Source organism: Arachis ipaensis, chromosome B10 (assembly GCF_059453495.1).
Source record: "Arachis ipaensis isolate K30076 ecotype BB chromosome B10, ASM5945349v1, whole genome shotgun sequence".
In the NCBI taxonomy this organism is placed as follows: Eukaryota; Viridiplantae; Streptophyta; class Magnoliopsida; order Fabales; family Fabaceae; genus Arachis; species Arachis ipaensis.
This window is the reverse complement of record NC_142435.1, coordinates 14,487,792-14,554,195: the sequence shown is the minus strand read 5'-3', so window position 1 is coordinate 14,554,195 and position 66,404 is coordinate 14,487,792. Positions and strand designations below refer to the sequence as shown.

General features: G+C 33.3%; 5 protein-coding genes across 17 annotated transcripts; 4 read left to right on the top strand and 1 right to left on the bottom strand.

The window, feature by feature from the left end:
• Positions 1-24,405: 24,405 nt before the first annotated feature.
• Positions 24,406-26,048, top strand: LOC107624109 (N-alpha-acetyltransferase MAK3). Its single transcript, XM_016326568.3, has 2 exons — positions 24,406-24,778; positions 25,290-26,048. Exon 2 carries the CDS (start codon positions 25,342-25,344, stop codon positions 25,942-25,944), a length of 603 nt encoding a protein of 200 aa, XP_016182054.1. The 5' UTR covers positions 24,406-24,778; positions 25,290-25,341; the 3' UTR covers positions 25,945-26,048.
• An 823-nt stretch (positions 26,049-26,871) lies between these two features.
• Positions 26,872-30,795, bottom strand: LOC148579212 (uncharacterized). The gene is made up of 4 exons (XM_088489198.1): positions 30,067-30,795; positions 29,388-29,994; positions 27,921-28,139; positions 26,872-27,047 (listed from the first exon to the last, which is right to left on the bottom strand). Exons 1-4 carry the CDS (start codon positions 30,793-30,795, stop codon positions 26,872-26,874), a joined length of 1,731 nt encoding a protein of 576 aa, XP_088345324.1.
• Positions 30,796-37,242: 6,447 nt separating this feature from the next.
• Positions 37,243-39,558, top strand: LOC107620176 (glycine--tRNA ligase, mitochondrial 1; the record flags this gene model as incomplete). Its single annotated transcript, XM_016322381.3, is given in 8 exon segments — positions 37,243-37,287; positions 37,417-37,611; positions 37,737-37,961; positions 38,524-38,583; positions 38,694-38,710; positions 38,712-38,758; positions 38,832-39,239; positions 39,333-39,558. Coding segments are annotated over 8 exon segments (1,206 nt in total), but the record flags the coding sequence as incomplete, so codon positions are not given.
• Positions 39,559-40,509: 951 nt separating this feature from the next.
• LOC107622774 (uncharacterized) lies at positions 40,510-48,788 on the top strand. Of its 13 annotated transcripts, none has more exons than XM_088506371.1 (13): positions 41,690-41,957; positions 42,778-43,007; positions 43,302-43,405; positions 45,297-45,726; positions 45,827-45,912; positions 46,034-46,100; positions 46,685-46,827; positions 47,125-47,173; positions 47,274-47,411; positions 47,515-47,595; positions 47,676-47,852; positions 47,926-48,012; positions 48,383-48,788. In XM_088506371.1, exons 4-13 carry the CDS (start codon positions 45,457-45,459, stop codon positions 48,443-48,445), a joined length of 1,161 nt encoding a protein of 386 aa, XP_088362497.1. In that variant the 5' UTR covers positions 41,690-41,957; positions 42,778-43,007; positions 43,302-43,405; positions 45,297-45,456; the 3' UTR covers positions 48,446-48,788. The 13 variants fall into 13 exon arrangements, with proteins under 13 accessions (XP_016180283.1, XP_020969806.1, XP_088362516.1 ...); XM_021114142.2 differs by having other exon boundaries at positions 45,222-45,726; XM_088506403.1 differs by having other exon boundaries at positions 41,737-41,957; positions 45,304-45,726.
• Positions 48,789-63,891: 15,103 nt separating this feature from the next.
• LOC107620174 (uncharacterized) lies at positions 63,892-64,821 on the top strand. The gene has a single exon (XM_016322380.1). It carries the CDS (start codon positions 63,892-63,894, stop codon positions 64,819-64,821), a length of 930 nt encoding a protein of 309 aa, XP_016177866.1.
• Positions 64,822-66,404: the final 1,583 nt, after the last annotated feature.

Genomic DNA, 66,404 nt, shown 5'->3' with positions numbered 1-66,404 from the left:
CTTTAGAAAATTCTCCCTTAGGTGCTTTCAAAAACACCTCTAATTTTTTAAAATTGTTAGTATAAACACATGAACTTTTTAATTTACCAAATACAAAACTAAATATTTATGTGCTTTTGAAAAGTTCAAACACCTCTTCGAAAATTTTTATCAACCCAAGCCTAAAATCAACGAGTGCTTGATTAAGGGTTCCGCGATGAAGAACTATTTTGTAGACCCAAAAAATCCAATAGATTACAAAGCTCACTTAAATATTAAATATTGAATCCATTATAGTTTTATTATTTAAATTTTAGTTGGATTTTTAATAGGTATGTGAATAACTTCTTTTAGCATGAAATATCTATTTAAAATTGTTTAATTTGTTTAGTGTCAGAGATCACAAGCTTCGTTCAAGTATGCTTTAATCAATATTGAATTAATAACTTTAAATTAGAGATTCAAAATACAATAAAAAAATACTAAATATATTAAAAAACTGACTTAAAACAGAACATTAAAAATATTTTTGGTGACGAATTCTATTTATATTCGGGATAAAAACTAAAACTTTGGGAGACACTTAAGTCCACTACACATCATATAAAAACTACTTAAATATAATAATTAAAAAATTCTTTTATTTTATTTTAACGATATTTTTTATAATCATAGTTGTTGTATCCTGTAATGCTCTTTAAGATCTGTTGTATTTGAAAACCTTCTTCCACTTTTGTAAGAAGTGCATATATAATTTTTGTTTCGATGAATTCTAAACTGATGATCTTTAAGGCTGTGTTTGTTTACAGAGACAGGACACTGAGACATGGACACAGAGACAGAAAATTATGTTTGACAGAAAAGATATGGACAGAGACAGTATGTCCAGAGATACTGAATTAATGTATTTTGTGTCCATCCTGACAGGAAGGACACAGGGACACTAATAAAGAACACAACTTATTTTTCATTCTTTTTTCATTATTTTTGCTAATTTTTTATAATTATATTTTTTTATTATTATATTTTTCATCTCAAATTTTTTGAATGAAAAAAAATAAAAATAAATTAGATTTTCATAATTTGTTCTAGTTTATCACCAAACAGAATACAAGAACACAAAATTTTGTGTCTCTGTCCATCAGTGTCTTGTCCTGTCCTGTTCTCAGTGTCTTGCCCTGTCATGTTCTCAGAAACAAACGCAGCCTAAGGGCCTGATAACTATCAGTCTTTGTTGCATAAATGGCGAAAACCATCAAAATCTCTTCTTACAGACTCTTAGCTTAATCTTTCATTTCTCTCTTTCTCTTTTTTTTTTCTTGTCTTGTTTGGTCATTTTAATTAGTATTCTTTTTATTTTATTTATTTTCATTTTTATCTGAATCATCTCCCTCTTTTTTTTGTCATTATTATTATGCAGAATATCATCTTCCAAAGTAATCACTTTCAATTAATGCAAATATAACAAGATATTAATAAATTATATATATTCTTTGTGTGTAGTTACTAGTGAGTTAAGCCTCACTTTAGTCTTTGAGATTGGCGAGTTACACTTATTTGATCTTGACCTTTAATTGCTACAATTTGATCCCTCAGGTTTAAACAAGTACATTTATATAATCACTCATGTATTTTTCGTCACCAGAACTCAACATCGTTAGTGATTTTAAATGTTATACTCTTCCCTTTTAACATTGTTCAAACCCTCAAATGACGTTGGTTAGAGATTTTTTCAGTGCCAAAACGTATACGACCTATTTTAATATGTCCAACATGACAAGGTTTGAGCTCACTAACGGCGTTGAGTTCCAGTGACAGAAAATATACGAGGGACTACATTAGTGCACAGTGACAGAAAATATACGAGGGACTACATTAGTGCACTTTTTTAATCTGAGGGGTCAAATTGTAGCAATTGAAAAGTCGAAAATCAAATAAGTGCAACTTGCCAGGGACTAAAGTAGGACTTAACTCAGTTATTAGTAGGTGAGGTTGAAATGTAAAATTATAGATTTGGTATATATACTATCTATAGATGATATGAAAATGTAATATCTATAATGTACTCACACTATTAAAAATACTAATGATGACTAATTAATTACTACAAATCACAAAATCGGGTGATTCCCTAGCACTTTTCTTTTAAAAATTATAGCATCTATATTTAATAAATTAAATTAAAAATGGCTTTAACTTTTGAAATTTAAAAAGATTATAATAGACATTAATGAAAGAACTAAATTTGAATATTAATTAATGTACGATGTTATATTACACTTTTAATTTTGATAAATACAAGTAAGATTTAGAAAATTCTTCCTTATGTGCTTTCAAAAACACCTCTAATTTTTTAAAATTGCTAGTATAAACACATAAACTTTTTAATTTATCAAACACAAAACTAAATATTTATGTTTTTGAAAAGTTCAAACACCTCTTTGAAAGTTTTAATCAAGCCAAGCCTAAAATCAAGGAATACTTGATTAAGGTTCCGCGATCAAGAACTATTTTGTGGACTCAAAAAATCAATAGATTACAAATCCCACTTAAATATGAAATATTGAATCCATTATAATTTTATTATTTAAATTTTAGTTGAATTTTTAATAGGTATATGAATAACTTTTTTTAGCATGAAATATCTATTTAAAATTGTTTAATTTGTTTGGTGTCAGAGATCACAAGTTTTGTTCAAGTATGCTTTAATCAATATTGAATTAATAACTTTAAGCTAGAGATTCAAAATATAATAAAAAAAATACTAAATATATTATAAAACTGACTTAAAACACAATATTAAAAATATTTTTGGTGGCCAACTCTATTTACATTCTGGATAAAAACTAGAACTTTGGGAGACACTTAAGCCCACTACACATCATATAAAAACTACTTAAATGTAATAATTAAAAAATTCTTTTATTTTATTTTAACTATATTTTTTATAACCATAGATTTTGTATCCTGTAATGCTCTTTAAGATCTGTTGTATTTAAAAACCTTCTTCCACTTTTGTAAGAAGTGTATATATAATTTTTGTCTCAATGAATTCTAGAGTGATTATCTTTAAGAGCCTGATAACTATAAGTCTTTATTGCATAAATGAAAAAAATAGCTTAATCTTAAATTTCTCTCTTTCTCTTTTATTTTTCTTTTCTTGTCCTATTTGATCATTTTTATTAGTATTCTTTTTATTTCGTTTATTTTCATCTTTTATCTGAATCATCTCCCTCTTTTTTTTGTCATTATTATGACTATGCAGAATATCATCTCCCAGGATAATCACTTTCTATTAATGCAAAGATAACAAGATATTAATAAATTATATATATTCTTTGTATGTAGTTACTAATAAGTTAAGCCTTACTTTGATTTTTGAGATTGGCAAGTTATCCTGATTTGATCTTGACTTTTAATTGCTACAATTTGATCCATCAGGTTTAAACAAGTGCATCTATATAATTACTCATGTATTTTTCGTCACCAGAACTCAACATCGTTAGTGATTTAAAATGTTATACCCTTCCCTTTTAGTATTGTTCAAACCCTCAAATGACGTCGGTTAGAAATTTTTTAGTGCTAAAATGTGTACAACCTATTTTAATATGTCCAACATGACAAGGTTTGAGCTCACTAACGGCGTTGAGTTCGAGTGATAGAAAATATACGAGGGACTATATTAGTGCACTTTTTTAATCTGAGGGGTCAAATTGTAGCAATTGAAAAGTCGAAAATCAAATAAGTGCAACTTGCTAGTATCAGGGACTAAAGTAGGGCTTAATTCTTCAGTTATTAGTAGGTGAGGTTGAAATGTAAAATTATAGATTTGGTATATATACTATCTATAGATGATATGAAAATGTGATATCTATAATGTATTCACACTATTAAAAATACTAATGATGACTAATTAATGACTACAAATCACAAAATCGGCTGATTCTCTAGCATTCTTCTTTTAAAAATTATAGCATCTATATTTAATAAATTAAATTAAAAATAGCTTTAACTTTTGAAATTTAAAAATATTATAATAGACATTAATGTAAGAATTAAATTTGAATATTAATTAATGTACGAGGTTATATTACACTTTTAATTTTGATAAATACAAGTAAGCTTTAGAAAATTTTTCCTGATGTGCTTTCAAAAACACCTCTAATTTTTTAAAATTGCTAGTATAAACACATGAACTTTTTAATTTACCAAACACAAAACCAAATATTTATACTTTTGAAAAGTTCAAACACCTCTTCGAAAATTTTTATCAAGCCAAGCCTAAAATCAAAGAGTGCTTGATTAAGGGTTTCGCGATCAAGAACTATTTTCTGGACCCAAAAAAACCCAATAGATTACAAAGCCCACTTAAATATTAAATATTGAATCTATTATAATTTTATTATTTAAATTTTAGTTGAATTTTTAATAGGTATGTGAATAACTTCTTTTAGCATGAAATATCTATTTAAAATTGTTTAATTAATTTGTTTAGTGTTAGAGATCACAAATTTTGTTCAAGTATGCTTTAATCAATATTAAATTAATAACTTTAAGAGAAAATTCCACTCCCCTCTCCTGCGAGATGCTAAAATGACACTCCCCTCCCCTCTATTTATAAAATGTACATTCCCCTCCCTTATAACCTTTAAAAAGTCTCCTCTTTAATCCATTTTAATTTTTTTGTGTTAACTAATGTTAATTTTATCTATTTTTTTAAAAAAATAAATTATTTTTATGAAAATATCTTTTAGTAAAAATTTTATTTTTTGTCATTAAATTTTGCTTATCAAAATACAGTTTAATAAATTATTTTTTAATTGATTAAATTGTATTTTTATCAAAATATTTTTTAAAAAATTTAATAATTAAATTATTTTTTTAAGAATTTTTTCAATAATTTTTTAATTATTAAACTATGATTTTACCACAATTTTTGTTAACAATTTTTTTATATTTTACTATTAATTTTTCGATATCAATATATTATTTAATATTAAAAAAACTCTTAGTAAGATTATTTTTCAATATCAATATATATTAATTGTTATACATATTAATAATGGTAATATTTTTTATTTAATGTTAAAATAATATACATTAATATCAAAAAATTAATAATAAAATATAAAAAATTATTAACAAAAGTTTTGATAAAATCATAATTTAATAATTAAAAAATTATTGAAGGATATTTTAGAAAAAAAATAATTTAATTATTAAATTTTTTTAAAATTATTTTGATAAAAATAGAATTTAATCAATAAAAAATAATTTATTAAGTAATATTTTGGTAAGTAAAGTTTAATGATAAAAAAATAAATTTTTTGTTAAAGAATATTTTTGTAAAAAATAAATTTTTTTTTGAAAAATAGATAAAGTTAACATTAGTTAACACAAAAAATTTAAAATAGATTAAAGAGGAGGTTTTTTAAAAGTTATAAGAGAGGGAAATGTATATTTTATAAATAGAGGGGAGGAAAGTGTCATTTTAGCATCTGGTAGGGGAGGGGAGTGTAATTTTCTCTAACTTTAAACTAGAGATTCAAAATATAATAAAAAAATACTAAATATATTATAAAATTGACTTAAAACACAGCAATGAAAATATTTTTGGTGGCTGACTCTATTTATATTCTGGATAAAAACTAAAATTTTGGGAGACACTTAAGTCCACTACACATCATATAAAAACTACTTAAATGTAATAATTAAAAAAAATTATTTTATTTTAAAAATATTTTTTATAACCATAGTTGTTGTATCATGTAATGCTCTTTAAGATCTGTTGTATTTGAAAATCTTCTTCTACTTTTGTAAGAAGTGCATATATAATTTTTGTCTCGATGAATTTTAGACTGATGATCTTTAAGGACATGATAACTATCAGTCTTTATTGCATAAATGGCAAAAATCATCAAAATCTCTTTTTTACAGTCTTTTAGCTTAGTCTTTCATTTCTCTGTTTCTCTTTTTCTTTTTTTCTTTTCTTGTCTTGTTTGGTCATTTTTATTAGTATTCTTTTTATTTCGTTTATTTTCATCTTTTATCTGAATCATCTCCTTCTTTTTTTTGTCATTATTATGACTATGCAGGATATCATCTCCCAGAATAATCACTTTCTATTAATGCAAAGATAACAAGATATTAATAAATTATATATATTCTTTATGTGTAGTTACTAGTGAGTTAAGCCTCACTTTAGTTTTTGAGATTGGCGAGTTACACTGATTTGATCTTGACTTTTAATTGCTACAATTTGATCTCTCAGGTTTAAACAAGTGCATCTATATAATCACTCATGTATTTTTCGTCACCAGAACTCAACATCGTTAGTGATTTAAAATGTTATACTCTTCCCTTTTAGTATTGTTTAAATCCTCAAATGACGTCGATTAGGAATATTTTTAGTGCCAAAACGTGTACAACCTATTTTAATGTGTCCAACATGATAAGGTTTGAGGTCACTAATGACCTTGAGTTTGAGTGACAGAAAATATATAAGGGACTACATTAATGCACTTTTTAATATGAGGGATCAAATTGTAGCAATTGAAAAATCATAAATTAAATAAGTGCAACTTGCCAGTATCAGAGACTAAAGTAGGGCTTAACTCAGTTATTAGTAAGTGAGGTTGAAATGTAAAATTATAGATTTGGTATATATATTATCTATAGATGATATGAAAATGTGATATCTATAGTGTACATTTAAATTTCTATAAATATCATTTAACAATTAAGATTACGAATATTTCATGTTCAAACTTCACATGTAAAAAATTTAATTTAAATAAATCTTATTCTACAACTAATATCAAATTCATGAGTTAGTAAGTAATAATCTAATTATTTTGGACAAGTCTCATTCAATAACCAATAAAAATTTCATGAATTTATTATTATGTAATGGTATTTCATAAATTTCATCCGTACAACATGAATTTGTTAGTAGACATTAAAATTAAAAGTGAATAACAGTAAATATTCATAATTTATTATATAATAATTCATATAAAACTATTAATTATGTATAATAAAAAAGCAACCAAAGTTATAGCTAATGTGAAAAAGAAAAAAGATTTCAAATATTCATCTATTAATTAATTTATTCAATATATTTTTTATTTGAATGACTAATTTAATAATTAATATATAAATAATATAACTAAAGAAGCAAATTTTTTTTCAAAGATCAAAATATTTGGGATGCTATTTTAAACATAATTTATGTAATTTAGCCATTTAAGAGAGTAGTCATTTTTTATTAATGCAAAGATACCAATATATATATATATATATATATATATATATATATATATATATATATATATATATATATATATATATTATTCTGTGGGTGTAACTATTAGTAGGTAATGTTGAAATATAAAATTGGTAAATATACTACTTATAAATAATATAAAAATATGATATCTAAAATGTGCATTTAAATTTGTATAAGGATTATTTAATAACTAATATTACGAATATTTCATATTCAAATTTTACATGTGAAAAATTTAATTTAAATGAATCTCATCATTTATAAATTAATAAATAATAATTTAACTATTTTGCACAAGTCTCATTTAATAACCAATAAAAAATTCATAAATTTATTATTATTTAGCTGCCTTTCATAATCATTTTTAGTCATTTTGGGTTAAAATTCAATTACATTTCGTTACCAATAATCAAATCATTCTCTCGCATGCATTACACGGTGGAAGATTAATGTCGTTGCTACTCTAGGACGCCAGAAAAGCTCGTCGCACGCATTCCCATTTGCTAGGACGAGGAAGAAGAACCTGCGCACCATTATTTCTCCAAAAAAGGTTAATAACACAAGTATTCTACTTTTGGGTTTAATATTATATTTTATTCTTCTCTTGGTTGAGGTTTATAGGCTATTGATTTGTGCACTATTTAATGCTCAAATGGATTGGTGGGTGCATTGTGAAAGTAGATAATTTTAGTTATTGATCCTCTTCTGTTAGGATTTTTTTTTTTTAAAAAAACTGGTTATGATTAATGGTAACTATGTTACAAAAAAAAAATACATCCAAGTTAGTGAGTGAAATCTTCCACTTCTTTATGTACCAGTTTCTCCTTATAGATGATTCCAATAACTGAGCTTTTACTATGATTAGTGTTAACTGTGTTATTTTGACAAATAACTTGTTTAAATTTTCTGGGATGATATTTTTTCTGAAAATATAAAATGAGAAATTCATGAATGAGTAAATAGATTATATTTGTCAACGTGATAATGCGTAGCTGTTAATTATAGATAGCAAAAAATTGTGTAGCTGTTGTTACAAGGATCACTTTTGAATATAAATTTTTACATTTTTTGTTCTGAAAAAAGATTGCCTTGGCATGTTAATATAAAGTCAGCAGCTGATACATGATATAAAAGGATTTGAATTTTGAAGTTAAGTTGTTAATTATTTGAATTATATTTGTAGATGGGTAATTTGATAACCATTGTGTATCATCATGGAGGCAGCTTTATTACAAAGAATGATGGCAGTGTAGTTTATAAAATGGACAACACAGATGAATTAACTGGATTAGATGAAGATAGATTGGATGTATTTTTACTAAGGAATTACTATAAGAAACTTGGTTATGCTGACATTGTTGAATGTTGGTGGCTTGTTCTTGGTAGACCTTTAAAGAGTGGACCGAGAGTGCTTTCACATGATAAGAGAGATGTGCTATCTTGCAAGAATAAACCAAGAAAGAGTCCACTTATATTTTGAGCATAGAGTTTTCCAACCTCATGATGATGAAGTACCTCAGTGAATAGAACTTACTTCCATTGCTCGTGAAGAAGACAAGGATACATCAGTCACCCCACACCTAATCCAATAGAAAGTCCAAAATAATGTCTCAGCTACGAAACCCACTGAAGAACCACCAGCCCAGGCCCAAGGAGAATCACCAACCCAGGCACAATCCGAATCACCAACCTAGACCCAACCTAATCCACCAACCAATATCAAGTTATCTAAACCCAAGCCCATGTCAACCAAATCCACTACTACTAACATCAAATCTAAACCCAAACCCAAACTCACTACAACCAACTCTGCCAAGACCAATCACACATCATCTAAATTTGCAACCAAACCCAAACCCAAGACCAAACCCTCATCATCTAAAGTCACAACCTCTAAGTCTACAAACAAGCCCTAACCCAGACCCACTTCAGTTAATTCTGCCAAGAGCAAATCTATTATCAGATCATATGCTAGATCAGTAAGTAAAATAGTAAAAAATAAAGATGGTGGAGACTAAACCAGCAGTAGTAGTGACTCATATGATTCTGTAAAAGACAACCTATATAGACCTGATCCATTTAAAAGCTCAAGTGACTCTGATATTGATGGTGAAATTTTTGAAGTAAGGAAGAAAAATTTGAAGTTCAAGCATTGATGGTGTTTTTGTGGAAAAATGAATTTCCAAACACCTAAAACTCACCGGCAAGTGTACCGGGTCGCATCAAGTAGTAAAACTCACGTGAGTGAGGTCGATCCCACAGGGATTGATGGGTCAAGCAACTTTAGTGGGTGATTAGTTTAGTCAAGCTAACATTGAAGTGAATTGTGTGAAATTGTAGCCAACAGAAAGTAAATGACAATGAATTTAAAGTTGCAGAATGTAAATTGGCACGTAACTTAAAGAGCAAGAAATGTAAATTGCCAAAATCTTAAATGACAAGAAATATAAATTGCATGAAATGTAAATGGGAGTGGGTGCTGGAAATTAAATAAAGCAATAGATCAAAGCTTAGAACTCTTGCAGAAAGCTTAAATTGCAGGAAAGTAAATTGAGAGCAATGTAAACAGAGAGTAAAAATGCTTGAAAGATCAAAAACAGAAAATGACTGATGCTAAATTTCAGCAATTAAAAGGATGTTGAAGATCTCAGGGGTGGAGGAGACTAGAAAACAAATCTAGATCTCAAGTCCTTCCTTGATCCAACAGCAGACAGATTGAAGAAGAAATGAAGATGAAAGCAGTAAGAGAACTTTGATTTAAATTGCAATTCACTTGAAAGTTTGCAGAAGAAGAAAACAGAGAGAATTTTCGAGGTGAGATTGAAACAGAATTTCTTCAATTCTCAACCCAAGATTTAAAACAAAATGAAAACTAAGAGAGAGAGCTCTCTAATGCCAATGCTCCCTAGTGGAGCCAACCTCTAATGCTCTAGCAGAGCTCGCCTTCTATCAAATATGAAAATGATGCCTTATATAGGCTTTACAAAATGAAAATGAAAATGAAATTGAAATTAAAAACAAATTACAATTAAATGAAATTCCTATTTTATCTATCTCTTGTGCCTTTGAGTGATGATAATGGGCTTTGCTTGCTTTGGATTTGGGTTGAAGATGGCCTCTGTTGATTGCTCTTGGAGTTGGAGAGAAACCCATTTGTGAACTAGGCCACGAACCATTAAAACTTGAGTCAAAGTTTGAGGCAAACTTTGACTCAAACTTTTTCACCAAACTCATCATGAAGATGGCCATTTTGCTGTCATCCACGTTTGAGCCAAAGTTTGAGGTCAAACTTTGAGCCAAACGTGGATCCCTCTTGTTGCATATCAAGCCTTGGGGCGCTACTTTGTCCTCTTGTCAACATTGCCAATTTTATGCCCACTATGAACTATTATATATGGTTGAAAAGCTCTGAATGTCAGCTTTCTAACCCAATTGGAATCATCTTAATTGGACATCTACAACTCAAGTTATGCTCCTTTGAAGAGGACAGGGTCGCTGGCTTTGGTGTGCAACGTTTGAGGTAAAGTTTGCCTCAAACGTGGTCGAAAATGCCAATTCTGGAGGCTCAAACGCATTGTCCACCCTATACTATTATATATTTTTGGAAAGCCTTGAATGTCTACTTTCCAATACCGTTGGAAGTGCATCATTTGGAGCTCTACAGCTCGAGTTATAATCCGTCGAAGGTGCAGAGGTCAGTTGGCCTCACTGCAGGTTGCCACCATGTTCGTTTATACACATTGCGGGGCAGTTTTCTCCCTCAATTTTAGTGTCCACCATACAGTGCCATATATGCTTGGAAAGATCTCGATTCCTACTTTCCATTGCTTTTTGAATCACCTCATTTGGAGCTCTGTAGCTCAAGTTATTCTTGTTGGAAGTATACCCCTTCAGGCTGTTGTGGCGCCAACGTTTGCCAAAAAGCTTGAGGCAAACGTTGGCGCAAGCTTTTTCTCCCCTGGGTATGTTGGTGTGGCGCCAACGTTTGCCAAAAAGCTTGAGGCAAACGTTGGCGCAAGCTTTTTCCTCCAGGGTGTTTGTTTTGTGGTGCCAACGTTTGCCAAAAAGCTTGAGGCAAACGTTGGCGCAAGCTTTTGCTCCATCTAGGGTGTTTTCAACTCTTCCAAAAGTTTGAGCTAAAGTTTGAGGCAAACTTTGGCTCAAGCTTTTTGTCCTCTCTTGCTCTTTGCCATTCCTTCTTTCTTCAACCTTCTTCAAAGCTCTTTTCACCTATCATCAATCAATCAAAACATCAAAGCTATGCTCAAAATCATGAGATTGTTTCTCTTTCATAATATACGACAATTATAGCAAAAAATCTCATGAAAATGCATTAATTTATCCATGGTTGATCGAATCAAAGGAAACATGGAATTCCACCCAAATGGCTTACTTATTGCATAAGAATGCATGAAAACCAAGTAAAAAAACTAGTGAAAAAGCATAGGAAAACATGACATGGTGACATGTCATCACAACACCAAACTTAAACCTTGCTTGTCCTCAAGCAAGAAAAGAATCATGTAATAGAGATTGACAATCCAAGGTAAGAAGAATAGCAACTCAATGTTCATGGTAAGCTAGTTTTCTAAGCATGCTATAATCACAAAAGAAATGTAAATGATTGATGCTTCTATCTAGCTCAATTTATGAAATCTTTTCTTTATATTTCTTCCTTGAAGCAAGCTTTTGATTTTTTTTATTAGCTTCTCCTTATGGGTGCTTTGCCCCATGAGTTAATAACAAAGCTACGACTTCTAAATGCTTTATTTTCAAGTATTACCACTTGATACATAAGCACCACAAGCATTTGATTAGAGGACTTCATTAAGCTCATTTTTATTTTCTTTTCTTGACTCTCTAATCATTGATGCTCAGAGCCTTGAGCTTTGAGGGAGTGCTTTTGCACTTTGAGCCTAACCTTGACTTCTAAGTGTTTTGTTTTCAAGCATTTGGCTTGATACATAAACACCACAAGTACTTAACAAATAAATTACCATTGGTACTCAGAGCCTTCAGCTTTCTCATTCTTTCCCTTTTTCTTTTCTTGCTTTAATTGTATTTGCCTCTTCAAGGTTTTCATGATTTTCAAAAGATTTCACAAAATGTCCTAGATGAAAACTTCAATTAAATAAAATCCAATGCAATTAAGCAACAATCAAACATACTAGCTTTCCAATACTTTTATGCACATGCTAAAATCTTCTTTAATGCCTTGTTTGTTTATGATCATGATACTTTATTGCTTTTGAATTCACAAAACTCAAGTTGGTAATCATAATGGCACAGCACCATGCTGCAATTTAGAAATCAAATTATGCCTTTTCATACACACATGCATACAGAGAAGGTAAAGACAATCAGGCAGTTTATAGTGCTTGAAACAAATGAGAAGAAAAGGAACTCTACAACCTTGTAGTTCATCTTCATTATTGTTGTCCTTTTTCCTCTATTCTTCTCTTTCCCTTGCCAAACTCAGAATGCTTGCTCATCCTCAAGCAACAATTAGAACAATGGCTATGGGGCTAAGATGGATCATGAATGTCTTACACAATGAAATGTTAGTAGCACATGTGTTTTAAGCAAGCAAAATGATAGATAACAATCAAGGCACAAGAGACAGAGACATTATGATTGCATAGATAAGAAGGTGTGTACAATACATTGCATAAAAGATAAGTGGCACACCAAACTTAGTGTGACACTTTCACTTGGAATTGATGCAAGTATCTGTAAAGATTGGAACCAAATTTTGTTGCATAGCAACACCAAACTTAGAATGCAATCCTATGTCAATTTATTTGAATTAATACTAAATGAAAAAAAAAAAAGAAAGACTGTTATATGTTAAATACAATCACCAAGTGAAGAATCTGTCATGAATAAGGATGTCTTGGTGAAGTATTAACAAGAACAGTTAAACAACAAATTAAATGAAAGCAAGTAAAGATAGAAAAATGACTAAAGCAAGTAGAATGAAAAAGTGTCAAGTCAAAAGAGAAAATAAAACTGCAGAGGCATTATGATTATGCAGACAAGTAGTGTTGCTTGAATAAATTGCATAGAAAAATAAGTGGCACACCAAACTTAAAATCTTGGTGTGTCACTTTCATTTTTGATTTGATGCAATCATCCAAAAAGATTGAAAACAATTTGTTGCAAGGCAACACCAAACTTAGAATGTAACCATATGCCAATTTATTGAATTTAAACAAAACAAAGAACGAAAACAAAGCAGAGAAGAGAAATTATACCTACGGTTGATATGTTATTCACTTTCTTCCTCTTCTTCCAGTTTGTTAAGAGGAATGACTTCAAGAGAGGAAAAGATTCAGCTATTGCCCCCTGTCTTGGTTTTCTCTCAGCAAGCTTCCTTGTGAAATTGGCTTGATTGATCTTGCTTGCTGGATCAGGGGGAGGATTGTTTGCAGTTGACCTTCTCATGAATGTTGTCCTTGGTATCTTGGTCACAATCCTCTTCTTGGTGCTTTTGTCAATTGCCTTCACTTCTTGGATGTCAAGACATGGTTGCTGTGTGATTATTGGAGTGATTTCTTCATTAAGAGCCTCTTGAATTGGTGGTTCCATGAGTTCTTCTTCTATGCATTTCTCTGCTTCAATTGAGGGTGACTTCTCTTGAGTGTCTTCCTCACTTTCTTGCTCCTCCACTCCTTTCCTTGTCACCTCAAGTGTAGTTTCATTTTCAACCACCTCATTCTTCATTGAAAGTTCACTTGATGCAGTGGCCTCCTTATCTTGCTCTTCCACTTTCTCCTTCATATCCATCAATTGGCCTTCATTTTTCTTGCTCAGTGGTTCTAAGCTCCTCCTTATTTTCTCTAAATCTCCATTTATATTTTTGAAGAGAGCTTCTTGCCTTTTCCAGGATTGTTCTTGTCTTTCAAAAAATCCTATGGACTTTTGAAGGAGATCCTCTGAATCACAATTTGAAGAATTGTTGAACTCATCACAGTATGGATTGCTAAGATTTCTTTGATTTTGACTTTCCCAGTCACAATATGAGTAGTTGTTAGACTCATCAAAATCTGGATCATATTGTGTCTCTGGGAAGTGTCCCATATGATTCTCTTGCTCATCTTGTGTCTCTGAAGCAATTCTCCATGGATTGGAGTGCTCAGAATCTGTTAATTCTTGGTGATATCCCCAGCCACCATTAGAGGTTGGTGATGGTGGGTGATATCCTGAAAAATTTTGTTTGACTGCAAGATGAGTTGAACTCCATTTGTATTTTGCAAAACACAACACCATTGAAAATTGAAATTCATGTCACAGAGACAGAATTTCTTAGTGAGGCAAAAACACAAACACCTTGGTTTCAACTTAGAACAGAGAATAAAAATAAAGAAAATGCTTGATCTAGACTTCTCACCCACTTAATCATTATTGATCTAAATCAATCCCCGGCAACGGCGCCAAAAACTTGATGGTGTTTTTGTGGAAAAATGAATTTCCAAACACCTAAAACTCACCGGCAAGTGTACCGGGTCGCATCAAGTAGTAAAACTCACGTGAGTGAGGTCGATCCCACAGGGATTGATGGATCAAGCAACTTTAGTGGGTGATTAGTTTAGTCAAGCTAACATTGAAGTGAATTGTGTGAAATTGTAGCCAACAGAAAGTAAATGACAATGAATTTAAAGTTGCAGAATGTAAATTGGCACGTAACTTAAAGAGCAAGAAATGTAAATTGGCAAAATCTTAAATGACAAGAAATATAAATTGCATGAAATGTAAATGGGAGTGGGTGCTGGAAATTAAATAAAGTAATAGATCAAAGCTTAGAACTCTTGCAGAAAGCTTAAATTGCAGGAAAGTAAATTGAGAGCAATGTAAACAGAGAGTAAAAATGCTTGAAAGATCAAAAACAGAAAATGACTGATGCTAAATTTCAGCAATTAAAAGGATGTTGAAGATCTCAGGGGTGGAGGAGACTAGAAAACAAATCTAGATCTCAAGTCCTTCCTTGATCCAACAGCAGACAGATTGAAGAAGAAATGAAGATGAAAGCAGTAAGAGAACTTTGATTTAAATTGCAATTCACTTGAAAGTTTGCAGAAGAAGAAAACAGAGAGAATTCTCGAGGTGAGATTGAAACAGAATTTCTTCAATTCTCAACCCAAGATTTAAAACAAAATGAAAACTAAGAGAGAGAGAGCTCTCTAATGCCAATGCTCCCTAGTGGAGCCAACCTCTAATGCTCTAGCAGAGCTCACCTTCTATCAAATATGAAAATGATGCCTTATATAGGCTTTACAAAATGAAAATGAAAATGAAATTGAAATTAAAAATAAATTACAATTAAATGAAATTCCTATTTTATCTATCTCTTGTGCCTTTGAGTGATGATAATGGGCTTTGCTTGCTTTGGATTTGGGTTGAAGATGGCCTCTGTTGATTGCTCTTGGAGTTGGAGAGAAACCCATTTGTGAACCGGGCCACGAACCATTAAAGCTTGAGTCAAAGTTTGAGGCAAACTTTGACTCAAACTTTTCACCAAACTCATCATGCAGATGGCCATTTTGCTGTCATCCACGTTTGAGCCAAAGTTTGAGGTCAAACTTTGAGCCAAACGTGGATCCCTCTTGTTGCATATCAAGCCTTGGGGCGCTACTTTGTCCTCTTGTCAACGTTGCCAATTTTATGCCCACTATAGACTATTATATATGGTTGGAAAGATCTGAATGTCAGCTTTCTAACCCAATTGGAATCACCTCAATTGGACATCTACAACTCAAGTTATGCTCCTTTGAAGAGGACAGGGTCGCTGGCTTTGGTGTGCAACGTTTGAGGTAAAGTTTGCCTCAAACGTGGTCGAAAACGCCAGTTCTGGAGGCTCAAACGCATTGTCCACCCTATACTATTATATATTGTTGGAAAGATCTGAATGTCTACTTTCCAATGCCGTTTGAAGTGCATCATTTGGAGCTCTACAGCTCGAGTTATACTCCGTCGAAGGTGCAGAGGTCAGTTGGCCTCACTGCAGGTTGCCACCATGTTCGTTTATACACATTGCGGGGCAGTTTTCTCCCTCAATTTTAGTGTCCACCATGTAGTGCCATATATGCTTGGAAAGCTCTCGATTCCTACTTTCCATTGCTTTTTGAATCACCTCATTTGGAGCTCTGTAGCTCAAGTTATTCTTGTTGGAAGTATACCCCTTCAGGCTGTTGTGGCGCCAACGTTTACCAAAAAGCTTGAGGCAAATGTTGGCGCAAGCTTTTTCTCCCCTGGGTATGTTGGTGTGGTGCCAACGTTTGCCAAAAAGCTTGAGGCAAACGTTGGCGCAAGCTTTTTCCTCCAGGGTGTTTGTTTTGTGGTGCCAACGTTTGCCAAAAATCTTGAGGCAAACGGTGGCGCAAGCTTTTGCTCCATCCAGGGTGTTTTCAACTCTCCCAAAAGTTTGAGCTAAAGTTAGAGGCAAACTTTGGCTCAAGCTTTTTGTCCTCTCTTGCTCTTTGTCATTCCTTCTTTCTTCAACCTTCTTCAAAGCTCTTTTCACCTATCATCAATCAATCAAAATATCAAAGCTATGCTCAAAATCATGAGATTGTTTCTCTTTCATAATATACGACAATTATAGCACAAAATCTCATAAAAATGCATTAATTTATCCATGGTTGATCGAATCAAAGGAAACATGAAATTCCACCCAAATGGCTTACTTATTGCATAAGAATGCATGAAAACCAAGTAAAAAAACTAGTGAAAAAGCATAGGAAAACATGACATGGTGACATGTCATCAAGCATATACCGGGGTCTGCCTGAAAAAAGGAAAAAGAAAAAGTGTTAGTGGAAGATGATGGAATTGTAGTAGAGAATTCTGATGAGGAGGTGGACTGGTTGCAAGTGTTAAGGAACAACGAGGGATCACATTATGATGCTTATAATCCAATGCATGACGATTCTGATGGAAACGGCTCTTGGCAATCTAAAGAGTTAAAAATCTCCCCAGATTCTAAAGATGAACTCACCGAGGAAGAAAGTGATGACATCTTTATAATATTCTCGCAAGGTGCTCGGTTTGGACAGTTGATGCTCCAAGTTGGAATGAAATTTAACACCTAACAAGAATTTATGGAAGTTGTAAGGGACTTCACCATTCAAGAGGGGAGGCAAATAAAATTCAAAAGAAATGAAAGTTGCAGGGTGAAGGCAGTTTGCAAGTGAAAGAATGAAGAAGTTAAATGTCCATGGGTTGCATATGCATCTAAGGACCATGAGGAGACATCCTGGCAGTTAAAGACGTTCAGCAATGAGCATGTATGTCTTATGATGACCAAAAATAGGACAGCAAATAAGAAGTGGCTTGCTCAGAACTTAGTCAAGAAATTGAGAAAATACCCTAACTTGAAGCATTGTGAGGCAGCAACTTATTTCAAGTGGAAATGTGACTTGGATTTGAATAAGTTCTCTTTGACTAGAGGTTTAACAGATGCAAAAAATGCGGTGTATGGTAATGCAGCTGCACAGTATGATAGACTTAGAGACTATGGTGAGACATTACTTAAGAGATTCAAGGTTTGCATATTACACCAAATCGAGCATAGTCATAGATATCATCAAATCTATCTGTGATCATATACAATATGTTATCGTCAAGAAGTGCCCATTGAGACGAAGCATTGCTGGTGTTTCCTTCACTATTGTCGTCATAATTACAACAGAGAAAAAGAAAGAGAAAGAGAAAAGAGAAACTATGGTTTAATGATTTTATTTTCAATTACCTAAAGTGTGTGAAGATCAATTATATGTAATTGAAAAGATATTAGAAGTTGATTTTATTAAATAAGTTGGATTTTAATAAAATACTTCAAACTTTTTTTTATTTAAATTTCAAATTTTTTTAAACATAGTAACATAATCTTTTCTGTGATTAATTTTTAAATAAAATAAATATTTTTTAAAATTTTGTAGACATACGAATAAAATTTATTTTATTCAAAGTTAATTGAAGTTCAAAATTTCATAAAAAAAGTGATATCACAATTTAAAAATATATATAACTGAAATATGAATTATGTTACAGCATGGAAGGATAAGGATGAATGCTCATTTAGGGGTGAATCTAATTTTCCATGCTGGAAGGAGCGAATTCTCATATAGCACAATTAATAATATTTGAAAAGAAGAATTTGTTTGCCTATAAAAGCATGAACGAGGCAATAGAATTTGACACACACAATTACAAATATTTTCCTTTCTCTCTCTCTTTACAGTAATAAAAACAAATGCAATTCTCTCTATCTTTACTTTTAATACTTCTTTCTATCTTTACATATATATACATATTATAACATATAATATTAATGTATATATATAAATCATTATTGAACTAATAATATTAATGCTAGAGTCTTCTATTTACATATTTTTATTTTATATTTACATCTTCCTTATTTATTTAGTTGTTTCACAACACGTTATCAACACGAGACTCTGATCAAATTTTTAGGAAGACTCAGGTAAAAAATTTTCATTATGTCGAAACTCTCTCATCTTGAATTCAATGCTCTTGATATATCTGGAAACAATTATTTATCATGGATACTAGATGCTGAAATCCATCTTGATTCAATGGATCTTGGAGATACCATTAAGGCTGAAAATAATGCATCCCAGAAGGATAAAGCCAAAGCCATGATTTTTCTTCGCCGTCATCTTGACGAAGGATTGAAAAATAAATATCTCACATTAAAAGATCCTGCAGATCTTTGGAAAGACCTTGAAGAAAGGTATAATCATCAGAAAACGGTGATACTTCCTCAAGCTCGATATGAATGGACGCACTTACGTCTACAAGATTTTAAATCCATAAATAAATATAATTTTGCAATGTTTCGAATCACCTCACGAATGAAATTATGTGGAAAAAAGATCACTGATCATGATATGTTGGAGAAAACTTTCTCAACCTTCCATGCCTCGAATGTGCTCCTACAGCAGCAGTATCGAGAAAAAGGATTTAAAAAATATTCTGAGTTAATTTCTTGCCTTCTTGTTGCTAAACGCAACAATGAGTTGCTCTTAAAAAATCATGAAGCGCGCCCAGCTGGCGCCGCCCCATTTCCTGAAGTAAATGCAGCAAATTACCCAGAAGAGGTAAATGGCAAAGTTTTAATAACAAGAAAAATTATGGAAGGAAAAAGAATTATATTCAAAAGAAAGGATCTCACCAAAAGTGGGATAAAGAAATAAATATCGAGCAGAATAAATCAACAGAGGATAAGTGTTTCCGTTGTGGTGGAAATGGCCATTGGTCACGTACCTGTCATACCCCAAGGCACCTGGTCGATCTTTATCAGGCATCTTTGAAAAAGGATGACAAAGGAAAGGAAACAAATTTTATTTCAAATGATACTGAAAATTTCACCACTCATTATGATGTATCTGATTTCTTTGAGGACCCTGAAGGAAATATTGGTCATTTGATCAATGATGGAATAGTTTAATATGTGAGATTGTGAAGTATCTATGTAAATAAATAATGTAAAGAACTTATTGTTAAGTTTTATTTTCTATGTATTTAAGTTTCAAATGTGATGTATATAAATAATGAAATATCAATGTTTATGAATTTTGAAATCATTAAATATGTCATTTTTTAAAATAAAATTTTAGTATATGATATTATGTGCAGTATTTCTTAGAAAAATAATTCCGATCAAATATTCAATTTAACTGTGCATGTACTTTTACTCATTTTATTATTATCATTATTTGTTTTTTTGAAGAAAAATGGCAAGGACATATTCTGAAGATATTTGCCTTGCGGATAGTGCAAGTTCGCACACTATTCTTAAAAGTACTATATATTTTACCCATCTTGTGCCAAAAGAAGAATGTGTTAATACTATTATTAGCTCAGGCAATGTGATTGAAGGCTCCGGAAGAGCTATAATTTTGTTTCCCGGAGAAACAAAATTCATAATAAATAATGCACTATTATCTACGAAGTCTCGAAGAAACTTGTTGAGCTTTAAAGATATTCGCCGAAATGGATATCATATTGAGACTATGAATGAGGAAAATCATGAGTACTTATGTATCACAACTCATGATTCAAATAAGAAAGTTATATTAGAAAAATTTTTCTCACTTTCATCTGGGTTATATTATACCAAAATTAGTGCAATTGAATCACATGCCATTGTAAACCAGAAGTTTACTAGCCCAAATGAATTCATAACTTGGAATGATAGATTGGGTCATCCGGGAACAACCATGATGAGGAGAATTATTGAAAACTCTCATGGACATTCACTAAAGAACCAGAAGATTCTTAAATCTAGTGAATTTTGTTGTGCTGCATGTTCTCAAGGGAAGTTAATTTTAAAGCCATCACCAGTAAAGATTGGATTTGAGTCCCCTAAATTCCTAGAAAGGATTCAAGGTGATATATGTGGACCTATTCATCCACCATGTGGATCTTTTAGATATTTTATGGTCCTGATAGACGCATCCTTGAGATGGTCACATGTGTGCTTATTATCTTCTCGCAACCTGGCGTTTGCGAGATTACTGGCTCAAATTATTCGACTAAAAGCACAATTTTCAGAAAATCCAATCAAAGCAATTCGCCTTGATAATGCTGGTGAATTTACTTCCCAAGCTTTTGATGCTTATTGTATGGCTAATGGAATAAGTGTTGAACATCCAGTAGCTTATGTTCACACACAAAATGGGTTAGCAGGATCACTTATTAAGCGCCTCCAATTAATTGCTAGACCCTTACTTATGAGAACAAGTCTCCCAACCTCGGTTTGAGGGCATGCTATTTTACATGCCGCATCACTTATTCGTTTGAGGCCAACGAGTTACCATCAGTTCTCTCCTATGCAATTAGCTTTTGGCCAACAGCCAAATGTCTCTCATTTAAGAATATTTGGGTGTGCGATATATGTTCCCATTGCACCACCTAATCGCTCCAAAATAGGACCCCAAAGAAAATTGGGGATATATATTGGATATGATGCTCCCTCTATAGTGAGGTATCTTGAGATACAAACTGGAGATGTGTTTAAAGCCCGATTTGCGGATTGTCATTTTGATGAATCAAAATTTCCAACATTAGGGGGAGAGAATAAGCTTCCTGAAAAGGAACTTAATTGGAATGCATCATCATTGATGCATTTAGATCCTCGATCAGGGCAATGTGAACTAAAAGTTCAAAAGATTATACATTTGCAAAGAATAGCAAATGAATTGCCTAATGCATTTTCCGATACAAAGAGGATAACCAAGTCGTATATACCAGCGGAAAATGCCCCAATTCGAATTGATGTCCCAGTAGGACAAGTAGTCACTGAAGCAAATACACGCCAGAAGCGTGGCAGGCCTGTCGGTTCCAAAGATAAAAATCCTCGAAAGAGAAAATAGGTAAATACGATTTCTGTTGAAAAAGACATAGTAAAGACACCTGCAGTTGTCCAAAATTCTGATATAGTGTTAACGCCAGAAGACGTTCAGGTACCTGAAAATTGTGAAAATGATGAGATCTCAATAAATTATGTCTTTACAGGAGAGAAATGGAACCGAAGTAAGACAATTGTCAATGAAATATTTGCATATAATGTGGCATTAAATATCATGCATGAAAGTAAGGATCTTGAGCCAAGATCAATTGAAGAATGTCGACAAAAGAATGATTGGCCAAAATGGAAAGAAGCCATGAATGCTGAATTAGACTCACTTGCAAAACGTGAAGTCTTTGGACCTGTAATCCGTACACCAGAAGATGTAAAACCTGTTGGATATCGATGGGTATTTGTGAGAAAACGAAATGAGAAAAATGAAGTTGTGCGCTAGAAAGCCCGACTTGTGGCACAAGGTTTTTCACAAAGGCCCGGTATAGATTATGAAGAAACGTATTCTCCTGTAGTGGATGCGATAACATTGCGCTATTTGGTCAGTTTATCTGCATATCATAAACTGCATATGCATTTAATGGATGTGGTAACAGCCTATTTATACGGCTCATTAGATCGTGATATCTATATGAAAGTCCCTGAAGGACTAAAGATATCTAAACCATCCAATGAATATTCGCAAGGGTTATACTCAGTCAAATTGCAAAGATCTTTATATGGTCTAAAGCAATCTGGACGAATGTGGTATAATCGTCTTACTGAGTATCTGGCCAAAAACGGTTTCAAGAATGATGATATATGCCCGTGTGTTTTCATAAAGAAAACTGCATCTGGATTCATTGTAATTGTTGTGTACGTTGATGATTTAAATATCATTGGGACTCCTGAAGAGATTCCAACAATTATAAAAACTCTAAAAGAAGAGTTTGAGATGAAAGATCTTGGAAAGACTAAATTTTGTCTCGGCCTGCAGATCGAGCATATAAAAGACGGGATCTTCATTCATCAAACAACATACACAGAAAAGATCTTGAAAAGATTTTATATGGATAAGTCACATCCATTAAGTACCCTAATGATCGTAAGATCTTTGGATGTGAAAAAGGATCAATTCCGCCCTAAAGAAGAAAATGAAGATATCCTTGGTCCTGAAGTACCATATCTCAGCGTCATTGGAGCACTAATGTATCTTGCTAATAATACGCGACCTAACATATCATTCGCGGTAAATTTACTAGCAAGGTATAGTTCCTCTCCAACCAGAAGACATTGGAGTAGAATCAAGCAAATTTTTCGATATCTTCATGGAACAGTTGATATGGGATTGTTTTATCCTTATGGATCTAAGTCACAACTAGTTGGCTATGCAGATGCTGGATACTTGTCTGATCCACACAAAGGGAGATCTCAAACAGGATATCTGTTCACATATGGTGGTACAGTTATATCATGGAGGTCCACAAAACAGACGATAGCAGCAACCTCCTCTAATCATGCTGAAATACTAGCGATTCATGAAGCTAGTCGTGAGTGTTTTTGGCTGAGGAGTCTGATTCAATATATTCTGTCATCATGTGGACTGATTGATCATAAGATAGCTCCAACTGTCCTGTTTGAAGATAATACAGCATGCATTGCTCAACTTAAAGGCGGATACATCAAAGGCGATAGAACAAAGCATATTTCTCCCAAATTCTTTTTCACTCATGATCTTCAAAATCAGGGGACAATTGATGTCCAACAGATTCGATCAAGTAACAATCTGGCAGATTTATTCACAAAGTCACTCCCAAAATTCTCCTTTGAAAGATTGGTACATGAGATTGGGATGCGGCGATTTCGAGACATTAAATGATGTCGGCAAGAGGGGGAGACTGTACTCTTTTTCCCTTGGTCAGATTTTTTTCCTATTGGATTTTTCTTGATAAGGTTTTTAATGAGTCAGTCCCCATCACAAAGGATATTGTACTCTTTTTCCTTCACTAAAGTTTTTTCCCACTGGGTTTTTCTTTAGTAAGATTTTAATGAGGCATATTCCTAAATGAGCATTCAAGGGGGAGTGTTACAACATGGAAGGATAAGGATGAATGCTCATTTATGGGTGAATCTAATTTCCCGTGCTGGAAGGAGCAAATTCTCGTATAGCACAATTAATAATATTTGAAAAGAAGAATTTGTTTGCCTATAAAAGCATGACCGAGGCAATAGAATTTGACACACACAATTACAAATATTTCCCTTTCTCTCTCTCTTTACAGTAATAAAAACAAATGCAATTCTCTCTCTCTTTACTTTTAATACTTCTTTCTATCTTTACATATATATACATATTACAACATATAATATTAATGTATATATATAAATCATTATTGAACTAATTATATTAATACTAGAGTCTTCTATTTACATATTTTTATTTTATATTTACATCTTTCTTATTTATTTAGTTGTTTCACAACAAATTAAAGATATATATATATATATATATATATAGTAATAATAATGGTGTTGTTGGTGGCGGTGATGACAATAGTTTTATTTAGTTAAAACTTTAACCTAATTTAGTTTATGTAAAAAGTATGAGCTAATTAACATGTAGAATACTTAAAAAAATTAGAAGTAAGAAACGACTTTTTGGTCGAGGTATGGGCCGGACAGGCCCGATCCATACCGGAACAGAACCTAAAGACCCGGCAACACCCCGCCGAAGTCACTCTCAAATTCGAAACACTCCTTGAAACTACCCCCCAGGCTCTGCGTCTGGATACTCCTTCTTCTTCATCCGATTTCCTTCCATTTTGCCTTCTTTCTTTCTCCGACGAAGACACCCGCTGAGTTTTCCAGGAACTCCTGACCTGAGAGCTTCTAAGTTTTACGCAATTTTTTTGGAGTTTTGGTCGAATGGGTCTTATTATCCATACTCCTAGTTTTTGTTTGCATAATTGGGCCAGCCCATGAACCCTAACTTTTTTTGTTCATTGTTAGGGTTTATCTCCCTTGCTTCAGATACCTCGCATCTCGCACGTTGCCACATCGCCGATCACCGTAGTGGTTTCTTCGCCGGTAATCGATTGCCGATCCACATATAATATCGTTGCTTCTTCCTTCGTTGATTTGTCCAGGTTTTTTTTCTTAATTTTTCATTTTTTCTTCTCTGTATGCTACTTCAAATCTTCGTTATTGAGATTTGTTCAATTTGAGTTAGATTTTATTTTTAGTTCCAATTTCAGTTGGATTTTAGCTTTTAGGTAGCTCTAATCTTTCTCTGAGAACTGGTTTACTTCTAATGCTTGTATTATGAAACTATATCCATCATTAAAGTCTTGTTCTATGATTCATTGTGTGGCATATTCTTTGTGATTGATTATTGGATCTTTTTATGCTTCATTTATTTTAATAAAAAATCGTTGCTATTAATTGTTTGAAAACTTTCATGATAAGCTTGTTAATTAACGTCAACCTTGAAAGAATTTGTTCAAAGCAGTAAAGATGTTTGGGTTCTTTTAAATGAAACTTAGTCTTTTGATTACTAAATTGATGTCATGGATCTTGAATAAACGATGTTTCACACCTTTGAAGAGTTAATTTAAGGGTTTAGCTCTAAATGTTACAATTGTATTCCAATGCAAAAAGAATATCAAAGCAATAGCCAAGACTAAAACAAGGAGTACAAAGAAGAGACACCATGGAAACAAGCACCAAAGAAGGCTTAGAAATCAAGAAAGTGGATTGTGATGCATCGGAGATTGAGTATGTTAGTTATGGTGGCGAGCACCACCTCCCCCTTATCATGAACCTAGTCGACCAAGAACTCAGCGAGCCGTACTCCATATTCACCTATCGTTACTTTGTATATCTCTGGCCTCAACTCTCTTTCCTGGCATTCCACAAGGGTAAATGTGTCGGCACGGTGGTTTGTAAGATGGGCGACCATCGAAACATTTCCAGAGGATACATTGCCATGTTGGTTGTGATCAAGCCCTATAGAGGAAAAGGCATTGCTACAGAACTTGTTACTCGGTCTATTAAGGTGATGATGGAATCTGGTTGTGAAGAAGTTACTCTGGAATCAGAAGTTACAAACAAAGGAGCATTGGCACTCTATGGTCGCCTTGGCTTTATTAGGGCTAAGAGGCTCTTCCATTATTATTTGAATGGAGTCGATGCTTTCCGGCTCAAACTGCGATTCCCTCGGCCGGAGCTGCACCCATCTCTGCCTGTGATGTCTGATAAATATGGTAGTAGTCATATACCAAGTGATCATGATAATTCAGCATTTGAACAATGATTTGGTTCCTTCAGTGCTGTTTGAGTGTTTGTAAAGAATCATAAACCCTTCTTGAGCATATTGCTGTACAATTAATTAGATACCAAGATTTTTTATTGGCTCAACTCTACTTATATTACCATGTAAAGATTAATATAATGCTATTAGTATTAGTGATTATACAATATATGAATATGGTAAAAGAAAAAACTATAGAATTATGTTATATTCTGTTAAATAATATGCGGTGGGATGCCTTTGTTGTGAAACATGGAACAAATTGATTATCAAAACCTTTATTTTCTACCTTGAATATAGGAATTTACCACTTCAACGATGCACTCATGCGAGGTTTAGTATCAATCTCGCTCAAGTCATATTCATCAAGTTCTACCTCTTGATTTTGTATTAAGCAAATATTTAAGAGGACATGTATTGAACCAAAATATATATTTTGCAAAGGCAATATATACGCAGATTTGTATGGCGTATTTTAACGTTAATGAAACGTTAAAATGGTTTAGTGCAGCCAGTTCAGTTTGGAAGAGTAGGGAGGATTTTTCTTTTTCGGTTTTTGAGGCGACGAAACGTTAATGTGGGATGTGCGATTTTTTTTTTTTTTTTTTTGTCAGTGAATTGGATAACTTTCAATCCAAAGTATCCCAATGGATTGGACAATTCCTAATTCTAGGTACACAACACATCCACACACTCCATTTATTTATCACATTTTTTCCTTCAAATGCATTCTCTAGAATTTGAACTCTAGACCTTAGTGGTAGGGAGGGAGTGAAGTTTAAGGTCGAGGCTTTTGGTCTTTTTTTTTTTTTTTTTGGACGTGATTTGGTCCTTTTTTTAGGTCCTTGGTTTTTGTTAGAATAACGGAATTCCCAAGGACGCCTTTAACTGTTTTTTTTGGTGACTGAACATAACACAAAGAAAAAACAACTAAGAGAAAGAGTAGCACTCCTCTCTAATGATAATGTCTAAATTATTAGGGGGTTGTAACCACTCTAGGTACACCTGCTTGTTTAAAGCAGCAGTCTTAGCCATTAAATCAGCCGCTCTGTTTGCTGTACGCTGGATGAGCACTAAAGTAGCTGTCCAATTGCGCTGAAGCATCTCTTTGATTTTGCCAAGCAGATCAGAGTCATTCGTAATCATGCTGGTTGTGCCTCGCGAAACAAGAAGAAATGCATCAAGATTATCAGTTTCACATATGACCTCTTTACACTCGCAATCCCAAGCCATAACAAGCCCTCTCCAAATAGCATGAAGCTCACAAGAGAGAACACTAGAAAGAGGTATACTGGCAGAACAACCTTTCATCCAAATTCCCATGCTGTCTCTAATAATACATCCAAAGCCCGCTAATTGCCCATTTTCAAAAACGCTTGCATCGCAGTTCATTTTACAGACATTCATTGGAGGTGGTTCCCAGTTATATTGCAAAGAGGAAGGAATAATATGTTTTTGGTTGGTAACAACCTTAGAGAAATCGCGAGCAGCATGTTGAACTAAGTGAACAATTTTTTCCTTACTCCATGGATCATCTTGATGGAAGATGTCATTGTTCCTATCCCTCCAAATCCACCAAAAGGCCGCTGCAAAGAGAAACTCATTTTTGTTGAGGTTAGAACGAATCCAAGACACAAAATCCAAACTAGAGTCCTCAGCGGTCATTCCCAAATTTAAGCTAATCCAAATCTGACGAGCTTTTTGGCAAGTCCTAAAGCAGTGGTTAATATCCTCTAGAGCAAGATAACATCGCTGACAAAAATCAGAAGTAGCAAGACCTCTTTGAAACCGGTAACTAGCTGTGGGAACTCCGTTGTTGAGACAAAGCCAGAGCAGACACTTTATCTTCTCCGGTATTCTCAAGCGCCAAAGCCAAAGCCAATTTTCATTATCGTTCCAGCCAAATTTCTTCTTCAATAGCCATTCATACCCACTTTTAGTCGAGTAGGTGAGAGTATTTGAGTTTGTCCAAAACCAACCCGTTTTATCTCCTGCCTGCTTGATAGGATCAAAGAGCATCAAATCAAGTTTAACTTCTTCCGGAATCATTGTGCAAAGAATATCCCACCGCCAATGTCCATGGTACCAGACATCTTCTAGCTTCAAGTGAGAATCAGAGATGTGCACAAAAGGAACCAAAGGAGCTAGCGTTCCACATGGTCGCCAAGCATGATACCAAAAGGATTGAGACATCCTGCCTGTACACCAATCAAAACCATCACGAAGCTTTTCTATTGTCTTATAAATTGCTCGCCAAGTGCTTGAAACATTATTAGAAAAACTGGATGAAAAGCAAGACCTCCCAGATAAATATTTTGCCAACATAATTCTTACCCAAAGCTTATCATTATTATGCAGTAATTGCCAAACAAGCTTTCCTAATAAAGCAAAATTTACACACTGGGTATCTCTAATTCCCAAGCCTCCATATTTTCTTGGAGTGACAACTTTGCTCCACTTGACATAATTTAAGCATCGCTCCCCCACCTTTCCCTTCCACAAGAATTGTCTAAGCACAGAATCAATCTTTTGACAAATCGAAGTAGGAAAAAGAGTCACTTGCATCTGATAAATAGGAAGAGAAGAAGCAACAGATTTAATTAAGCAAAGCCTGCCTGCTCTGTTAAGGAGCCGACCTTTCCAACTAGCCAGCCTATTCTTGATCTTCTCTAAAGAGTCCGAAAAAATAGACCTAGCAGCTCGAGGATGGTTAAGGTTCACCCCCAAGTATTTGCCTAGGTCACTAGTAAAAGGAATATGAGAAACACCAAACAACATTTCCTTCCTTCTATTAGAGATATTTCTAGAACAAATAGCTTTAGATTTTTCAATGTTAACCTTCATACCTGAAGCTTTGCAGAACAACTCCAAGGTGTGCACAACATTCCGAACTTGATTTTTCTTCGCTTTACAAAAAAGGAGGAGGTCATCTACAAACATCAAGTGAGAAACTCTAGGTCCTCCTCTAGAAACAGCCACACCATCCCAAATACCCTCATCAACTTGTTTGGAAATGAAGCACGCCAATCTCTCCATGCACAAAACAAATAAATAAGGAGAAATTGGATCTCCTTGCCTGAGCCCTCTGCGAGGTTGGAAGCTGTCCAATCTATTCCCATTCCAAAGGATGGAAAGATTTGAAGCCTGAACACAATTCATTACAAGCCGAATAATTAGAGAAGGAAAGCCAAAAGATTCAAGAGTGTGCTCAAGAAAATTCCAATCAACTCTATCATAAGCCTTTTCTAAATCAATCTTAAAAGCCATAGCTCCTTTTCTAGACTTTGTCCGCTTAAGAAAGTGAAGAACTTCTTGGGCCACAATAATATTATCAGGCGCTCCTCTACCATGTATAAACCCTCCCTGAGTTGGGCTAACAATCTCATCCAAAAAAGGTCGTAATCTATTAACCAGCACTTTAGTCACTAGCTTATAAATTACATTACAAAGGCTTATTGGCCGAAAATCCTTCAATCTAGTTGGAGGATCGCATTTAGGGATAAGAACAATCAAAGTTTCCAGCAAAGAATGGCTTAAAGTCTCCCCTAAGAATGCTTTCTGAACAGTACGCCACACCTCATGACCCACCACATCCCAATATTCCTTGAAGAAAAAAACTTGAAAACCATCCGGGCCAGGAGCTTTGAACGAGCTCATATTATCCAGAGCTTCTTTAACCTCCAACATTGTTACTGGTTTAGACAAATTATCACAAGCATCTTGGCTAAGAGATGGCATAGGAATTTCTCCCATGCAATTAACCTCAACAGGCTCAGTAGAGCAAAAAATATTTTTGAAAAAATGAACGACCTCTCTTTGCAAAACTTCCGGATCATCAGACCAGGACCCATCACTGACCAGCAACCCATGAACCTTGTTAGATTTTCTTCTAATGATGGTTTGCATATGGAAAAAGCTAGTATTTCTATCACCATACCGAACCCATTGATCTCTTGACTTCTGGTACCAAAGCAATTCTTCCTGGGCCAAAACTAGATTATACTCAGCTCTCAATTCTTCCTCTTTGTGTTTCAAAATCGGATCATCGTCAGCCTCCATTTTTCGTTGAATATAATTCAAATAAGCCTCCAATTCCCTCTTTTTAATAAAAATATTGCCAAAGACCGTAGAGTTGAATTCCAACGAAGCTTCTTGAACCCCCAACAACTTCCTATGGATGCCAAAGTATGTACTATTCCAAGATTTTTGAACAATGGCCTTGTAATCAGGATGCGTTGCCCATGCCGCTTGGAATCTAAAAGGCCGGTTTCCTTTCTTGATAGGAACTCCTTGACATCGGATAAGTAGGGGACAATGATCAGAGTGGGAACGGCTGAGAACTTCAACAAAAGCTTCTGGAAAAAGAAGACGCCATTCTGCAGTACAGCAAGCTCTATCTAATCTCTTTGCAATTTCTCTGTTTCCTTGAATTTTACGGAACCAAGTAAACCGTCTTCCAGAGGTTGTCAGATCAAAAAGACCACAAGAATCTAGAGTACTTGCAAAGACACTACTGCGAGTCGGATAGTAATTACCCCCCTTCACCTCATGAACACTCAAAATATCATTAAAATCCCCAACCACCACCCATGGGTCCTGAATGCACAAACCAATATCAAGCAGATGACTCCATAATTCTACTCTATTAGTGGCTTGAGGGCTGCCATAAACCGCACTGCAAATCCATCTTCGCCCACCACCATCAATTTCCAAAGTTACACATTGATTCATAGCCCAAAGAATTTTACAAGAAAATTTTAAATTAGCAGAGAGGAACCAAATTCCTCCCTTATGTCCAACAGCATCTACAATCCCTACAGGATAATAGCCTAATCTCCCCCAAAATTCTTTCATAGTTTCAAACCCAATATGAGTTTCCACCAAAATAAAAAAAGTTGGTTGAAATTTTCGTACTAACTCCTTACAGTGCACCCGAGACATCTTATTTGACGCTCCCCTTACATTCCAACTAATAATATTTAAATGGTCACAATCCATAAAAATAAATTAAATAATTGGAATTTATAATCATTCTACCTCACGTTGATGGACCCCTGTCTTCAATTGTCTTCTGGTGGCCTTGCGTTGCAGAACCATCATTCTTCTGTTGAGGTTGGTTCTCCAAGTTTGTTGTTGCACTAGCTTTATCAAGCTCTTTTTGTACTCGAGAATCCGTTGACAATGCTTCAATAGGTGAGTTTTGAAGCGAAATAGGACGCTGCCTTTTGTGCCCTGCTTTAAAAAAAGGAGTACTCTGATCCTTGAAAGCCACCTGAGTTGTTCCCAAAGAGCCAAGTGTGGATGGAGGATCTTTCTTTTCCTTAGGCTCCACCTTTGCATTTGATAAAGACTTCACCTTTGCATTTGATGAGGATCCAGCATGCATTTTATTAGACCCAAAAGAAAATTTCTTACTCACCAAATTGGAGCATATTGCTACATTGGCTTTTTTTGGCACTACATTGGGGCCTTTACCCACTTTTTCCTTGCCTTTTCTACTAACTGTAACCCATTCATCCTCTTTTGCTTGAGTATCCCTATCCATGCGTGATTCTTGTAAATTATCATGCACAAGACCCGCTGCTCCATGCTTCTCCATAATTGGAATTGATTTGGCATTAATTCCAAATTCAAAAGTTGAATTTTGATTTTTTACTGGGATTTGACTACCTTCTGTCGTTTTCTCATTGTTATCCACCGAAAACAGTGACGACAAATTTTTCTCCTTCACCATGGTTTCCTTCCCAATGTCATTGTTGTTCTCTTTCGCACATTCTCTTGTTACATGCCCAAAGCAGCTACATTTTTCACAAATTAAATTCAAGTGCTCATATTCTATGTCATACATATGACCATCAACTTGAATCTTTTTTATGACTGGAAGTCCCAAGTTAATTTGCACACATGCTCTTGCATACTTTCCCCTTTCTGCAGACTTGGTGGCTAAATCGATGCGGATCGGTTTACCAACAGCTGACGCAATCATTTTCATGGCTTTCTCTTGATAATAGTTAATGTTTAAACCTGTGATTCTTATCCAAACCATGGTAGATCCAAAAGTGTTTTCACAAGGTCTGAATGAAGAACTCCAAGGTTTAACCGCAACATAACTACCAGTAATCATCCATGGTCCTCCAAGGAGAACTTTTTCTCTATCCTCCAAGAGATCAAATTTAACTAAGAAATAGCCAAAACCGACATCTAGTACCTCATATCCTCCTTTGGTTCTCCAGACTCCTTTAAGCCTGTGCGTGATCGCCGTATAGCTAAAGTTTTTTCCAAGAACTTTGATCACGATGGCATCTTTGTAGGGCTCTGCCAATATCTCCTTTGCTTCTTCAGTGAACGTCACAGTTGGTATCTCCGAATCGCCTTGCTTACCAACTACTTTAGCCATCTTATCCCCATCAAGAGAATCAGCAACTTCCAAAGCTCTCCTTGTTGAGGCACCCACAACTTTATCTCTGAATGATATCCGCTGACCTTGAATCTTGTTATTGTCTCCTTTAATTCCCTCCTTTTCACCTGATGCATGCCCACCTCCACTCTCCCCCTTATTGCTCTCGCCGGCATGGCCGGCTACCTCGCTATGTGCCACCCTCGAAGACTCTCCCCCGCTCTCTCCACTCTCCATTTCAAAATTCAAAATTTATTTATTTAGGTAAATTGCCCTACGCCTTTAACTGTTTAACAACTTTATCCCTTTTTTCCCCTTTGGATAAATTTAATATAATTTAGGTGTTATAACGTATAATTAACGTAAGAGTCTGAATAACGGTTTAATTAACGGGTGTTACCTACTGTTATTATTTGGGATTTTTAAATGTAGGATGAAATAGATTTTGCAACGACAAAATTGAAATTAAATATTGGAAAAAGTTTGGTAACAGAAAATTAGTCATACTTAGCCAAAATTTTTCATAATTTATTTCATTTATATAACTTAATAATATTTTGATTTTTTATTTCATTCTCTTATCAATCTACTTATCAGCCCCACTTATTACTGATATTAATTATAATATCATATTCCTAATTATTAGACATTATTATAATCACTATTTAATATTTTCTTTTATAATTTGAATGTTAATGTCATATGATTTTCTCTCTCATGCTTAATAAATAGCCACCAAAGGAATGTCATCTTTGGAGAGAGGTTCAAATCTTAGATTTAAGAATACAATAATAACTAATAATAATTAAAAATAATAATAATATTCACTAAATAATTTTAATTGTAATTTATTTTTATTTTCTTTAATTCATTTATTATTATTGCAAACGTTGAAAAATGTGAAAGCTTGGTTTAATAGATTTTTCATTGTTAATCTGGATCATGAAAGTTGTTTATTCTTTCCAGCTAAAAATCACAACTCTATTTTAATTACAAGCACAATTGGCATAGGCTAAGGAAATTTACAATGAGTTGAAAAATAATTTGAACAACAGAAAACTCACCCGATGAGATTATTGTCCGTCAAATAATTTTCGAGAATATGAAAAACAACACTAACTTTAATGAGATATGGTAATAAATTGATTTAATTTTTTTTATGTGCATCTATAATTATACTGTACTAACAAAGTTCATACACATAACATTCATAAGTTCATATACATAACAGCCATAATTACATACAACTAATATCTAAAAATTAAATTCATGTTTATTAGATGTTACATCCATACACACATTATTTTTTAGTTATTACATAAGTAACTATCAAATTAACACAGATGTTTTTAAATTTTTTCATAATTGAATTTGAAAAAATGTCAAATTCTTAAATTAATTTATTCAATTGATAAATTTACCCATAACATCCATAAATTCATATACATAACATCGATAATTTCATATTAATAACATCCATAATTTTGTACTCATAATATTCATAATTTCATACATATGATGTCTATAATTAATAAATTTTTATAATTAATATTACCAAATTTTAAACTATGCGTCTTATTGTATTTTTCAAATTATCTCATATGTGCACTAATAGGTCATGATTTTAATTATTTTAATATTTTTTATTTAATATTCATATGTATACTTATTTATTGATTTTTATTATGACGAGTTAATTATTTTTAAATATTTATTTTTAAATTTTTGTTTATATCTTATTTTTTATTTTTTATTTTTTAATAGTTTATATATAAAATATGAGTTGTACAGTAGAAGTTGTTAAAATTTTTAAATTTAACCTCCATAATTTCTGCAGAAAAATTGTATTTTAATGGGTAATAATGTGATTGAGGAGTTTTAGGGATTTAATTTGAAAGAAACTGAAATTGGTTTTGGAAAGAACATTAATGACTCCAAGCATGCAGAAATATAGTAGGTAATAAGGAGAGTAAGTGATAAGAAGGTGTATATCACTTACTTATCAAGAGAATGAAAATTTTTATATGACATTTTTATATTGTAATTAATCTTTGACTACCTAGTATCACTCTTAAATATTAAACCTCAAGGTCAATTTGGATGTGATATGGCTGTTATAATACGGCCATACGTTATAACTCGGCGATAGACGTTATAAGATCGGTTATTAATCAAACGGTCATCTAAATAAAAACGTTTCCATACGTCATTATTCTACAATAAGAAGGGGAATATTCAAAATGCAATGATCGAATACTCCACCCTATAAAAAGGGAGGTAAGAAATTTTTATATACACAAGTACATCTTGATAAAACATTCACTAAGTTGAACGTCGAGATGCCTTTTGCAAGTACCCGCACCTTTTTGTTTACCTGAGCCGAGGACAACTCTGCTGAAAGAAAAAGCTCGGATTCATCCAGCAGAAGATGAGATATATCCTGCCGATTTATAGTTCATCCACGCAAGAATAATTGGCGCCAGCCGTAGGGTCTAAGAAATAAAAGCCCTTCCTTCCTTCCTATGATGCACGGACACTGATACGGACACGGGACATGCCGACACGCGAATTTTAAAATCTTACATGACACGGGGACACGCATATATATAAAATACAAAGTATTTTTTAGATAAATTGTAATAATATTTTGATATTTTATTGATATTAAAATATAAATTAAAATTTTTAATTATTTTTAATGTCTTGTTTTAATTATATCAAGTATTTAAAATATTTTTTGTTTTAATAAATAATAATATATACTATATATAAATTTATTTTAAGAATATATGTTAAGAATAAGAGTGGACACGCGGACACGTAATGGTATTTAGGTGTGTCCAGGCGTGTTCGGAAAAGAATTTTTTATTTTTTATTAAGACACGGCTGGACACAGCAGTCACGCGTGTCGGACGAGTGTCAGTGAGTGTCGTGTCTGAAATGTGTCCGACACGCGGATACGATAACTCAGCGAAGTGTCCGTGCTTCATAGCTTCCTTCTTTCCTAGTCCTCAAAATTTTTCCATCCACCTATGGCTGCTCAACCACCTCCCACTAGGGGTGTGCATGGCCCAGCCCGATCCGAAGACTCGGCCCGATTCCGAACACTTTAGAGGCTATTTTGGTGTGATTTCACCGGGTTTAGGGCCGGGTAAGGGTCTCAAAAATAGACACGGTCATTATTTTGGGTTGGGTCTGGGCTATGGCTCGGGTCACCCGAAGTCGGCCCGGTGGCCCGGTCATCATACACAATTAATATTTTGTGTTATTAGTGATGGATGATGGCTATTCTTATGTGGAATTTAAGTATTGTAAACCTTAATATTTTGTGTTATTAGTTATTATAAGACTATAAGTTAATGTTTTATGTTTAAAATGCATAAGATTTTAGACTAATGCATAATATTATGTTATTTATATTGATTTAAATATTTGGTGTTATTAGACAATATTAGTATTGATTATGGTTATGCTTTAATTTTAGAGAAGAGTTGGTTCTTATTATATTTTTCTAAGTGAATTTTACCATGTCAAATAATGGTTGGTGTATTGGAAATTTGGATATTGTCACATGCTAGCTTATAAGAAGGTATCAAGGTAATGTAATGTTAACGGCCTGGTTTTCACCCGGTTTTTACCCGATATAATCGTGGCCCGAAAGTGTATAGGTTTCATCGGGTCTAGGGCTGGGTTCGGGTCTAATAAATAGGCCCGGTATATATTTTGGGTCGGGTCTGGGTCACATCAAATCCGGTTTCATCCGACCCATGCACACCCCTACCTCCCACACCCTCTGAACTACTTCGAATGATGACTGAGTTACAACAGGCTAATCAGCACATGGCGGAAGAGAATCAAAGAATGGCAAACCAAATAGCCGAGTTGACTAATGCTCGGATTGAAAATAATGACGATCATAATGAGAGCACGAATCTAACCCAACACATGTCTCTGAAACCCAGCAACATGAAGAAGGTCGGCGAGCCGATGAAGAGAATCAACCGGACGATGATGTTGGTCCGTTCACTGTAGATGTCATGAACTTTCAAATGCCCAAGAGGTTTACTCCGCCTACCAGCTTAACCCATTATGATGGGTTGGGCGATCCAAGAAAGCACGTCAAGAAATTTTGATCTATAATGATAGTAAACGATGCTTCTGACCTTGTTTTGTGTCATTGTTTTCCTATTTATTTAGACGGTCCTGCACTTGATTGATTTTGTTCTTTTCCTGCAGATTCTATTTCTCGTTTTTAGGATTTAGCAAAACTTTTTGAGGATCATTTCGCTGCATCTTCTATCTGTTTACATGACTCCAATTATTTAAACACAATCAAGCAAGGATAGAATGAAAGCCTGAAAAACTATATTACTCGTTTTACAAAGGTAGCAATTACTATACCAGACCTTCACCCCAAAGTGCATCTGCGCGCTATCAAAAGCGAACTTCGACCAGGCAAATTCCAAGAAACGATCACGGTTGCAAAGCCAAAAACATTGGCCGAGTTCCATGAGAAGGCTAAAGTTCAAATGGAGATTGTGGAACTCCGCCAAGCTTGAAAATAAGAGAAAACTCACAGCAGCAAATACGAGGATAAAGCTCGGGACAACAAGAAGGCCTTCAAGCTAACTCTTTGCTATGACTCATATACACAGTTTAATACAAAAAGAGAAGACATAATCAAGGAGATCCTAAATTCGAAGCTCATCAAGCCTCCCCGAAAGGTCGACAATTATCAGGACACAAAAAACTTGGATAAATCCAAATATTGCACCTTTCACCAAAAGCATGACACGCTACAGATGAGTGTGTGATCGCCAAAGATTTATTAGAGCGGTTAGCTCGACAAAGACACCTAGACAAATACATTAGCGGCCACATACAAAAACGTGCCACAAGGCTAACTCCCATTTGCTGCAGCCCAAATCGGGCAGGCATTCAGAAATGAGGTTGGTAATTGTTGCCTTGTTTTTGCTTTACAAACGCCTAGATGTTTCTCTTTGAACTTGTTACATTATTCTTTAATGTGATGACAGGTTTATAACCTTTTCTTATTCTTGATTGTTGTCTATGTGTAGATATCTCCCCGACAAGGCCTTCTTAGAGTCCGTGAATTTACATTGGCAGAAATTGAGCACTTTGTTGATCCAGAAGATAAATCTCATCCAAAGTACAAAGAGGTTGCTGAATTGGAATTTTTAATGTTCCTAAGGGAAGAACAAATGTCTGGTCAATCCGCAAAGAGAATTCGCCTCGGTGAAGCTTTGTCAAAGGTCAGTTTGAGCTATGATGAGTTCAAGCTTTCTTGTTTTCTTCTGCCCTGATTTTCAGTCATCTTCTATTATGTTTTATGATTCTTTTTTCCAATTCTTTATTATTATTATTATTTTATTATCAGAGAATTGTCAACAATGAGACTCTTGGTTATTTCATCGGTAGAGTATATCTTTTCTTGACACGTCTTGGTATAGACAAAGACCGGTTACGATTTAGGCAACACCTTGCTAATGAAATGGCCCATTATGCTGCTGACTGCTGGGATGCTGAGATTGAGTGCTCCTACGGTTCGATTGAGTGTGTTGGCATTGCAGATAGGTCTGCATATGATTTGCATGCTCACTCGGTAATGACCATTAAGTAACATTCTCTGAGTGATATCATTTTAAACCAAGATACAGTTCTAATAGATTAATAGGATGGCAACTTTGGTGGTTGGTACAATTCAAATTGTGTATGTTAACTACAAGATTAAGGAAATTTGAGTGTATACTATAACTACAATTCATGTGCTTTTGTTGACGTTGGCATATTGTTGAGTAAAATACATTTTTGTCATTGAAAAAGTCATTTTCCCCCTTTGTTTTACCATTATACGATAAACTGTTTGATCTATCACTTATTCTACTATTGAAGTTTCGTTTTTGACTATCTAGTGCTTGCTGTGCATTTAATTAATAAAGCAGAACTTTCAACTTTGAAACAACTTACATGGGGCTTTAATGATCGCAAAAAGCTGGAAGGGCAGTAAGTTTAGAAGTGGCTATACTTAACGGGTCATACTGTATACTATATTTTACCCTTTGTTGTAATATCATGATCACTAAATAAATCTTTTAGCATATTATTATACGCCTGTGGTTTGTTTTTGTTTCATTCTCGTTGTAACTTTTTATTTGATATTTCAGGATAAAAGTGGGGTTCCATTGGTGGCTCATGAAAAATTTTCAGAGTCTAAGGAAGTGGAGGTACGTTTTAACATTAGTAGTGTTTATATATATACTAGTCCCTGAAACTTGATATGCAACACTAAAATCTGTGGTACCCATTAGTTGATATGGTTTATGTATGATGCCAGAAATTGGTTATAACACCAGGGTCTGGCATTCAAGGGGAGTCAGAAGAATGAGGTTGAAGCACTTGAGGTAATGCCTTTAATATGGTGACACTTTTTAACAGCTACTGGGGTTACTTATGACACGTCAATTTTTTCTGCAAGCGATGAAGGAGAAAGAAGCTTTGAATATGAAGGCTGGTCTTGAATCAAAAAGGGAGGTGAACTTTGAAGTTTGTACACTTGGTAAAACTGTGACTGTTACAAACAAAATGGTAACTATTCAGAAGGAGAAAAAGAAGGAGCACCAACGAGTTTTTACACCATCCGTGATTGAACCATCCTTTGGAATTGGACGGATTATTTATTGTCTCTTTGAGCATTCTTTCTACATGAGGCCAAGTAAAGCTGGGGATGAACAGTTAAATGTATTTCGGTTCCCTGCAGTTTTGGCTCCTATTAAGTGCACAGTTTTCCCTCTGGTCCAGAATAAATAGTATGAAGATGTTGCTAAATACATTTCTAAGTCATCGACTGTTGCGGGTATATCAAATAAGATTGACATTACGGGTCAGTCAATAAATAGAAGTTCTAATAAGATTGACACCATACAAGTTATATCGTCGTTCACATGCTTAAGACTAATGTAAAAAATATTAACAGGTACATCAATAGGAAAACGGTATGCAAGAACAAATGAACTTGGTGTGCCGTTGGCAATCACGGTAGATTCAACATCTTCAGTAACTATTCGGGAGAGGGACAGACTGAAGGCCACAAGACATGGCAAGATGTGTGGTCAACTTTTCCCCATCACTCCTCCGCTTCCACCGAAGAATGAGTTTCACTCCTTTCATTGTTCCATTCTCTAATATCTCATGTAAACGCAACTACGCAAGGAATTATTCATTTAAAAAAAAAATTGATAATTATTATTGATTCATCACCTTATAACTCGGTCTTTATTGTGCATTATGAGTTATAATTCGGCGTTAATTATCATTTATTCTTTGCTTGTAACCGACACCTTCATTACCGACTTAATGACCATCATTTCAATCTTAATGACCAAACGGTCATAACATGAATATCATTCATCAATTCTATGCCTATAAAAGGAACCTTCTATATCTAATCTCAAGGGGCAACATGATAAGTTCTATAAGTTTTATATCATGTCTTACATTCTATATTTATAGAATTATTACACACACATGATAACTTCTATTTCATGTCTTACATTCTATATTCATAGAATTATTCTTATACCTCTTAAACACTTACTAACTTGAGCGTCGGAGTGTCTTTTGCAGGTATCCACCCCCTTGTTCTCTCATTGCCGACGTATACCTCATCTTGACGGAGAACTTACAAGTATTCACCGGCGGACGAGTTATACACCAGCCAATCTCAGCAAGAACAATTATGTAAACCGATTTTACGGTAGTAGGGTTTTTTTTTTTTTTTTCTACGCAAGGAATTATTCATTTATCACATTTTTTCCCTCAAATGCATCCTATAGAATTTGAATTCTAGACCTTAGTGATGAGGAGGGATCAAACGTCACCTGAGCTAAGGCTCTTTGGCAGTAGGGTTTTTTTTTTAAATTTCTATTTTTTTTTGGGCCATAAGAAAGGCCCAAAGGGTTCCATCAATCGCCCGGTAGAAATCCTTCGAAACCCCCAATTGAATTTTTTTTCTAAATCCTAGCAACCACAAAGTAAACCAAAATTCTGCAGCTTCTTATTGCAAAAGTCCTTGAGCAAGTGGTCGGCATGGTAACATACTAACATGTCCCCGTCTTCTCATCCTTAACCATGAGGTCCGTAAACTTATCCACATGACCTGAAGCCTTGAGGACAACCTCAGGTGTCACGTAGGGGCAGTCAACTTCCAACATATTCTCCTCAAGAACAAAATGCTTCCAAATACAAAGTAAAACAACACCCACAAAACCTAAACCTCTCAACTTAACAATGAAACCATAAGCACATCCATTTCTATTTCCATTTTAAGCGTGCGAGAACTTAATCATCTGAAAGCTCAAGTAACAAAGCTAATATCGTAACCATACCGATTAACTTTGTAACCACATGCATGTGCCAATCAGCAATCTCAAATAAGTGAAATAACTCAAGTCTCACTCAATTCCTTCTACAATACACAACATGCAAATTCCATAACCAAAACCGAAATTCGAAAGCCCTAAGTTTTCAATTAAATCAAATCAGTTATTGAACAAATTGTGGATCCTTGGCGCCAGAAGGCGAGAACATTGGACTTGACAGCGCATCCGGGAGGGCCGTAGTCATAGAGGCCAGCCACACCGCGGTAGATCTTGAACGATGGGATGTAGAAAAGGCGGCGCTCGAGCGTGTTGACAGCTGCCTGACGGAATGCCTCCCTGCTTAGTCCACCGTCGGCGGAGAGGATTGACTGGAGCTGGCGCTCGACATCGTTCTTCTCAAGCTTGAGTGCGTTGAGTGACTGGACGGCGGCATCGATGTCAGACTTGGGTGCTGCGGCGGCCTTGAGTGCACGTGACAACATTTCCCTGAGCCTCGACGGCAGATTGCTTTTCGGTGAGGGCCTTGCGGAGCGATTCTTCAGTGGCAGCCATTGCATAAGAAGTTGAAGAGAAGAGTGAGTGTTATGTGAGTTGGAATGAAGTAGCAGCTGAGGAGGTTGAACCACGCAAACGCAAACGCAAACGCAAACGCAGAAGCATTAGCTAAGAAGCAGTAGCACTAACAAATTAACAATACAGCAAGGAATCATAACAGAAAAAAAAAATTCAGAATAAAAAACAGTAGAGAACCAACTGATCCAACTGACCGGTCCGGTTCGGTTTTTAAAATTCTGCAATAGTTTAGTTAGTACTGAGTAGGGACCATGGTTCTGAAAACTGATCCGATCTACTACATAGAACCGCTGGAGAAAAAAACCGCTTGAAAACCGTTGAACCGGCCGGTTCGAATAAAACAAGGTCGTTTTGTTTTTTTGGGAAAAAAAAAAAACACAAGCAGCATCATTCATGAACCACCCCCCCCCCCTCTCTCTCTCTCCTCTTCTTCCCCCAATCATTCGTGCACTCCCTGGAGACCTCTTAAGCAAAGCAAAACCCTAGCCCTTCATCACCGCCGCCGTCCCCGAGTCCTCAGCGCTGCCGCTGCTTCCTCTTCCCCGTGTCGTTTTCATCTTCACTGGCACGTCGTTTTCATCTTCCTCTTCCCCAGGTAGCTCGGCACGTCGTTTTCATCTTCGCTGGCTTCTCGGCACGGAACCCAGGTTAGTGGCTCTGCTTTCATTCTTCGCCTCCGTTTCTTCCTTTTAATTTCTGAATGTTCGGTCTTCTTCTTCGTTTGAAGTTCTGAAATTGTTGTTCAATTTTTGTTCCATTTTTCTTGTAATGTTTTGTAAATTGTAATTGCCTGCTGCTGATGGATCTGTCTTGTATTTGCTGGTTGCTGATGGCTGTAAAATTTTTTTTCAAATTTATTGATGGCTTGATGGCTCTGTTAGTCTGTTGCTTTCAATTCTTTGCTCTGTTACAGATGGCTCTGTTACTGATGGCTCGATGGCTCTGTTAGTTGCTGATGGCTCTTAATTTTTTTGACCAAATTTACTGATGACTTTGTTTGTAGTTGCTGGTTTTGCTGGGTGAAGGTTTAGTGTTTTGGAATGTTTTATAATGTGCTAATGTTTGTAATTGCTGGCTTTGTTTGTAATTGCTGAGTGAAGGTTTAGTGTTTTGTGATTATTGGTTAATGTTTTGGTTTAGTGTTCTCTCTTTTTCAGATTTCCCTTATCCCTGTATTTTTGCGTGTTGCTGAATTGGTAATCAATAAATTTGCCTTTTTGCTGTAATTCGGGACTTTATTAGGATTTGTTAAATTTGTTGCTGTAACTTGAATTTCTTGCTTCCCAGTCACAGAATCAGAACAGAATGCTCAGTCAGTGCTTGATTGATTGGCTTTGCTCACTGATTGTATTTGATGATAAATTTTAAATTGATAATAACTTTTAAATTTTAAATTTGCACTGCCTATGTTACTGATTTGGCGCAACGTCGCCCTTGTTCGCCGCATCCGCCTCCTTTTTGGCCAAGCTTCTGCCTCTGGTTTTTGGCCAACCCATGTTCTGCCCTTTTTGGCCAACCCTTGTTCGAGCTGCTTAGCCCTCTGTTCAGTCCTCTACGCCGTGTGTTCGAGCCTCTGTTCCGCCGCCTTTCAGCCACCGTTCCGCCATTGTTCTGCCTCCGTTCAGCCATCTCCGTCGCGATTTAAAGCTCCTCCCTCTCCCTGTACTGTTTGAATTTCAGAACTGCTCCATCCTAGGGTGATTTTTTTTCCTTCTTGTTCTTTCTTGTATTAATTATTCAGTTATTGTTTTTTTTATTGTTGTTTTCATGGTTAGTATGTTTTCTAGTTCTTATTTTGTTGTTGGTTTGCTGTAGTTTAAAATTGTAATTGTTCTTGTTATTTTGATTTTCAGTTTTAGTTGATCTTATTAACTTGTTAATTTGATAAATTATTGTTTTGGTGTTGTTCTCTACCTTTTGATTATTATATTGTGTTTTGCTGTGGTTGATTTAATAAATTGTTCACTGAGTGGAAGATGAAAACCTGCCAGGTAAAACTGCTCCTGCCATGTTAAAACTGCTCCTATTGGTTTAGTATGGCTCAATCCATGCTTCCAAAGAGATTCTACCACCATGCTTGGACCTTCTCTCTGAGGTTGGTCCTGTGATGATTAAGGATGTAAATCTTGTGACCCACTTTAGGAATTAACTTTTTAGTTTCTTTTTTAAATTGGGTATCGAAATTTTGTTTGTTGATCCTAGTAATTTTTGTTTGTTGATGTGTGAATATATTCTTTCATATTCCTCACTAAGTCGTAGTGATCTGTATGCCTTTGATCCCATAGCCTTTGTATTGTTGCATATTGGTAGATAGAAGGTATCAAATTTTGTGACATATGGTAGTAACTAGTAAGTAGAGTAGTTTATTCTTTTCTTTTCTGTTAGAGATATGTCGGATAGAACAATGTATATACTTTTGAAAACCAAATTGTTTCTTTTGAACCAAAATTTGGGTGATTACTCTTTTCTAAATATGCAAGCAATTCTATCTAGTTGGCCATGAAAGTTTTCATTTTCTTTCTAGTATTAGTTCATGTTGTGAATGACTTTGTTTTGCAAATAAAACAGTTGTGAAGTTACTGTGAAACAGTGGCATGGAATAGTCTCTTGCTCTTTCTCTCATTTATTTTCTATTTTTTCCTTTGAAAAATAACATATTAGGTATTTTCTTTGATTGGAATGTAGAAGATATAGTACATCTTTTTATGGTTTTATTTTTTATTGTAACAAATTTTGAAGCATGATTAATTTTTGAAGCATTGATTGATTAAATGATTAGGGTAGGGTTGTGTTGTGTTGTGTCATTCCAAGATGAATATGATTGTTTGCTTTGCGATGCTTGCTGGCTGTTATTTGATATCACCGCATTTCAGCATTTGATCAATGAAATGTTTTGCAAACATTCAGTTTTTGGTTTGCATTTCCATATATTGACTTGGATTTATACTTTACTAAAAGTTATCCAACGGAATAAGTCAAGCTGATCTCATGAAAATACCAAATGACTAATAAGATTGAATCTAAATATCTTTGCAATTTTATATATATTAACCATAAACCCTATATATATAGTAAATCTAGCTTAGGGAATTTAGAAAGATAAACATAGTTTATCTAAATTATTGTAATTGATTCCCTCATAAGATCATAGACATATTAGAAGTTGAGAATTTTTGTAATAATAATTGTTGATTGTTGTTTGTTGAGATTATTGGGTTGGAGTGGGATGTTGTGATATTGTAACTGGATTATATTGTTATTGGATTGCTGGTAATTTTTAAGTATGGATGATATTTTAAAGTTTATATTAGACTATAATTATGTTTTAATGTGTTTATTTATATTTTATTTATTATTTTATTATAAAACGGTTTTTTCGGTTCAACCACGGTTAAACCGGTTGAATCTATGAACCAATGAATCAGTAGTTAGAGCGGTTCGATAACCGATTCGGTTTTCAGAACCTTGGGTTTAACATTTAAACTCTCAGCTTCTCAGCCCTGTTTGATTCTTCTTCTCAGGCAATTGAATTGAATCAACAAGGCCTTCCTTTTCTTTTTCTTTTGGTTGATTCTTAATTTTTCTAATATATGTAGCTTTCTGAATCAAGTGGATCAGATTATGTAGTTTTCTTGATTTGGGATATTTTCGGAGACGCATTAGAAGAGTTATTTTATTATTATGTTTGCTATAAAAATATTCACATGTTGTGTATGCTTGTGATTGTTTCGGTGTCTACATTTTCTTTCCAAGTCACTTGCTATGGTTGTTCTTTGAGTTAAGGCTTTGTATGTGTGTGAGAACATGTGATAATGTTGAATGCTGTTGCATCTAATAGGAGTTCTTGGAGTACCCTCATCTTTGGTCTTTTGTAATTTATTTATTATTTTATTCTAAAACGGTTTTTTTAGTTGAACCACTGGTTAGACCAGTTGAACCAATGAACCAGTGAACCAGTAACTAAAACGGTTTGATGACCGGTCCAGTTTTCAGAACATTGGTAGGGACTAGGGAGTGAAGTAATTGAGAGATTGACACCCTGGTTTGTGGTTTCTTTGGTTTTGAAGAGGAACAATCCAACATCTTTGAAATCTCCGTCTCACTACAATACCCCCAAGCAACATATTTTCTTATTTCTGCAACCGAATGCAAGCTTTGCTTCACCATTCCCCTCTTATCCGAACCTCACATTCTTCCTTCTCAGCTATGGCTTCTTCTTCTTCCCTCACTCTCCCTTCTCTCTCTCTCAACAACTTTCCTTCTTCCCCATCAAATGCACATTCTAGAACCTTCAACCTTCCCCTCCTTCGATCTAGGGTTTTCATGAGCGTCGCTTCCGGATCTCAGGTCTCCGTTCTCAACGATGCTCCCTTCTCCGATTACAAACCCTCCAATGCTTTTCTTTTCCCCGGTCAGGTAAACAGACAATTCTGATCCGCATTTTTTATTTCATTTTTATGAATATAATATATTTTGTTTATTCGATGTATGAATTTCTGTATTAATGTGATTACAGGGTGCACAAGCCGTTGGAATGGGAAAAGAAGCTCAGAATGTGCCTGCTGCTGCTGTTCTGTATAAGAAGGCAAATGAGATATTGGGGTAGTTGCTGATTTCGTTTTATATTAACTATTTTCTCATGTTTGTCTTTTTATTTATTTATTTAAATTCTATGATTCTGGGTTCCTTGTTGTAACTGATATTGTGTATTCTCTGCCTTCAGGTATGATCTTCTTGATATATGCATCAATGGCCCAAAGGATAAGTTAGATTCAACTGTTCTTAGTCAGGTAAAGTGGTAAATCTTTTTACTTCTTTTTGGGTAGTGGTGGTTGTTTTTTTAACAATCTATTGAACATGAATTTAGAATATAGGGTACATTCATCTTAGTTTTATCGTTAAAATAATTAGTGGAGTATTATGGAGTTGGTTTATGTGCAAATAATTGAGCTAGGCAACTTTAGTTAAATGATTGCTTGTCATGCGGAGGGTAATTAGTTTTGGTTGGATGGATATTTTTACAGTCAATTCACAGGTTGCTGTTGTTAACTTGTGTCTCCAGCATGTGTATTTCATTCAACCTTTTTATAATGTGCAAATACTAAATATCTTTGGCAGTTAATTCATTCCTGGGTCAAATCCCACCAAGAATTTTTCTCCTCCTCATCGTGTCTTTATTTATATTCAAGAATAAAATAAAAGAATTAGTGAAGTAATAAACAAATTCGCCTTTAATAGAGATCTTTTATGATTATGGTATTATATTAGTGAGTCCATACATAGTTATCCACCAGTCTGTTCTTCATGTTTATTTTTGTCGCATATAAAGATTTACATGGGCATAATGTTTACCAATTTTTTTCTACTTCTTCAGCCTGCTATTTATGTCACAAGTCTCGCTGCTGTGGAGCTACTTCGTGCAAGAGATGGAGGACAACAGATTATTGATTCTGTTGATGTTACGTGTGGTCTAAGTTTGGGAGAATACACTGCTCTTGCTTTTGCTGGGGCTTTCAGGTGATTTGCCAAGTATTAGTAATTAATATATAACTGGATTTTGTAATGCTTTCCCCTTATGGCCCCCTTTTCTTCATATTATTCCTCATGTATCAAGAAATCACTGTAAAACCAAAGGAATAGCAAGTACGACATATATGCCCCTTCTTTTTGGTCATGGTGACCTATTCTGTCATAAAAGTACCATCTGGTAGAACCATTATTTATGAACCATCAATAAAGTACGATTTTGTTTGGAGTTCAACTTTGTTCTTTAATTGACTTGCTATCAACCCATGTATTTATTTGAATTGTAAGCTTTGAAGATGGACTTAAGTTGGTCAAATTGAGGGGAGAAGCCATGCAGGTAAACAATGTGTTCCAATTTCTTGTCTGACTTGCATCAACTTGTTTGGATAGAAGCTCGTAATTTTTATTCACAGAAATAACTTCCTCCCTTTATCTAGGATGCTGCTGATGCTGCTAAAAGTGCCATGGTTAGTGTCATAGGACTGGACTCAGAGAAGGTCCAACAATTGTGTGATGCGGCGAATCAGGAAGTACCCGAAGCTGAGAAGGTTCAAATTGCCAATTACCTTTGTCCTGTAAGGTTCTTATGGATCTGATTTTTAACAAGCTTAGCAGACAAAATTTAGTGTCTAAATTTCTCATCACTAGCTTCTTTTTGATGTTTTTTTGTTTTCTTAGGGTAACTATGCTGTCTCGGGGGGCTTAAAAGGAGTAGAAGTGCTGGAATCTAAGGCAAAGTCTTTCAAGGCTCGAATGACTGTATGAACATATCCACAAATCTTATCTTTCCAATGCTAACTTTCCTAAAAAGTTTTAATGCCTTTCACTCTATTCTGCAGGTTCGCTTAGCTGTTGCCGGTGCATTCCACACTAGTTTTATGGAACCAGCTGTGTCAAGGTTGGAAGCAGCATTGGCAGCAACAGAAATCAGAACACCAAGAATACCAGTCATCTCCAATGTGGATGCACAACCACATGCAGATCCCGAGACTATCAAGAAGATATTGGCACGTCAGGTATGCTGCTGAAACTCCATCATGCAGAAATACATGAACGGGAAATAATTGCATTCTATACTACAATTTGCAGGTTACTTCCCCTGTTCAATGGGAAACAACAGTGAAGACTCTTCTAAACAAGGGGCTGAAGAAAAGTTATGAACTAGGACCTGGAAAGGTAGGATACATAGATAACAAATACTGTTATGGTAAACAAATATTGCAATTGGGGGACCGGTATTAGCATTTTCCTGCAGTTCTTAGGGTTAAGTACACTTAATCTCCATGACCACACGATGTCCACTTAAGCCACTGGATTTTAAAAATGTGAAAATCAACCTTTTGAGTTTTGAATTTTTCTAAATGTGTGGATTAACCATGTTGGTTCTTTTCCCAGAAATTAACAAAAATAACACATTTAACAAAATTTAGAGCATCAAAATTCCATATTTAGGAAAGTTCACATGATGTGAAGGACTGGAATTAAAGTACAACTAAACCTGATTTTTATAATTCTGCTAACATTTGTTTTGTTGTTCTCTTCTCAGGTAATTGCTGGTATTATCAAGAGAGTGGACAAAGGTGCTGATATTGAGAATATAGGTGCCTGAGAAGTGAGAAGGCAGTGAAACCTTGCTTCTTCTGTGACTTCCAAATTCCAATCAACCCAATAGTAAACCAACATTTTGTCTCGTACAATGTGGGAGAAAAGGTTGCATCCCCAAATCAAGAGAACATGGAGCTTGGGAATTTTGTAAACATAGATTAGCTACAGTTGGATTTGAATGCCAATTTTAAAGTTCAGTTTTAGTTTTAACTTTCAAGAATTGACACTATCATGATGAACGTGTTGGACTGTTGAATAATGGGTTTATTTATTAAAAGATATGTACCTAATAAACGTTGTCATAGTTGGTGTTCCTTTTTTTAAGCTTCCCAGTTCGATTGGATCAACCATTGGTTAGTAAGATCATAGTTGAGGATTGGATGGTTAGGTGGAGAGTAAAGAAAATGCTTTGGTGACAATATTTTTTTTTTACTTCTTAGAAAATTCATTCGATTGACAAGTTAAAAAAAGATTATTACTAATAGAAGTTCTTAAATTTTTATTTTAATAAATAAATAATAAATGTATTGGAGATTTAAATATTGTATTATTTTACGTATATTTTTTTAAAATTGATAACGTTAATATGTGTCTTTAAGCTAAATCCTAAGTTTAAATAGAGAAATATTAAGTGATTAACATTTTTTGGCATATATTTTGAACTAATACTAAATAAATTTTTTTACACTAAAAATATTGATACTTAATATTTTTCTTTTACACTAGGATAAAACTTGATTCAGTTTGGTTGGAAGGAAATAGAAAGGAAAGAAAAAAAATTAAGTGGATTTTTATTTTTTTTTAGATGTGTTTGGATGAAAGGAAAATAAGAAGGAAAGAAATGTTATAAAATGATAATTTTATCTTTATATTATAAAATATATTAAAAAAATAAAGGGGTAATATTAAAAATAAAGAGAAAATTAGTTTTTTCTTCATTTTCTTTCCATTGTTGGAGGAAAAAAAATTGGTAGGTCCACCAATATTTTTCTATTCATTTTCTTTTTTCTCCCATTTCTCTTCTCAACCAAACAAAAAAAAATAACTATTTTTCTTCCAATTTCTTTTTCTTCCTTTTTCTTTCTCCCATTTTCACCTCAAACAAACACACCCTAAAATACTATGGCAGCAGATAAATTGCATTTATATCTAAGTTTCATTCTTTTTATTATAATAAAGAATTTGTGGCACACCAAAACATTGCAATTTGACAAGAGCATTAGCACAATGCTCCGATACAATTAAAGCATACCATGTCAACTATAACTATGAATATCCTAAATCTTTCATCCTGGCTTGTCTCATTTTCTTCATCATCTTCATCAGATATTGTCGATGTGTCATCATCGTTAGAATCCTAAAATACACAGAACAAATCATTCTCTAAGTGTTTTTTTGCATGCCTAAATATCTTTAAAATATCTTAAAGTATCGTTTTAAGTAATAAGTGAAATGTTTTAGATAACTCTTGAACTTTGCTTCATGTGCAAAGTTGAATCCAAAGTTTTAAAAATGTGTTGCATCATTTGATTACTTTAATGTGTTGAATTGCACATTTCAAAAACTAAAGCAAAGTTAGGGACTTGGGGGGTTATTTTATTTGTATTATTTTCCCAAATAGAAATGAAGGTGGTTTGTTGAAACCTGATGATAGTGGCGGTGAATACTACTATGTACGCCTCCAATTGTCCTAATTATTATGTACATGGGCACAATAATTCCACTTGCCCTTAATATAAACACCTAAAAAAATAAAAAATAAAAAAGAAGTTAGACACATTATTCAAAAAGCAGATATTTATTTAAGTTTCTTTTCAAAATAAATAAATAATGGTGGAAACCAAGTACTTACAGTAAGAATTGTAAATGGATAATCTTCCATGCCACTTGTAAGCGCTGCAAAAAGATGTCTTACAAGCAAAATGAGTGTAAACTGCATAACAAAAATGAAACAATAATGTTTATTAGTTGACTTGGCCAAGTTCAATAAATCATTGACATAAATACGGCTAGAAAAATATTGGGAATTTTGCTTTTATTAGGATTTTTTGTGATAACCCAAATTAATTAGATCCAAAATGACTAGTATTTTTATGATTTTTGAAATAAATAAGCCCATTAGCTTATTAAAGTGGTTTCTTTCCAACAACATAATAAGGTGCACTATATAACATCAAAACTACAAGCTAATTATTGTGAAGGAGTGTGGATGGAAGGTGATCCAACCCAAATTTGTAATCTCTTGGACATCTTGTTTGAAAAGGATGAAATCCGTAAACTTTTTTTTAAAGAAAAACAAAAACGCATAGAAATATCTATTGGAATCCTAATTTGGCTATAAATTTCTAATGTTCAATTATTATTATTATTATTATTATTATTATTATTATTATTATTATTATTATTATTAACTTTCTAATGTATAATATTTTCAGATAATATATATATATTGATAAATGCTACTCTACCCTTCCTATAATAACATGTATATTACCCTTTGTGACATGTCACTCTTTAATTGGTTATTATGTTAACTATGATTAAGCTATTTTGTAATTAAATTATAGTCTAAAATGGGTAATTGTATAATTTACTAAAATATTAAAAACTGAATATTTGCTTCTTCCCCAAATTGAACCCTAATTCTCTGTAGCTCCTCCCCCATTCCGTCGCCGCCGTCACGCCACCTGAGCATAACTGCCTCGTTGGGTGTCCCGTTCTCTCCGTCTATCGTGCCGTCGCCGACCTCCAAAGCATCGCCGCTGCTGTCGTCACAAGCAGTGCTGCCGTCCTCTGGTATCCTTCCTTCTCACTCGGTCTCTGTTTCTGCTTTCTCTCAGCCCTTGACGATGTCGTTCCAGCACCGTCATTGTAGTAGTTGTTGTTATCACCGCTCTCCTGCAGCTTCGTTGTTTCTGATTTTAGCCTTTTGTTATGTTTGTTCCTTTTGTCGCAGTTTATATCAAATTTCTGCATATGCTTCTTAATAAGATTTGAAATATTTTATTGCTTATATGTAGATCTGCCAGCTTATCATTTTAAGGAAAAAAAAGAAGGGGGTCATAACATGCTCATCCATTATTCCTAATTATGATCAAGAATTAAAAATAGTTTTCTCTGAAACTATTGTTTCAGACAACTTTGTGATTCAACTGCAGGTTTTCTTTGCGCAGCTCATGCTTTCTGACATGAATAAAGAACTCAAAGGATTAAGGTTCGATTTTTCTTAAACTGATTTAATGCTTTCTTGATTCTAGAATACTTATCTAATTTGTCATTTCCTGCAGATGCGTGGTGAGTGGTTCTGGAAAGATTACAATGCATGTTTTGGAGAAGCTAATTGCTTATGGTGCTCTTCCCATTTCCGTATCAGGTGATTTGCTGTGTTATGATGTTAGGAGGCTACTACACTGGCTGTGAGGCTGCATAAATTCTTTTATTCTAACAAGAACATAACCATTCACCTCACTATTTCTTGTTAGATTTCATCTTAATACCAATCATAATTAAGAATTCTTAGTTAACTCCATTTCATTATTGTCAAGAAATATGAATATTTCTTATCAAAAGCATTTTAAGATTCTAAAGGATATTTGGTTGATGAGGATGGATTTGACTACATGAGAATACAATTTCTGAGAGACATGAAAGCTCAACAGAGAAGTTAGAGGTTTGTATCAATTCTATCATTCATTCATTTGTGCTTCATTTTTGTAAAAATGTACATATTTTTATGGATTTTGTTTATAGAGACTATTTAAAGACATATGCTCGGTCCAAATACTATGATGAAGCAAAACCTTGGAATGAAAGGTGTGATCTTGCATTTGCACGTGCTTCACAGAATGAAATTAAATTTAGGAGAAATTGTTTTCAAGCTGTTGTTCAAGTAAATTACTTTTTCAAGGTTTACAAGAACTCAATTAGAATAAGGGTCATACTTCCGTTCCACCCAAATTCATAAGATGAAGAACGAAAATAAATTCTTGAAATCAAAATCAAAACTAATTAAAATAGAAGAGTAATAGTATCTATCAATCCATACAATAAACAGAGCTCCTAACCTTAACAGTGGATGTTTAGTTGCTCATGGCTCAGAGAGAAAACTAGGATTCTGAAAAACTATAAAGTGCGGAATGAGGTAAGAGAGAATAGAAGAGCACGAAGGGCTAAATCTTTTCCCTTTTATATCTAATCCTAATTAATGTAAAATATATTTTCTAAAACTAAATAATATTTTTTCTTATTTGTAATTAAAATAAAAGTTTTAATCAAAATCTAAAATAATCTTCGAATACTTCTTATCGTGCGTGGGGACTATGGTTTCTATTTGAACTAGCACCTAACTTCAGGAAAATGAAGTTAGGCGCTGCCTTGGCCTAATGGGACTCCCAGCTTCTTCTTTCATATGGCACCAAACTTGGAAAATTTTAAGTTAGGCGCCACCTTGGCAGCATGCATTGTGGAAGGCTTTGTGATCCTGGCGCCTAACTTGGGAAATTCTAAGTTAGGCGCCATCTTGACCATACAGAATGGAGAGAAAGGGTATACTATTATATATCGTTGGAAATCTCTAGAAGTTAGCTTTCCAATGCCACTAGAATCGCATCAATTGAACATCTATAGTTCAAGTTATGTCCGTTAGAGTGCAGGGAGGTCAAGGTTGACAACATCATCCACTTTCTTCCTCTTCTTCTATAAAACTCCGTCAAATCCATTCGAATGCTACCTGAAATAAATAGAATTACACACAACTCAAAGTAGCATTTATAGTGGCTAAAAAGTATTTAAATCTTGATTAAACTTAACAATTCAAATGCAAATTCACTAGAAAAAGATAGGAAAGATGCTCACTATGTTTGTGATTGCTTACTTGTACCTGTGATTGTATTTTGTCTCTGCTTCTTGTATTCCGTTCTTGGTTACTATTTTGATATATACTTGTGCTTGTACTTGTTTGTGTGACTTACCGACCTAACTGCACGAAGACTTAGACTTAGGCTGCGGAACCCCATAGGTAGTACCCTGCTGGGAACCTTAGGTTCTCACCCTTTACTTCTCAATTCCGCAGATGCAAACCGGTGAGATCTTCTTTGAGTTTCCAGCCTTGGGACTAGCTAGCAACAGTAGCATTACCGGAGGGACAGAGCGACTTCTCTTACTTCCACACAGTACTTTCTTGTTTCTTCAGCTACCAGGGATCGATGACCATCAGTAGTTATAATAGTAGCAGTGGTAGTAGTTGTCTTTGCCCTCGTTTTGTATAGATTTTTAGAGGGCTAGATGCTTTTGTAAATACCTATATAAACAAGTTAGAATGGGTCCCAGACTAGAGTGACTCTTGTGAATCGATGTCTGTTAGTATAAATATAGAGTCTGTAAATATTTTTATGAATAAGCAACGACATAACTTGGTGTGAATTATAATGTACTAAATGAGCCTTCGGACATAAATGTATGATATTACTATGTTTTCTATATTTTCTATGCATCATGTATATATTATCTATTTAACTATTATCTATTTCGTTATATCTATATATCTGACGCATGATCTCGACTAGCGCTATAGGCTCATATGTATATATTTAATATAAGGTGTAGAGTCTCTAAGAAAAGCCATGAAGTAGCGCCTGACGGCTAGCATTGGTCATGATATGCTAGAAGTTGGGTCGTTACAACAATCCTTCACCATTCTCTCTAACTTCAAGTGCTTGCTTTGTTGACCTAAGATCAAATTGTAAGCCCATGATTTCAACAAAGTAATACACCAAGTTTTGAATTTCAAATACAAGAAGGACGACTAGTTAGTTAAGTGTGACTAGAAAAGATTTGATTTGATTATATTTGATTCTGTTTTGATTTAGTTTGAATTTGAATTTTAGGTTTTCTTTAGGTTTTAAAAACTTGTCCGCGGACAAAGGGGGACAATTAACACACATCACACAGCACATCTTACACCACACTTTACAATTCTGTTTTCTTTATACCATGAGCAACTAATCTCTTCTGTTAAGGTTAGGAGCTCTGTTTACTTTGATGAATTAATATTATTGTTTTTCTACTTTTGGTTAATGCATTGATGTTTTATTCAAGAAGTGAGTTTCGTTCTCCATCCTAAGAGTTAAAATGTATTGGAAAATAATTTTAATCTGAATTGAATTCCTCTATTATCTTAGAATAGTTAATCTTTGGAATTAGGCTAGAAACTCCTTCTCATAATTCTTTGAGTGTCCGAGACTGATTTCGATAAGTGACACAAAATCAATTAGGGTTGGATTTTAAGAATTGTGTGGCTTTAAATCAGAAATTGTGCTTAAACTCTTACCATAGTTAATTGATCAAGGAATTGACGGTTAATTAAGTTAAAAGAAATTGGAGTTTGATTACTTAAGATTTGTCATGAATACGTCTTTGCATGATCAAAGTAGATAGCAAGAAGTGTTAATCCTAAAATTTAAATATCTCTGAAACCTTAACATTCTCACAATTATTATCTTCATTCACTCCTTTGCTATTTGTTTTGTCTCTGTTTACATGTATGGATTCTCTACTTTTCTGTTTTTGATTTGTCTAATTAGAATGATAAATTAATCATTGTTGTTTAGTCAATTAATCCTCGTGAAAATGATAACCTCCTCACCGTGATATTACTTGATACGATTCAGTGTACTTGTCGAGTTAAAAATTCTTCCATCAGTCACCAAAGGGGGTCGTTGCAATTAGGTGCTTAGTCACCTAGTTACTAAGTGAAAATATCAGTAAAAAGATAATTATTAAAACTAGATGTATTACAACACAAGTAATTACACTTCTAAAGGTAAATATATGAACTACTAGTATAAATGACACTAATAACTTGATTATCTTGGAGATAAAAGATTTATGATAAAGCATTAACATAGCTAATTCACCGGAGAGTGCCGGCATTAGTCCATGTCATAGATTTTAAATCCAGTTATAATATTATTAAACTTATCTCTGTTTACTAAAGCGGATATTATAATAATAATAATAATAATAATAATAATAATAATAATAATAATAATAATAATAATAATAATAATAATAATAATAATAATAATGTAATTATTATTATTATTATTATTATTATTATTATTTTTTCTCTCGAGATTCGAATCCGGCTCAAACTGAGTCTAACCGCGAAAATCAAAATTTTAAAATTCTTAGCCGAAATGGCTCAAAAACCGAGTTTTTTGTGACTTAGTCAACGTGCTTGTTTAGCATAAGTAGAGGTGTGTGCTTCATGATGATACAATGCTGACGCAGTAGAGGTGCTTGCTTACTCAATGATAATGCAGTAGAGGTGCTGGTTTCACTGAACTTCCGAAAAAATTCCGTTTCCTCAGAAAAAAATTCTATTTTTTTGAGAATTAAGGGTGTGTTTAATAACCACGTTTGAATGAAAAAAGCACATTAGAGCTTCTTGAAAGCTTCAATTTTTTGTTTGGCTAATTTTATTCTCTACAAACGCATAAGTGATTTTGTTCATAAACCACGTTTACAAGAAGCAATAATTTCTAACTTTTCTGTTGCACAAACGTGCTTTTAGCTACTACCTTCAACATTTATTTTTCTTTTACCAACTTTATCCTTTATACATGTTATTGCATTTTTATAAAATTCTTATTATTTCTCTCTATATGAACTCTTTTTTTATTATTTATTATTTATATTTTTTATTAATTATTTTATTTGACATTATATATTTTTATAGTTATAATTTTTGTATATTATATTTGTTATTATCTTTTTATAATAGAATTTATTGATCCCATTAGGTAAAATAAATTAAACAAAAAAATTAACCATAAATAATAATAATAGTTAAAAATTATAACATACTAAAAAAGAGTACTAAGAGTATTAAAAATATACTATATAAAATACATATAAAAAAAGTATAAAAAAATTAAACATGTATAAAAAAATAACATTGTAATTTAATGCCATGTCCTTTTAAGTAATTATCTATCTAAAAGTGATTTTAACTAATATTATCCAAATAATATTTATTTTATCAAAATCAATTTTGGTAAAAAATTGCCAAACATAAATCATGTTTACACAAACTTACTTCTACTCAAAATCAATTCTATAAAATCACTTTTATTCAAACTCCAGTTTAACAAACCACAATCCAAACACACACTAAACCGTTACACTTTACATGCTTAATTTTATTTTTAATTTGGGAGATTGAGTGATAAAATAATATCGACGAGGGCTGTTGTGCATCTTAGCTTATTCTTTATTTTTTTTTGCTTACCTCCTTTTTTATAGAGATCATGAATAATTATATATAATGGTACTTATACATAAATGATAAATAAAAATTGTATTATATTTTTTGTTAGTCAAATTTTTATTATTTATTTTAAAATAAAAAATATTATAAAATACTTTTTACTAATAAGTTTGACTTTAACGTGATAAGGTATTGTACATTTATTTATACATTTATCTTATATTTAATAATTTTGGTAAATATTTAAGCTAACAAAAAATATAAAACTATTTCACTGATTTTATTATTTTTAAAAATAATTAAACTTTAAATTTAATTAATTTAATAAAAAATTTATCACAAAAATTATTATGTATATTTTTATTTAAAAATTTAAAAAATACTTTATATATTTTTAAATATGATCTCAATAGAAGTACATATAGCTAGTAATTTAAAATAAAAAGGTTATATCTTATTATGAATACTAGCTTGCATAGGATAATTTGCATTAAACTTTGGTATAATTTGAAAAAAGGGATCTTAGCTTTTCGAAATTAACCATGTAATTTTTTTTCAGTGACCTTGGATGGATATGGCAATTTGGCATGACATGGCATGGGGTGGGTGCCTGCTTTAGCCAAGTCAGAGAAAGAATAATGAGAGCAATTCCAATGAAATTAATTTTGGATATATTTTTTGTTAATATAGTATTTGAAATAATTTAAAGTTAAAATTAGTATTAAATATCATTTTTAAAATGATATTGATATTAATAAAGAGATATCATATTATTTTGAGAAAATATTAATAAAATATTACTACTTATATAATTTATTAAATATTTTTGGATAAATTAAATTTTTTAAATTAAATAATTTCATAGTTTTAAATTAAATTTTTTATAATAAAAAATTTAAAATTTAAAAATAAAATATCAACCACATTAAAAGTCTTATAATCTCAACAACACAAATATCAAATAATAAAAAAATATTTAAATTTTAAATATAAAAGGCCAACGTTAAGATTTGTATCATTCAAATTAATTAGTGATAAAAATAAATACTATCCAATTTAATTTCTAAATTTTTCAAGACTCATCAAAACAATTCCTGACATTTTGAAATGACTTAATCCTTGAATTTATAAATCATAAATTTCTATTTGATCATAATTCAACTACCGTCAACGTAATATATTAATATTGACATCAAACATTGAAATACCGGCTTTAACATCTCAAATGATAAGTTGACGTAGTTTTTTTTTTTTTTTTTCAAAGATAATAGGTTATATTTCATTAATTATTAAAAAATAAAATATAAAGATGTTCAAAAGTAGGATAGTATAATAAAAGGTGAGGATTTTCCAAAAATACTATAATGAAGGTATTCATCTAATGGTGTATGGTCGAAAAACGAAGAAAAATCTTAAAGAAAAAAGAATGATAAATCCAATTGAATGCAACTAAGAGCTTGCCTCATGGAGATGACGACCTAAACTGAGAGTTCTTTGGATTTCACGGAGCAACTTGACAGAGCTTGCTAGAATGGCAGACGGCATAGAAGTAGAACCTTCAAATATCAACTGGTTGCGAGCTTTCCAACAGTTCCAGCAAATGATGGCAAGCAATTGAGGATTACGGTCAGCATTCTTCAACGGGTTAAGTATCTCTGTTGATGTAGTTCACCATGTCCAAAAGTCGTTAGAATTCTGAGGGGGAAGACAGTCACGAAGATAACTCTGAGACCATACGTCTTTAATTCTAGAGCAATCGATCAAACAATGAGTGACTGTTTCCGTTGCTTCATGACAGCAGGGGCATATTGGTGATATAGATGGGATGCGGTGATGAATCTGAGCAAGCACCGGAAGTCGACCATGGAGAGCTTTCCAGATAAATAGCTTAATTTTGTGAGGCAAGTTCAACTTTCATAGATCAATCCACGACTTTTTCTGCTGCATATAATTAGGGCAAAGCTCCAGAGGCGGATGGTAAAATAAATAGCCAATTCTGTAACCTGAAGCTGTATCATATTGCTTGGATTTGTTCAATTCCCATTGCAATTTGTCCCTACTCTACTGAATTTTAACTGACAAAATCATGTTTGCAACGTCTTGGGGAAATAATTCTTGAATGAGATTCTGATTCCAATTCCTATCTTCAGTAATTAGATCTTTAACTCTTAGAACCAACTCAAAAATAGCCTGTCTATTTGGTATGTCAGAAATCATTAAAGGATACGGAGGAGGCAGCCAAAGATCCTCAAAGGTTCGGATATTCTCACCAGTACCCACAGCCCAATTAAGACCTTTTTCAACAATCTTTCGGCCTTCCAGTATGCTCCTCCATCCCCAAGAAGGTAAGACTCCAATTTCTGCCGTTATAGCATTACCATTGCTAAAGTATTTACCTCTTAGGATTTTGGATAATAAGGAAGTAGGCTGTGTTACAAGTCGCCAAAACTGTTTGCCTAAAAGCGCCAGATTTTGGATTCTGAGATCTTTAAATCCAAGGCCTCCTTCTTTTCGTGGGCGAGTCATAGTGTCCCAGCTAATCCAAGCCATCCGCCTTTTAGAATCTTTTTGTCCCCACCAGAACTGAGAAAGTAGAGAGTGAATTTCCGAAATTAAACCATCAAGCAACTTGAAGCAAGACAATGTATAAATAGGAATAGCTTCTCCCACTGCCTTAAGCAATACGTGTCTACCACCTGACGAAAGAAGATTGCGCTTCCACCCTTGGATTCTTTTCCGAACCTTTTCTTTGATCATACTAAAAGAAGCCTTTTTCGATTTAGAGACTGTAGAAGGTAAACCAAGGTATTTATCCTGAGCCCAATACGATTAATATTCATAGAGTTAGCCAGTAGTATACGAGTAGTGGAGGGAGTGTTGTGGCTAAAGAATACAGTAGATTTATTAAGATTTACCCTCTGGCCACTGATGCTTTCATAAGAATTCAATAAATGCAGGATATTTGAACATGCTTCAAGAGACGTAGTTAAGACTTTAATATAATTAAGTAGGTATCCTAATTAGTTAGTTAGACTTATTTTAGTTCCTATATAATATAAAAATAATTAATCAAAATGAGTTTAATTAACCAATTTAAAATGAGAAAATATAAGAACCAATAGAATATTTATACAATGTGTACAATGAAAATTTAGGAAAGTATTAGAAATATAACCATTAGTATTATCTTTTTCTATCAGCTGAAGCTTTTGGGATGAGTGGTATCATGATATGGATAGTATAAGTGATATTCATTTTTTAAATTATATAGCCCATTATACACATTGTACAAATATTCCATTAGCTCTCTAAAAAGACTCATTTAAAATATCTATTTAATTATGTTACTTTATCATTGGCGATACTACTACGTTGGCACTATAACATTCTATATTAACTCTCTATTAACGAAAATCAAATTAAAAACAACACATATTTGTTTAAAATATTTTAAATGTTATAATAAGATGATGCATGTCATATTATTGACCACCACATATAGGTAGTATTTGGTGAAGAGACAGAAATAGAAAAATTAAGAGACAAAGACTAAAAGATAGAGATCTATTCTATTATATAAAAATCGGATTTCTGCACTTAATGATGGAGCTGACGTGGCATGCTCTGGAGAGTGTTTCCCGATTTAATTATTTTAACTCATTTAATTCCATTTATGACAATGATTTAATTATATCAACTAATTGATTTGATTAAATATTTAAATATTAATATAATTTATTATAATTTATATTACTTAATTAATTATACTACATTAATTATAATTCGTTATATTAGTGAATTGATTTTTTCATTTATGAAGTCTAAAATAAAATAAAAAATTTATTGTTTATTCTAATTAAATTCATTAAATTTAATTATATATTATATATGAATTAACGTTAATTTATAAATTATTTTACATTATAATATTCAATCAAATAAATTATAAATTACTTTAAATTATATACACACGGAAAAATGGATTTAAATGTGGTTTATATAGTATAGATAGTATTAAATTAAAAACGGTGCATTTTTAAGTATTTTGGTATGACTTAATTATATCAGCTAATTGATTTGATTAGATATTTAAATATGAATGTAATTTATTATAGTATATAATACTTAATTAATTTTACTACATTAATTGTAATTTCTTATATTAGTTAATTGGTTTATTCATTTATAAAGTCTGAAATAAAATAAATAATTTATTGTTTATTCTAATTGAATTTATTAAATTTAAGTATATTATATATAAATTAAAGATAATTTATAAATCACCTTATTTCCTTAGTCTTTTATATTCCATGAATGGTTAAGTTTTAAGTTTTATATTTCCGTAAGCAAAAGTAATATAAAGCAAAATTTTATTCATTCTAAACGGAATTATTCTATGTATTATTAACTAATATCATCATTAGATTTGATTTATTAAAAATATAAACTAATTTTATATAACAAATTATTAATTAAGCTCATTCTAAAACGTAAGCAAAATAAATTAATTTTCTAAACGGCCCAATGTGGATCTATAATTTATACAACAATCAAACAAAGCAGAGAATTTGTGAATGGTGATAAAAAGGGAATAAAAAAGTAAGGTCCACATCATGTCGACTTGCTTGCCTCCATTGTATCTTAATAAAACATGGACCTACGGAGACTAATCCCAATTCCAAGTTGGGCAGATAGAAAACCTATCCGGATCTCATACAATTAATTTCAACCCGCACCCAAAGTCCTCTTTTAGTCTTTTTGGGTCTTCTCTCTCCCAGCAAGCAAGCAAGCATATACGCCAGCAATGGAGAACGGCGGCTTGGCACTGGCAACTTCAGAATAGCGAAGACGAGAAGACTGGTTGCTCATACGGCGACGGGATGATGACGGGGTTGTGCCGGCGAGGAGGTCGACGATGATCGGAGATGCTAATGTGACCAGAGATGTTAGATAGCGGACCGGCAAGAAGAGACTTTCACGGATGTTATTGTCGTTCAAATCGCCGTCTCATTGGAATGCTCTCTATCTGTAACTGATGGAGGTGAGCTGCTGTAAGGAAGACATGGATTCAAATCTTATTTTCATACCTTTTTTTTTTTTACTCGGTACATTTTGATTTGTCAGTATTTATGATTTAGAATAAGTGTTTTATTTTCAACTCAAATCTTTTTTCGTTTTTTAAACCATCAAGATAGATTTTTTCTTCTTTTGGATTATGGAGGATATGTGATTTTTGATGCACTCCAATTTTAAAATGATTTACCCAGAAATATACCTCTTCTTAGTTGCTATAAAATTCTAAAAGGTGTGGTCCTACAATCTTACCATACGTACTTGCTAGAATTTACGTTTGTTTTTTTTTTACTAAAGAAAAAATGGTTAGGCGATATGATTTGTTGGAGATGATTGCACCGCCAAAAGAATGTTGGAAGATTCATGTCAAAGTAACCAGACTTTGGTCTTTACCGAGATTCAAAGACCCCAAATCCATTAACTCCATTGAAATGGTGTTGATGAATGAGCAGGTACTTCTAATTTTATTCATACACACAATTATTTCTCTGTTTTCATACACTTAGTCCCATATTTGTATGATCCTCACCCTCATAATTGTCATAATTTCAACCTCAATAGTTTCTGCTTTTCTTGGGACTATTCATTTAAAAATAGAACAAAAACAAAATCCAGTTCTATGTTTTCCTGCAAGAAAACATAATCTTTTCATCATAAAAAAAAGATTCTGCAGTCAAAAATAGATTTAATATATAGCTCATGTTGTATTCGGCCAATAAAGAGAGGGGTTGGGGAACTTTTAGCAAGATTTTCATAGGCAGTTAGTTATATAAAATTATAAATTTTAGCTTGCAAAGACATGCACTAATGCCAAGATACATAATCACTAAATAATGCAGATTGGATATAAGAGTTTATGCCGACCAAAAACAACAAAGTTTGAGTCACTCTTGCTTTCACATCCTACAAAAAGCATAATGTATATCTTTGATAAGAAATAATACGCACATCACAACAAAATTGAGAATCAGATTATTTCTTCTTTGTTTATTATTCTCATCTTAAAGACTTAAATTTCCTCCTCCCGTATGGGTGACAACTAACAAGAGAGGTTTGTATTAGAAAAGTTTGTGCCAAGCATCCCTAGGTAGTGTTGACTGTTGGGAACCAAGCAGTATAGCCTTCACTAATTTAACATTCAAAATTCTAGACTAAATCAATCACATTAAACAAAGATGCATATGGAGGGGAAAAAAGAGAGAAACATAATAAGAGTATGACTAACACATACGCATGTTTGTCATTAATCTTAACCCTTTTTCTAAATAAGATTTAATTCTCATGCATGATTGTCATCATAATAATTGAAATCGCATAGCCTAATCCATTTAGCAACTTAAAAGTGGGGTTTTAACCAATATTTTTGCAGCAAATATCGAAGAATATTACCAACGACTTCTCTTGAATACTCAAAGAGGATGTATGAATTTTCGAGATATAAGAACAGTAGGAGGAACAATTTATGCTACGTATAGAGATGCATACTTCACCCTTAGACTCTTGCAAGATGACAGAGAATTCATGGATGCAATTAAGGAAGCAAGCTCATGGGCCTCAAGATCATATATTAGGAGGTTATTTGTCATTCTATTAACATCCAACAATATCTCAAGACCAGAACATGTCTGAAATAGATGTTAGCATGAACTCTCAGATGATATTTTGTATCGACAGAGAACCGTGATGAACATGAGGGGTGAGTTTTTATTAATTATAATTATAAAAGTTCTTCATTATTGATCATTTTTAGTTTGATTGAATTTTTATAGTATCGTATAATATGTAGAGTTGACTATGTCAGATGATGAGATTAAGCAGTTATGCTTAATGAATATAGACAAGATCTTACATTCCTATGATAAAACCTTGAAAGACTATCCTCCTATGCCTTTAGCGACTGAAGTTGATAGTTCTTTGTTAACCGAAAGGGTTATCAGGGAAGAGCTAAACTTTAACAGGGATGATTTAAAGTCAGACATGTTAGCCATCGCAACACTTGAGCAGAAATATGCATTCGATAAAATTGTTACAGCTATATATTGTGATGAAAGGGCTTTTTCTTTGTGTATGATCATGGGAGTACTGTGAAAATATTTCTCTAGAACCTTATGTCTGCTAAGATTTGCTCAAGGGGTGATATTGTGTTAAACATTGCTTCAAGTGGTATTGCATCTTTACTTCTTCCCAATGGAAGAACGACACACTCAAGGTTCAAAATACTGCTGAATATAACTGAGGATTCTGTATGTAACATCAAACCTGGTTCCCCTCAAATAATTCTGTTGTTGAAAGCCAAACTTATAATTTGGGATGAGGCTCCAATGGTTAGTAGGTATTGCTATGAAGCGCTTGCTAAATACTTGGGTGATATCATGAGATTTTCTCTAACATATAATAAAGATTTACTCTTTAGAGGAAAAGTGGTTGTATTAGGTGGAGACTTTAGACAATTTCTTCCTGTCATTCTACGAGAATCGAGACAAGATATCGTTCATTCAACCGTGAATTCGTCTTACCTTTGGAAGTTTTGTCTGGTGCTTAAACTAACAAAAAATATGAGACTCTCTGTAGGGACGACTGCTTCAGATCAAGATGAGACAGAGCAATTTGGCGAGTGGTTATTAAAAGTTGGTGATGGTCTAATAGGTAACAATATGGATGGTGAATCTGAGATATGTCTTCCAGGAGATATTATTATTCCTTCTTTGGACCAGGTATTTGATGAGTTGGTTCATTTTTCTTATCCAAATATTTTGGATAACATGTCCTCAAAGGGTTTTTTCAAAGTAAGAACTATACTGGCTCCCACGCTGGACATTGTTGAAGAGGTCAACAACCATCTGATGGCTATCATTCCTGGAGGGGAAAAATTATATCTCAGTTCAGATTCGATTTGTATGGATGAAGAGAATATGGAGAACCAACTAGATCTCTATGGTCCTGAATTACTGAATAGCATAAATTGCTCTTGTTTGCCTCCACATAAATTAATACTTAAGGTTGGTATTCTGGTGATGTTACTGAGGAATATTAACTAATCCAGTGGTCTTTGTAATGGTACAAAGCTACAAGTTAGGAAGTTTGGAAATCATGTCATAGAATGTGAAGTCTTAACGGGTAATAATGTTGCTCATATTGCTTTGATTCTAAGAATGAATATGGTACTAACAAATGAAACCATCCCAGTTAGATTCCAACGAAGACAGTTTCCAACCATGACAATTAATAAATCTCAAGGACAAACTTTATCTCATGTTGGATTGTACTTGTCCAAACCAGTTTTTACACACGACTAACTATATGTGGCACTTTCAAGAGTTAAGAGTAAGAGAAGTTTAAAAATTTTACTTATGAATCATGTAGGAATGTCTGCAAATTCAACCATTAATATTGTTTATAGAAAAGCCTTTGAAAAAATAGGATTCTAATGTAAATATTTTAATTTTATTTTAAATTCTGTATCAATGTATAATTATTTTACTTTAAAAAAGTGTAAAATGATTATTACGCACTTTTTTAAGTTAAACTTTGATTTTGATCATAATTTTATAAATTTTTTAAAAATAATTATTGTGTTTTTTTTAAAATATCTAATCATATATTTTTTTTTATTTTTATAAATTTTTCCGTGCTCAGCACGGGTTCATACACTAGTTGAAATAAATCTTAGTATTCTGTTTGATGCAAAATGGGAGACAAAAATTGAAACAAGAATGAAACTCTAATTTAATTTGCACAAAAGGTAAATTGAAATTAATTAATTAAAATGGGGATATTTTAGGCATAAAATGTTATTAAAGTTTCAGTCTCCATTTCTAAAAATTTTAGTTTCCTGTGTTCCCACTTTTTGAAAGTACTGAAATACTAAAATTTTGGAGACAGAAACAAAAATTTTAGTACCAGTCTTTAAACCAACAAACATGATACTGAGTCTCAGTTTCTCAATCCCTCCGAACAAAGACTATTATAGAAATTTTTCTTTAACTAAGAAGGACTTAAAAAGGCGACGATATTAATTTTAAGATAAAACTCTCACATAAATTAACAATAATATTTTCATTCATAATAATTAAAATCTCAATTTAATTTATATTAAATCTAAAAATTTTATAATTTAAATTTTATATTTTACGTATTTAAATTATTTTTTGATTTCACGTAAAATTTAGAGTTTTTCTACCTTCCTCTCACGGTCTCACCTCTCTCTCTCTCGGTATAATTTTGTCTTGTAGCGCTAAAGGAGAATAGATACGCGAGTTTAATTAAGTTGACGTTTTTATGACCAAACAATAGATATGCATGAGAAAGCATTCGAAATCATTACCATGTAGCCTTTTAAGTTTCCTTATTACCTACCAATTAAAGTGACATAATTCTATATAATCCTCGAATTCGTGTACATAGATATTGGCTCATCATGAATAACTCATTTTATTGTTCTCTTGATCTTGCATTGTCCCACCTAAATATAACCCTTTCATTATATATATGTATTTTAAGTGTCTTCTTTTTTTGACTTACTCGTTTAGCACTTCTTTTGACATTAATTAATTAAAAAAAAATAGCCTACTCATATATTTAAATACATTGATATATAAAAGGATAAACTACCACAATACAC

What these genes read in the sequence shown, in the direction of transcription:
- LOC107624109 (XM_016326568.3), top strand. Translation starts at nt 25,342, where the DNA reads ATGGAAACAAGCACCAAAGAAGGCTTAGAAATCAAGAAAGTGGATTGT.
- LOC148579212 (XM_088489198.1), bottom strand. Translation starts at nt 30,795, where the DNA reads ATGAAAGAATTTTGGGGGAGATTAGGCTATTATCCTGTAGGGATTGTA. An exon ending in CGTTGGAATTCAACTCTACG is followed by an intron (nt 29,995 to 30,066) that starts GTCTTTGGCAAT and finishes CGAAAAATGGAG; the next exon opens with GCTGACGATGATCCGATTTT. An exon ending in TTTTCGGCCAATAAGCCTTT is followed by an intron (nt 28,140 to 29,387) that starts GTAATGTAATTT and finishes ATTGGTGTACAG; the next exon opens with GCAGGATGTCTCAATCCTTT.
- LOC107622774 (XM_016324797.3), top strand. Translation starts at nt 45,457, where the DNA reads ATGCAAGCTTTGCTTCACCATTCCCCTCTTATCCGAACCTCACATTCT. An exon ending in CTTTTCTTTTCCCCGGTCAG is followed by an intron (nt 45,727 to 45,826) that starts GTAAACAGACAA and finishes ATGTGATTACAG; the next exon opens with GGTGCACAAGCCGTTGGAAT. An exon ending in CTTTCAAGGCTCGAATGACT is followed by an intron (nt 47,596 to 47,675) that starts GTATGAACATAT and finishes TCTATTCTGCAG; the next exon opens with GTTCGCTTAGCTGTTGCCGG.
- LOC107620174 (XM_016322380.1), top strand. Translation starts at nt 63,892, where the DNA reads ATGTCTGCTAAGATTTGCTCAAGGGGTGATATTGTGTTAAACATTGCT.